We start from the raw sequence: 72,089 nt of genomic DNA on the forward strand, positions 1-72,089 counted from the left end.
CCCTCACACATATTATTCCCTCATTTAGTGGATATTTTCACAAAAAAGTGAAATTTTCAAAAATCCAGAAAATTTGCTGAAACTGACTAAATATCAAGGACTCATTGGGCGAATGGCTCTGGAACTGAAATCGGAATGCTCACTGACATTTGCCCTATCTGAAAGTCTGATAAACCCCGTAAAAATGACTAGGTCCAAAAAAAAATTTTTTAAACTTTTTTCAATTTTACCCCCCCGGGGATATATATTCTACCCACACACATTTGGAACTTTCCTGGGGTACCCTCACACATATTATTCCCTCATTTAGTGGATATTTTCACAAAAAAGTGAAATTTTCAAAAATCCAAAATATTGGCTGAAAACGCCTAAATATCAAGGACTCATTGCGCGAATCGCTCTGGAACTGAAATCGGAACGCTTACTGATATTTCCCCTATCTGAAAGTCTGACAAACGACGGAGAAATGACAGTCCAAAAAAAAATTTTTTCAACTTTTTTCAATTTTACCCCCGTGGGATATATATTCTACCCACACACATTTGGAACTCTCCTGGGATACCCTCACACATATTATTCCCTCATTTAGTGGATATTTTCACAAAAAAGTGAAATTTTCAAAAATCCAGAAAATTGGCTGAAAACGACTAAATATCAAGGACTCATTGGGCGAATCGCTCTGGAACTGAAATCGGAACGCTTACTGATATTTCCCCTATCTGAAAGTCTGACAAACGACGGAGAAATGACAGTCCAAAAAAAAATTTTTTCAACTTTTTTCAATTTTACCCCCGTGGGATATATATTCTACCCACACACATTTGGAACTCTCCTGGGATACCCTCACACATATTATTCCCTCATTTAGTGGATATTTTCACAAAAAAGTGAAATTTTCAAAAATCCAGAAAATTGGCTGAAAACGACTAAATATCAAGGACTCATTGGGCGAATCACTCTGGAACTGAAATCGGAACGCTCACTGACATTTGCCCTATCTGAAAGTCTGATGAACGCCGGAAAAATGACTAGGTCCAAAAAAAATTTTTTTTAACTTTTTTCAATTTTACCCCCGTGGGATATATATTCTACCCACACACATTTGGAACTCTCCTGGGGTACCCTCACACATATTATTCCCTCATTTAGTGGATATTTTCACAAAAAAGTAAAATTTTCAAAAATCCAAAATATTTGCTGAAAACGACTAAATATCAAGGACTCATTGGGCGAATCGCTCTGGAACTGAAATCGGAACGCTCACTGACATTTGACCTATCTGAAAGTCTGATAAACGCCGGAAAAATGACTAAGTCCAAAATGAAAATTTTTCAGCCATTTTCAATTTTACCCCCGTGGGATATATATTCTACCCACACACATTTGGAACTCTCCTGGGGTACCCTCACACATATTATTCCCTCATTTAGTGGATATTTTCACAAAAAAGTGAAATTTTCAAAAATATTGGCTGAAAACAACTAAATATCAAGAACTCATTGCGCGAATCGCTCTGGAACTGAAATCGGAACGGTTACTGATATTTCCCCTATCTGAAAGTCTGATAAACGACGGAGAAATGACTTAGTCCAAAAAAAAATTTTTTTCAACTTTTTTCAATTTTACCCCCGTGGGATATATATTCTACCCACACACATTTGGAACTCTCCTGGGATACCCTCACACATATTATTCCCTCATTTAGTGGATATTTTCACAAAAAAGTGAAATTTTCAAAAATCCAGAAAATTGGCTGAAAACGACTAAATATCAAGGACTCATTGGGCGAATGGCTCTGGAACTGAAATCGGAATGCTCACTGACATTTGCCCTATCTGAAAGTCTGATAAACCCCGTAAAAATGACTAGGTCCAAAAAAAAATTTTTTAAACTTTTTTCAATTTTACCCCCCCGGGGATATATATTCTACCCACACACATTTGGAACTTTCCTGGGGTACCCTCACACATATTATTCCCTCATTTAGTGGATATTTTCACAAAAAAGTGAAATTTTCAAAAATCCAAAATATTGGCTGAAAACGCCTAAATATCAAGGACTCATTGCGCGAATCGCTCTGGAACTGAAATCGGAACGCTTACTGATATTTCCCCTATCTGAAAGTCTGACAAACGACGGAGAAATGACAGTCCAAAAAAAAATTTTTTCAACTTTTTTCAATTTTACCCCCGTGGGATATATATTCTACCCACACACATTTGGAACTCTCCTGGGGTACCCTCACACATATTATTCCCTCATTTAGTGGATATTTTCACAAAAAAGTAAAATTTTCAAAAATCCAAAATATTTGCTGAAAACGACTAAATATCAAGGACTCATTGGGCGAATCGCTCTGGAACTGAAATCGGAACGCTCACTGACATTTGACCTATCTGAAAGTCTGATAAACGCCGGAAAAATGACTAAGTCCAAAAAAAAAATTATTCAGCCATTTTCAATTTTACCCCCGTGGGATATATATTCTACCCACACACATTTGGAACTGTCCTGGGGTACCCTCACACATATTATTCCCTCATTTAGTGGATATTTTCACAAAAAAGTGAAATTTTCAAAAATCCAAAATATTGGCTGAAAACGACTAAATATCAAGGACTCATTGCGCGAATCGCTCTGGAACTGAAATCGGAATGCTTACTGATATTTCCCCTATCTGAAAGTCTGACAAACGACGGAGAAATGACAGTCCAAAAAAAAATTTTTTCAACTTTTTTCAATTTTACCCCCGTGGGATATATATTCTACCCACACACATTTGGAACTCTCCTGGGATACCCTCACACATATTATTCCCTCATTTAGTGGATATTTTCACAAAAAAGTGAAATTTTCAAAAATCCAGAAAATTGGCTGAAAACGACTAAATATCAAGGACTCATTGGGCGAATCGCTCTGGAACTGAAATCGGAACGCTCACTGACATTTGCCCTATCTGAAAGTCTGATGAACGCCGGAAAAATGACTAGGTCCAAAAAAAAATTTTTTTAACTTTTTTCAATTTAACCCCCGTGGGATATATATTCTACCCACACACATTTGGAACTCTCCTGGGGTACCCTCACACATATTATTCCCTCATTTAGTGGATATTTTCACAAAAAAGTAAAATTTTCAAAAATCCAAAATATTTGCTAAAAACGACTAAATATCAAGGACTCATTGGGCGAATCGCTCTGGAACTGAAATCGGAACGCTCACTGACATTTGACCTATCTGAAAGTCTGATAAACGCCGGAAAAATGACTAAGTCCAAAATGAAAATTTTTCAGCCATTTTCAATTTTACCCCCGTGGGATATATATTCTACCCACACACATTTGGAACTCTCCTGGGGTACCCTCACACATATTATTCCCTCATTTAGTGGATATTTTCACAAAAAAGTGAAATTTTCAAAAATCCAAAATATTGGCTGAAAACGACTAAATATCAAGGACTCATTGCGCGAATCGCTCTGGAACTGAAATCGGAACGCTTACTGATATTTCCCCTATCTGAAAGTCTGACAAACGACGGAGAAATGACAGTCCAAAAAAAAATTTTTTCAACTTTTTTCAATTTTACCCCCGTGGGATATATATTCTACCCACACACATTTGGAACTCTCCTGGGATACCCTCACACATATTATTCCCTCATTTAGTGGATATTTTCACAAAAAAGTGAAATTTTCAAAAATCCAGAAAATTGGCTGAAAACGACTAAATATCAAGGACTCATTGGGCGAATCGCTCTGGAACTGAAATCGGAACGCTCACTGACATTTGCCCTATCTGAAAGTCTGATGAACGCCGGAAAAATGACTAGGTCCAAAAAAAAATTTTTTTCAACTTTTTTCAATTTTACCCCCGTGGGATATATATTCTACCCACACACATTTGGAACTCTCCTGGGGTACCCTCACACATATTATTCCCTCATTTAGTGGATATTTTCACAAAAAGTGAAATTTTCAAAAATCCAGAAAATTTGCTGAAAACGACTAAATATCAAGGACTCATTGGGCGAATCGCTCTGGAACTGAAATCGGAACGCTCACTGACATTTGCCCTATCTGAAAGTCTGATAAACCCCGGAAAAATGACTAGGTCCAAAAAAAAATTTTTTAAACTTTTTTCAATTTTACCCCCGTGGGGTAAATTCTACCCACACACATTTGGAACTCTCCTGGGGTACCCTCACACATATTATTCCCTAATTTAATGCATATTTTCACAAAAAAGTGAAATTTTCAAAAATCCAAAATATTGGCTGAAAACGACTAAATATCAAGGACTCATTGGGCGAATCGCTCTGGAACTGAAATCGGAACGCTCACTGACATTTGACGTATCTGAAAGTCTGATAAACGCCGGAAAATGACTAAGTCTAAAAAAAAATTTTTTTCAACTTTTTCCAATTTTAACCCCGTGGGATATATATTCTACCACACACATTTGGAAATCGACTGGGGTACCCTCACACATATTATTCCCTCATTTAGTGGATATTTTCACAAAAAAGTGAAATTTTCAAAAATCCAGAAAATTTGCTGAAACTGACTAAATATCAAGGACTCATTGGGCGAATCGCTCTGGAATTGAAATCGGAACGCTCACTGACATTTGCCCTATCTGAAAGTCTGATAAACCCCGGAAAAATGACTAGGTCCAAAAAAATTTTTTTTAAAGTTTTTTCAATTTTACCCCCGTGGGATATATATTCTACCCACACACATTTGGAACTCTCCTGGGGTACCCTCACACATATTATTCCCTCATTTAGTGCATATTTTCACAAAAAAGTGAAATTTTCAAAAATCCAAAATATTTGCTGAAAACGACTAAATATCAAGGACTCATTGGGCGAATCGCTCTGGAACTGAAATCGGAACGCTCACTGACATTTGACCTGTCTGAAAGTCTGATAAACGCCGGAAAAATGACTAAATCCAAAAAAAAAATTTTTCAGCCTTTTTCAATTTTACCCCCGTGGGATATATATTCTACCCACACACATTTGCAACTCTCCTGGTGTACCCTCACACATATTATTCCCTCATTTAGTGGATATTTTCACAAAAAAGTGAAATTTTCAAAAATCCAGAAAATTTGCTGAAACTGACTAAATATCAAGGACTCATTGGGCGAATGGCTCTGGAACTGAAATCGGAATGCTCACTGACATTTGCCCTATCTGAAAGTCTGATAAACCCCGTAAAAATGACTAGGTCCAAAAAAAAATTTTTTAAACTTTTTTCAATTTTACCCCCCCGGGGATATATATTCTACCCACACACATTTGGAACTTTCCTGGGGTACCCTCACACATATTATTCCCTCATTTAGTGGATATTTTCACAAAAAAGTGAAATTTTCAAAAATCCAAAATATTGGCTGAAAACGCCTAAATATCAAGGACTCATTGCGCGAATCGCTCTGGAACTGAAATCGGAACGCTTACTGATATTTCCCCTATCTGAAAGTCTGACAAACGACGGAGAAATGACAGTCCAAAAAAAAATTTTTTCAACTTTTTTCAATTTTACCCCCGTGGGATATATATTCTACCCACACACATTTGGAACTCTCCTGGGATACCCTCACACATATTATTCCCTCATTTAGTGGATATTTTCACAAAAAAGTGAAATTTTCAAAAATCCAGAAAATTGGCTGAAAACGACTAAATATCAAGGACTCATTGGGCGAATCGCTCTGGAACTGAAATCGGAACGCTTACTGATATTTCCCCTATCTGAAAGTCTGACAAACGACGGAGAAATGACAGTCCAAAAAAAAATTTTTTCAACTTTTTTCAATTTTACCCCCGTGGGATATATATTCTACCCACACACATTTGGAACTCTCCTGGGATACCCTCACACATATTATTCCCTCATTTAGTGGATATTTTCACAAAAAAGTGAAATTTTCAAAAATCCAGAAAATTGGCTGAAAACGACTAAATATCAAGGACTCATTGGGCGAATCACTCTGGAACTGAAATCGGAACGCTCACTGACATTTGCCCTATCTGAAAGTCTGATGAACGCCGGAAAAATGACTAGGTCCAAAAAAAATTTTTTTTAACTTTTTTCAATTTTACCCCCGTGGGATATATATTCTACCCACACACATTTGGAACTCTCCTGGGGTACCCTCACACATATTATTCCCTCATTTAGTGGATATTTTCACAAAAAAGTAAAATTTTCAAAAATCCAAAATATTTGCTGAAAACGACTAAATATCAAGGACTCATTGGGCGAATCGCTCTGGAACTGAAATCGGAACGCTCACTGACATTTGACCTATCTGAAAGTCTGATAAACGCCGGAAAAATGACTAAGTCCAAAATGAAAATTTTTCAGCCATTTTCAATTTTACCCCCGTGGGATATATATTCTACCCACACACATTTGGAACTCTCCTGGGGTACCCTCACACATATTATTCCCTCATTTAGTGGATATTTTCACAAAAAAGTGAAATTTTCAAAAATATTGGCTGAAAACAACTAAATATCAAGAACTCATTGCGCGAATCGCTCTGGAACTGAAATCGGAACGGTTACTGATATTTCCCCTATCTGAAAGTCTGATAAACGACGGAGAAATGACTTAGTCCAAAAAAAAATTTTTTTCAACTTTTTTCAATTTTACCCCCGTGGGATATATATTCTACCCACACACATTTGGAACTCTCCTGGGATACCCTCACACATATTATTCCCTCATTTAGTGGATATTTTCACAAAAAAGTGAAATTTTCAAAAATCCAGAAAATTGGCTGAAAACGACTAAATATCAAGGACTCATTGGGCGAAACGCTCTGGAACTGAAATCGGAACGCTAACTTACATTTCCCCTATGTGAAAGTCTGATAAACGCCGGAAAAATGACTAAGTCCAAGAAAAAAATTTTTTCAACTTTTTTCAATTTTACCCCCGTGGGATATATATTCTACCCACACACATTTGGAACTCTCCTGGGGTACCCTCACACATATTATTCCCTCATTTAGTGGATATTTTCACAAAAAAGTGAAATTTTCAAAAATCCAAAATATTTGCTGAAAACGACTAAATATCAAGGACTCATTGGGCGAATCGCTCTGGAACTGAAATCGGAACGCTCACTGACATTTGACCTATCTGAAAGTCTGATAAACGCCGGAAAAATGACTAAGTCCAAAAAAAAAATTTTTCAGCCATTTTCACTTTTACCCCCGTGGGATATATATTCTACCCACACACATTTGGAACTCTCCTGGGGTACCCTCACACATATTATTCCCTCATTTAGTGGATATTTTCACAAAAAAGTGAAATTTTCAAAAATCCAAAATATTGGCTGAAAACGACTAAATATCAAGGACTCATTGCGCGAATCGCTCTGGAACTGAAATCGGAACGCTTACTGATATTTCCCCTATCTGAAAGTCTGACAAACGACGGAGAAATGACAGTCCAAAAAAAAATTTTTTCAACTTTTTTCAATTTTACCCCCGTGGGATATATATTCTACCCACACACATTTGGAACTCTCCTGGGATACCCTCACACATATTATTCCCTCATTTAGTGGATATTTTCACAAAAAAGTGAAATTTTCAAAAATCCAGAAAATTGGCTGAAAACGACTAAATATCAAGGACTCATTGGGCGAATCGCTCTGGAACTGAAATCGGAACGCTCACTGACATTTGCCCTATCTGAAAGTCTGATGAACGCCGGAAAAATGACTAGGTCCAAATAAAATTTTTTTTAACTTTTTTCAATTTTACCCCCGTGGGATATATATTCTACCCACACACATTTGGAACTCTCCTGGGGTACCCTCACACATATTATTCCCTCATTTAGTGGATATTTTCACAAAAAAGTAAAATTTTCAAAAATCCAAAATATTTGCTGAAAACGACTAAATATCAAGGACTCATTGGGCGAATCGCTCTGGAACTGAAATCGGAACGCTCACTGACATTTGACCTATCTGAAAGTCTGATAAATGCCGGAAAAAAGACTAAGTCCAAAATGAAAATTTTTCAGCCATTTTCAATTTTACCCCCGTGGGATATATATTCTACCCACACACATTTGGAACTCTCCTGGGGTACCCTCACACATATTATTCCCTCATTTAGTGGATATTTTCACAAAAAAGTGAAATTTTCAAAAATCCAAAATATTGGCTGAAAACGACTAAATATCAAGGACTCATTGCGCGAATCGCTCTGGAACTGATATCGGAATGCTCACTGATATTTCCCCTATCTGAAAGTCTGATAAACGACGGAGAAATGACTTAGTCCAAAAAAAAATTTTTTTCAACTTTTTTCAATTTTACCCCCGTGGGATATATATTCTACCCACACACATTTGGAACTCTCCTGGGATACCCTCACACATATTATTCCCTCATTTAGTGGATATTTTCACAAGAAAGTGAAATTTTCAAAAATCCAGAAAATTGGCTGAAAACGACTAAATATCAAGGACTCATTGGGCGAATCGCTCTGGAACTGAAATCGGAACGCTCACTGATATTTCCCCTATCTGAAAGTCTGATAAACGCCGGAAAAATGACTAGGTCCAAAAAAAAATTTTTTTAACTTTTTTCAATTTTACCCCCGTGGGATATATATTCTACCCACACACATTTGGAACTCTCCTGGGGTACCCTCACACATATTATTCCCTCATTTAGTGGATATTTTCACAAAAAAGTAAAATTTTCAAAAATCCAAAATATTTGCTGAAAACGACTAAATATCAAGGACTCATTGGGCGAATCGCTCTGGAACTGAAATCGGAACGCTTACTGATATTTCCCCTATCTGAAAGTCTGATAAACGCCGGAAAAATGACTAAGTCCAAAATGAAAATTTTTCAGCCATTTTCAATTTTACCCCCGTGGGATATATATTCTACACACACACATTTGGAACTCTCCTGGGGTACCCTCACAAATATTATTCCCTCATTTAGTGGTTATTTTCACAAAAAAGTAAAATTTTCAAAAATCCAAAATATTTGCTGAAAACGACTAAATATCAAGGACTCATTGGGCGAATCGCTCTGGAACTGAAATCGGAACGCTTACTGATATTTCCCCTATCTGAAAGTCTGATAAACGCCGGAAAAATGACTAAGTCCAAAATGAAAATTTTTCAGCCATTTTCAATTTTACCCCCGTGGGATATATATTCTACCCACACACATTTGGAACTCTCCTGGGGTACCCTCACACATATTATTCCCTCATTTAGTGGATATTTTCACAAAAAAGTGAAATTTTCAAAAATCCAAAATATTGGCTGAAAACGACTAAATATCAAGGACTCATTGCGCGAATCGCTCTGGAACTGAAATCGGAACGATTACTGATATTTCCCCTATCTGAAAGTCTGATAAATGACGGAGAAATGACTTAGTCCAAAAAAAAATTTTTTTCAACTTTTTTCAATTTTACCCCCGTGGGATATATATTCTACCCACACACATTTGGAACTCTCCTGGGATACCCTCACACATATTATTCCCTCATTTAGTGGATATTTTCACAAAAAAGTGAAATTTTCAAAAATCCAAAATATTTGCTGAAAACGACTAAATATCAAGGACTCATTGGGCGAATCGCTCTGGAACTGAAATCGGAACGCTCACTGACATTTGACCTATCTGAAAGTCTGATAAACGCCGGAAAAATGACTAAGTCCAAAAAAAAAATTTTTCAGCCATTTTCAATTTTACCCCCGTGGGATATATATTCTACCCACACACATTTGGAACTCTCCTGGGGTACCCTCACACATATTATTCCCTCATTTAGTGGATATTTTCACAAAAAAGTGAAATTTTCAAAAATCCAAAATATTGGCTGAAAACGACTAAATATCAAGGACTCATTGCGCGAATCGCTCTGGAACTGATATCGGAATGCTCACTGACATTTCCCCTATCTGAAAGTCTGATAAATGACGGAGAAATGACTTAGTCCAAAAAAATAATTTTTTCACCTTTTTTCAATTTTACCCCCGTGGGATATATATTCTACCCACACACATTTGGAACTCTCCTGGGGTACCCTCACAAATATTATTCCCTCTTTTAGTGGATATTTTCACAAAAAAGTGAAATTTTCAAAAATCCAAAATATTTGCTGAAAACGACTAATATCAAGGACTCATTGGGCGAATCGCTCTGGAACTGAAAATGGAAAGCTCACTGACATTTGCCCTATCTGAAAGTCTGATAAATGCCGGAAAAATGACAGTCCAAAAAAAAAATTTTTTCAACTTTTTTCAATTTTACCCCCTTGGGATATATATTCTACCCACACACATTTGGAACTCTCCTGGGGTACCCTCACACATATTATTCCATCATTTAGTGGATATTTTCACAAAAAAGTGAAATTTTCAAAAATCCAGAAAATTGGCTGAAACGACTAAATATCAAGGACTCATTGGGCGAATCACTCTGGAACTGAAATCGGAACGCTCACTGACATTTCCCCTATCTGAAAGTCTGATAAATGGCGGAAAAATGACTAAGTCCAAAAAAACAATGTTTTCAACTTTTTTCAATATAACCCCCGTGTTATATATATTCTACCCACACACATTTGGAACTCTCCTGGGGTGCCCTCACACATATTATTCCCTCATTTAGTGGATATTTTCACAAAAAAGTGAAATTTTCAAAAATCCCGAAAATTGGCTGAAAACGAATAAATATCAAGGACTCATTGGGCGAATCGCTCTGGAACTGAAAATGGAAAGCTCACTGACATTTGCCCTATCTGAAAGTCTGATAAATGCCGGAAAAATGACAGTCCAAAAAAAATTTTTTTTCAACTTTTTTCAATTTTACCCCAGTGGGATATATATTCTACCCACACACATTTGGAACTCTCCTGGGTTACCCTCACACATATTATTCCATCATTTAGTGGATATTTTCACAAAAAAGTAAAATTTTCAAAAATCCAAAATATTGGCTGAAAACGACTAAATATCAAGGACTCAATGGGCGAATCGCTTTGGAACTGAAATCGGAACGCTCACTGACATTTGACCTATCTGAAAGTCTGATAAACGGCGGAAAAATGACTAAGTCCAAAAGAAAAATGTTTCTACTTTTTTCAATTTTACCCCCGTGGGATATATATTCTACCCACACACATTTGGAACTCTCCTGGGATACCCTCACACATATTATTCCCTCATATAGTGGATATTTTCACAAAAAAGTGAAATTTTCAAAAATCCAAAATATTGGCTGAAAACGACTAAATATCAAGGACTCATTGGGCGAATCGCTCTGGAACTGAAATCGGATTTTTCACTGACAGTTGCCCTATCTGAAAGTCTGATAAACGCCGGAAAAATGACTGAGTCCAAAAAAAATTTTTTTTAAACTTTTTTCAATTTTACCCCCGTGGGATATATATTCTACCCACACACATTTGGAACTCTCCTGGGGTACACTCACACATTTTATTCCCTCATTTAGTGGATATTTTCACAAAAAAGTGAAATTTTCAAAAAACCAGAAAATTGGCTGAAAATGACTAAATATCAAGGACTCATTGGGCGAATCGCTCTGGAACTGAAATCGGAATGCTCACTGACATTTGCCCTATCTGAAAGTCTGATAAACGCCGGAAAAATGACTAAGTCCAAAAAAATAATTTTTTCACCTTTTTTCAATTTTACCCCCGTGGGATATATATTCTACCCACACACATTTGGAACTCTCCTGGGGTACCCTCACACATATTATTCCCTCATTTAGTGGATATTTTCACAAAAAAGTGAAATCTTCAAAAATCCAAAATATTGGCTGAAAACGACTAAATATCAAGGAATCATTGGGCGAATCGCTCTGCAACTGAAATCGGAACGCTCACTGACATTTGCCCTATCTGAAAGTCTCATAAACGTCGGAAAAATGACTAAGTCCAAAAAAATTTTTTTTTCAACTTTTTTCAATTTTACCCCCGTGGGATATATATTCAACCCACACACATTTGAAACTCTCCTGGGGTGCCCTCACACATATTATTCCCTCATTTAGTGGATATTTTCACAAAAAAGTGAAATTTTCAAAAATCCCGAAAATTGGCTGAAAACGAATAAATATCAAGGACTCATTGGGCGAATCGCTCTGGAACTGAAAATGGAAAGCTCACTGACATTTGCCCTATCTGAAAGTCTGATAAATGCCGGAAAAATGACAGTCCAAAAAAAATTTTTTTTCAACTTTTTTCAATTTTACCCCAGTGGGATATATATTCTACCCACACACATTTGGAACTCTCCTGGTTACCCTCACACATATTATTCCATCATTTAGTGGATATTTTCACAAAAAAGTAAAATTTTCAAAAATCCAAAATATTGGCTGAAAACGACTAAATATCAAGGACTCAATGGGCGAATCGCTTTGGAACTGAAATCGGAACGCTCACTGACATTTGACCTATCTGAAAGTCTGATAAACGGCGGAAAAATGACTAAGTCCAAAAGAAAAATGTTTCTACTTTTTTCAATTTTACCCCCGTGGGATATATATTCTACCCACACACATTTGGAACTCTCCTGGGATACCCTCACACATATTATTCCCTCATATAGTGGATATTTTCACAAAAAAGTGAAATTTTCAAAAATCCAAAATATTGGCTGAAAACGACTAAATATCAAGGACTCATTGGGCGAATCGCTCTGGAACTGAAATCGGATTTTTCACTGACAGTTGCCCTATCTGAAAGTCTGATAAACGCCGGAAAAATGACTGAGTCCAAAAAAAATTTTTTTTAAACTTTTTTCAATTTTACCCCCGTGGGATATATATTCTACCCACACACATTTGGAACTCTCCTGGGGTACACTCACACATTTTATTCCCTCATTTAGTGGATATTTTCACAAAAAAGTGAAATTTTCAAAAAACCAGAAAATTGGCTGAAAATGACTAAATATCAAGGACTCATTGGGCGAATCGCTCTGGAACTGAAATCGGAATGCTCACTGACATTTGCCCTATCTGAAAGTCTGATAAACGCCGGAAAAATGACTAAGTCCAAAAAAATAATTTTTTCACCTTTTTTCAATTTTACCCCCGTGGGATATATATTCTACCCACACACATTTGGAACTCTCCTGGGGTACCCTCACACATATTATTCCCTCATTTAGTGGATATTTTCACAAAAAAGTGAAATTTTCAAAAATCCTAAATATTGGCTGAAAACAACTAAATATCAAGTACTCATTGGGCGAAATGCTCTGGAACTGAAATCGGAACACTCACAAACATTTCCCCTATCTACCCACACACATTTGGAACTCTCCTGGGGTACCCTCACACATATTATTCCCTCATTTAGTGGATATTTTCACAAAAAAGTGAAATCTTCAAAAATCCAAAATATTGGCTGAAAACGACTAAATATCAAGGAATCATTGGGCGAATCGCTCTGCAACTGAAATCGGAACGCTCACTGACATTTGCCCTATCTGAAAGTCTCATAAACGTCGGAAAAATGACTAAGTCCAAAAAAATTTTTTTTTCAACTTTTTTCAATTTTACCCCCGTGGGATATATATTCAACCCACACATATTTGGAACTCTCCTGGGGTACCCTCACACATATTATTCCCTTATTTAGTGGATATTTTCACAAAAAAGTGAAATTTTCAAAAATCCAGAAAATTAGCTGAAAACGACTAAATATCAAGGACTCATTGGGCGAATCGCTCTGGAACAGAAATCGGAATGCTCACTGACATTTCCCCTATCTGAAAGTCTGATAAACGTTGGAAAAATGACTGAGTGAAAAATTTTTTTTTTTTTTACTTTTTTCAATTTTACCCCCGTGGGATAGATATTCTACCCACACACATTTGGAACTCTTCTGGGGTACCCTCACGCATATTATTCCCTCATTTAGTGGATATTTTCACAAAAAGTGAAATTTTCAAAAATCCAGAAAATTCCCTGAAAAAGACTAAATATCAAGGACTCATTGGACGAATCGCTCTGGAACTGAAATTGGAACGCTCACTGACATTTCCCCTATCTGAAAGTCTGATAAACGCCGGAAAAATGACTAAGTCCAAAAAAAAATTTTTTTAAACTTTTTTCAATTTTACCTCCGTGGGATATATATTCTACCCACACACATTTGGAACTCTCCTGGGGTACCCTCACACATATAATTCCCTCATTTACTGGATATTTTCACAAAAAAGTGAAATATTCAAAAATCTAAAATATTGGCTGAAAACGACTAAATATCAAGGACTCATTGGGCGAATCGCTCTGGAACTGACATCGGAACGCTCACTGACATTTCCCCTATCTGAAAGTCTGATAAACGCCGGAAAAATGACTAAGTCCAAGAAAAAAAATGTTTTAAACTTTTTTCAATTTTACCCCCGTGGGATATATATTCTACCCACACACATTTGGAACTCTCCTGGGGTACCCTCACACATATTATTCCCTCATTTAGTGGATATTTTCACAAAAAAGTGAAATTTTCAAAAATCCTAAATATTGGCTGAAAACAACTAAATATCAAGTACTCATTGGGCGAAATGCTCTGGAACTGAAATCGGAACACTCACAAACATTTCCCCTATCTACCCACACACATTTGGAACTCTCCTGGGGTACCCTCACACATATTATTCCCTCATTTAGTGGATATTTTCACAAAAAAGTGAAATCTTCAAAAATCCAAAATATTGGCTGAAAACGACTAATTATCAAGGACTCATTGGGCGAATCGCTCTGCAACTGAAATCGGAACGCTCACTGACATTTGCCCTATCTGAAAGTCTCATAAACGTCGGAAAAATGACTAAGTCCAAAAAAATTTTTTTTTCAACTTTTTTCAATTTTACCTCCGTGGGATATATATTCTACCCACACACATTTGGAACTCTCCTGGGGTACCCTCACACATATAATTCCCTCATTTACTGGATATTTTCACAAAAAAAGTGAAATTTTCAAAAATAAAGAAAATTGGCTGAAAATGACTAAATATCAAGGACTCATTTAACGAATCGCTCTGGAACTGAAATCGTAACGCTCACTGACATTTCCCCTATCTGAAAGTCTGATAAACGTCGCAAAAATGAATAAGTCCAAAGAAAAATTGTTTTCAACTTTTTTCAATTTTACCCCCGTGGGATATATATTCTACCCACACACATTTGGAACTCTCCTGGGGTACCCTCACACATATTATTCCCTCATTTAGTGGATATTTTCACAAAAATGTGAAATTTTCAAAAATAAAGAAAAGTGGCTGAAAACGACTAAATATCAAGGACTCATTGGGTGAATCGCTCTGGAACTGAAATCGGAACGTTCACTGACATTTCCCCTATCTGAAAGTCTGCTAAACGTTGGAAAAATGATTAAGTCCAAAAAAAATTTTTTTAACTTTTTTCAATTTTACCCCCGTGGGATATATATTCTACCCACACACATTTGGAACTCTCCTGGGGTACCCTCACACATATTTTTCCTTTTCCCTCATTTAGTGGATATTTTCACAAAAAAGTGAAATTTTCAAAAATCCAGAAAATTGGCTGAAAACGACTAAATATCAAGGACTCATTGGGCGAATTGCTCTGGAACTGAAATCGGAATGCTCACTGAAATTTACCCTATCTGAAAGTCTGATAAACGCCGGAAAGATGACTAAGTCTAAAAAATATTTTTTTTCTACTTTTTTCAATTTTACCACCGTGGGATATATATTCTACCCACACACATTTGGAACTCTCCTGGGGTACAATCACACATATTATTCCCTCATTTAATGGATATTTTCACAAAAAAGTGAAATTTTAAAAAATTAAAAATTTTGGCTGAAAACGACAAAATATCAAGGACACATTGGGCGAATAGCTCTGGAACTGAAATCAGAATGCTCACTGACATTTGCCCTATCTGAAAGTCTGATAAACGCCAGAAAAATGACTAAGTCCAAAAAAATAATTATTTCAACTTTTTTCAATTTTACCCCCGTGGGATATATATTCTACCCACACACATTTGGAGCTCTCCTGGGATACTCCCACACATATTTTTCCCTCATTTAGTGGATATTTTCACAAAAAAGTGAAATTTTCAAAAATCCAGAAAATTGTCTGAAAACGACTAAATAACAAGGACTCATTGGGCGAATCACTCTGGAACTGAAATCGGAACGCTCACTGACATTTGCCCTTTCTGAAAGTCTGATAAACGCCGTAAAAATGACTAAGTCCAAAAAAAAATTTTTTCCAACTTTTTTCAATTTTACACCTGTGGGATATATATTCTACCCACACACATTTGGAGCTCTCCTCGGATACCCCCACACATATTTTTCCCTCATTTAGTGGATATTTTCACAAAAAAGTGAAATTTTCAAAAATCCAGAAAATTGGCTGAAAACGACTAAATATCAAGGACTCATTGGGAAACTCTGGAACTGAAATCTGAACACTCACTGACATTTCCCCTATCTGAAAGTCTGATAAACGCCGGAAAAATGACTAAGGCCAAAAAAAAATTGTTTTCAACTTTTTTCAATTTTACCCCCGTGGTTTATATATTCTACCCACACACATTTGGAACTCTCCTGGGGTACCCTCACGCATATTATTCCCTCATTTAGTGGATATTTTCACAAAAAAAGTAAAATTTTCAAAAATCCAGAAAATTGGCTGAAAACAACTAAATATCAAGGACTCATTGGGTGAATCGCTCTGGAACTGAAATCGGAACGCTCACTGACATTTCCCCTATCTGAAAGTCTGATAAACGCTGGAAAAATGACTAAGTCCAAAAAATTTTTTTTTCCACTTTTTTCAATTTTACCCCCGTGGGATATATATTCTACCTACACACATTTGGAACTCTCCTGGGGTACCCTCACACATATTATTCCCTCATTTAGTGGATATTTTCACAAAAAAGTGACATTTTCAAAAAATCAGAAAATTGGCTGAAAACGACTAAATATCAAGGACTCATTGGGCGAATCATCCTGGAACTGAAATTGGAACGCTCACTGACATTTGCCCTATCTGAAAGTCTGATAAACGCCGAAAAAATGACTAAGTCCAAAAAAAAAGTTTTTTTTAAACTTTTTTCAATTTTACCCCCGTGAGATATATATTCTACCCACACACATTTGGAACTCTCCTGGGGTCCTGGGGTACCCTCACACATATTATTCCTTCATTTAGTGGATATTTTTACAAAAAATTGAAATTTTCAAAAATCCAGAAAATTGGCTGAAAACGACTAAATATCAAGGACTCATTGGTTAACTCTGGAACTGAAATTTGAACGCTCACTGATATTTCCCCTATCTGAAAGTCTGATAAACGCCGGAAAAATGACTAAGTCCCAAAAAAAAAATGTTTCAACTTTTTTCAATTTTACCTCCCATGTGATATATATTCTACCCACACACATTTGGAACTCTCCTGGGGTACCCTCACACATATTATTCCCTCATTTAGTGGATATTTTCACAAAAAAGTGAAATTTTCAAAAATCCTAAATATTGGCTGAAAACGACTAAATATCAAGGACGCATTGGGCGAATCGCTCTGGAACTGAAATCGGAACCCTCACTGACATTTCCCCTATCTGAAAGTCTGATAATCTCCGGAAAATGACTGTCCACAACAAAATTTTTTGTAACTTTTTTCAATTTTACCCCCGTGGGATATATCTTCTACCCACACACATTTGGAACTCTCATGGGGTACCCTCACCCATATTATTACCTCATTTAGTGGATATTTTCACAAAAAAGTGAAATTTTCAAAAATCCAGAAATTGGCTGAAAATGACTAAATATCAAGGACTCATTGGGCGAATCGCTCTGGAACTGAAATCGGAACGCTCACTGACATTTGCCCTATCTGAAAGTCTGATAAACGCCGGAAAAATGACTAAGTCCAAAAAAAAAAATTTTTCAACTTTTTTCAATTTTACCCCCGTGGAATATATCTTCTACCCACACACATTTGGAACTCTCCTGGGGTACCCTCACACATATTATTCCCTCATTTAGTGGATATTTTCACAAAAGAGTGAAATTTTCAAAAATTCAAAAAATTGCCTGTAAAGGACCATACATCGAGTACTCATTGGGCGAATCGCTCTAGAACTGAAATCGGAATGCTCACTGACATTTGCCCTATCTGAAAGTCTGATAAAATGACTAAGTCCAAAACAAAAAAATTTTCAACTTTTTTCAATATTACCCCCGTGGTAGATGTATTCTACCCACACACATTTTGGACTCTCCTGGGGTTCCCTCACACATATTATTCCCTCATTTAGTGGATATGTTCACAAAAAAGTGTAATTTTCAAAAATCCAAAATATTGGCTGAAAACGACTAAATATCAAGGACTCATTCGGCGAATCGCCCTGGAACTGAAATCGGAACGCTCACTGACATTTGCCCTATCTGAAAGGCTGATAAACGCTGAAAAAATGACCAAGTCCAAAAAAAAAATTGTTTCAACTTTTTTCAATTTTACCCCCGTGGGATATATATTCTACCCACACACATTTGGAACTCTCCTGGGGTACCCTCACACATGTTATTCCCTCATTTAGTGGATATTTTCACAAAAAAGTGAAATTTTCAAAAATCCAGAAATTGGCTGAAAATGTCTAAATATCAAGGACTCATTGGGCGAATCGCTCTGGAACTGAAATCGGAACGCTCACTGACATTTGCCCTATCTGAAAGTCTGATAAAATGACTAAGTCCAAAACAAAAAAGTGTTCAACTTTTTTCAATTTTACCCCCGTGGGATATATATTCTACCCACACACATTTGGGACTCTCCTGGGGTACCCTCACACATATTATTCGCTCATTTAGTGGATATTTTCACAAAAAAGTGAAATTTTCAAAAATCCAAAATATTGGCTGAAAACGACTAAATATCATGGACTCATTGGCCGAATCGCCCTGGAACTGAAATCGGAACGCTCACTGACATTTGCACTATCTGAAAGTCTGATAAATGCCGGAAAAAATGACCGTCGAAAAAAAAAAAAATTCAACTTTTTTCAATCTTACCCCCGTGGGATATATAATCTACCCACCCACATTTGGAACTCTCCTGGGGTACCCACACACACATTATTCCCTCATTTAGTGGATATTTTCACAAAAAAGTGAAATTTTGAAAAATCCAGAAATTGGCTGAAAATGTCTAAATATCAAGGACTCATTGGGCGAATCGCTCTGGAACTGAAATCGGAACGCTCACTGACATTTGCCCAATCTGAAAGTCTGATAAAATGACTAAGTCCAAAACAAAAAAATTTTCAACTTTTTTCAATTTTACCCCCGTGGGATATATATTCTACCCACACACATTTGGAACTCTCCTGGGGTTCCCTTACACATATTATTCCCTCATTTAGTGGATATTTTCACAAAAAAGTGAAATTTTCAAAAATCCAAAATATTGGCTGAAAATTACTAAATATCAAGGACTCATTGGGCGAACCACTCTGGAACTGAAATAGGAACGCTCACTGACATTTCCCCTATTTGAAAGTCTGATAAATGCCGGAAAAATGACGAAGTACAAAAAAAAAATTGTTTCAACTTTTTTCAATTTTACCCCCCATGTTTTATATACTCTACCCACACACATTTGGAACTCTCCTGGGGTACCCTCACACATATTATTCGCTCATTTAGTGGATATTTTCACAAAAAAGTGAAATTTTCAAAAATCCAGATATTGGCTGAAAATGTCTAAATATCAAGGACTCATTGGGCGAATCGCTCTGGAACTGAAATCGGAACGCTCACTGACATTTGCCCTATCTGAAAGTCTGATAAACGACGGAAAAATGACTAAGTCCAAAAAAAAAATTGTTTCAACTTTTTTCAATTTTACCCCCCATGTGATATATATTCTACCCACACACATTTGGAACTCTCCTGGGGTACCCTCACACATATTATTCGCTCATTTAGTGGATATTTTCAAAAAAAAGTGAAATTTTCAAAAATCCAAAATATTAGCTGAAAACGACTAAATATCAAGGACTCATTGGGCGAATCGCTCTGGAACTGAAATCGGAATGCTCACTCACATTTGCCCTATCTGAAAGTCTGATAAACTCTGGACAAATGACTGTCCAAAAAAAAATTTTTTTAAACTTTTTTCAATTTTACCACCGTGGGATATATATTCTACCCACACACATTTGGAACTCTCCTGGGGTACCCTCACACATATTATTCCCTCATTTAGTATATATTTTCACAAAAAAGTGAGAGTTTCAAAAATTCAGAAAATTGACTGCAAACGACGATATATCGAGGACTCATCCAGCGAATCGCTCTGGAACTGAAATCGGAACGCTCACTGACATTTCCCCTATCTGAAAGTCTGATAAACGCCGGAAAGATGACTAAGTCCAAAAAAAATAATTTTTCAACTTTTTTCAATTTTACCCCCGTGGGATATATATTCTACCCACACACATTTGGAACTATCCTGGGGTACCCTCACACATATTATCCCCTCATTTAGTGGATATTTTCACAAAAAAGTGAAATTTTCAAAGATCCAAAAAATTGGCTGAAAACGACTAAATATCAAGGACTCATTGGGCGAACCACTCTGGAACTGAAATCGGAACGCTCACTGACATTTCCCCTATCTGAAAGTCTGATAAACGCCGGAAAAATGACAGTCCAAAAAAAAAAAATTTTTAAACTTTTTTCAATTTTTCCTTCATGGGATATATATTCTACCCACACACATTTGGAACTCTCCTGGGGTACCCTCACACATATTATTCCCTCATTTAGTGGATATTTTCACAAAAAAGTGAAATTTTCAAAAATCCAAAATATTAGCTGAAAACGACTAAATATCAAGGACTCATTGGGCGAATCGCTCTGGAACTGAAATCGGAATGCTCACTCACATTTGCCCTATCTGAAAATCTGATAAACGCCGGAAAAATGACTGTCCAAAAAAAAATTTTTTTAAACTTTTTTCAATTTTACCCCCGTGGGATATATATTCTACCCACACACATTTGGAACTCTCCTGGGGTACCCTCACACATATTATTCCCTCAATTAGTGGATATTTTCACAAAAAAGTGAAATTTTCAAAAATCCAAAATATTAGCTGAAAACGACTAAATATCAAGGACTCATTGGGCGAATCGCTCTGGAACTGAAATCGGAATGCTCACTCACATTTGCCCTATCTGAAAGTCTGATAAACTCCGGACAAATGACTGTCCAAAAAAAAATTTTTTTAAACTTTTTTCAATTTTACCACCGTGGGATATATATTCTACCCACACACATTTGGAACTCTCCTGGGGTACCCTCACACATATTATTACCTCATTTAGTATATATTTTCACAAAAAAGTGAGAGTTTCAAAAATTCAGAAAATTGACTGCAAACGACGATATATCGAGGACTCATCCAGCGAATCGCTCTGGAACTGAAATCGGAACGCTCACTGACATTTCCCCTATCTGAAAGTCTGATAAACGCCGGAAAGATGACTAAGTCCAAAAAAAATAATTTTTCAACTTTTTTCAATTTTACCCCCGTGGGATATATATTCTACCCACACACATTTGGAACTATCCTGGGGTACCCTCACACATATTATCCCCTCATTTAGTGGATATTTTCACAAAAAAGTGAAATTTTCAAAGATCCAGAAATTGGCTGAAAATGTCTAAATATCAAGGACTCATTGGGCGAATCGCTGTGGAACTGAAATCGGAACGCTCACTCACATTTGCCCTATCTGAAAGTCTGATAAACTCCGGAAAAATGACTGTCCAAAAAAAAATTTTTTTAAACTTTTTTCAGTTTTACCCCCGTGGGATATATATTCTACCCACACACATTTGGGACTCTCCTGGGGTACCCTCACACATATTATTCCCTCATTTAGTGGATATTTTCACAAAAAAGTGAAATTTTCAAAAATCCAAAATATTGGCTGAAAACGACTAAATATCACGGACTCATTGGGCGAATCACCCTGGAACTGAAATCGGAACGCTCACTGACATTTGCCCTATCTGAAAGTCTGATAAACGCCGGAAAAATGACTAAGTCCAAAAAAAAAATAGTTTCAACTTTTTTCAATTTTACCCCCCATGTCATATATATTCTACCCACACACATTTGGAACTCTCCTGGGGTACCCTCACACATATTATTCGCTCATTTAGTGGATATTTTCACAAAAAAGTGAGATTTTCAAAAATTCAGAAAATTGACTGAAAACGACGATATATCGAGGACTCATCCAGCGAATCGCTCTGGAACTGAAATCGGAACGCTCACTGACATTTCCCCTATCTGAAAGTCTGACAAATTCCGGAAAAATGACTGTCCAAAAAAAAATTTTTTTAAACTTTTTTCAATTTTACCCCCGTGGGATATATATTCTAAACACACACATTTGGAACTCTCCTGGGGTACCCTCACACATATTATTCCCTCATTTAGTGGATATCTTCACAAAAAAAGTGAAATTTTCAAAAATCCAGAAATTGGCTGAAAATGTCTAAATATCAAGGACTAATTGGGCGAATCGCTCTGGAACTGAAATCGGAACGCTCACTGACATTTGCCCTATCTGAAAGTCTGATAAACGCCAAAAAAATGACTAAGTCCAAAAAAAAAATTGTTTCAACTTTTTTCAATTTTACCCCCCATGTGATATATATTCTACCCACACACATTTGGAACTCTCCTGGGGTACCCTCACAAATATTATTCCCTCATTTAGTGGATATTTTCACAAAAAAAGTGAAATTTTCAAAAATCCAAAATATTGGCTGAAAATGACTAAATATCAAGGACTCATTGGGCTAATCGCTCTGGAACTGAAATCGGAACGCTCACTGACATTTGCCCTATCTGAAAGTCTGATAAAATGACTAAGTCCAAAACAAAAAAATTTTCAACTTTTTTCAATTTTACCCCCGTGGGATATATATTCTACCCACACACATTTGGGACTCTCCTGGGGTACCCTCACACATATTATTCCCTCATTTAGTGGATATTTTCACAAAAAAGTGAAATTTTCAAAAATCCAAAATATTGGCTGAAAACGACTAAATATCACGGACTCATTGGGCGAATCGCCCTGGAACTGAAATCGGAACGCTCACTGACATTTGCCCTATCTGAAAGTCTGATAAAATGACTAAGTCCAAAACAAAAAAAATTTCAACTTTTATCAATTTTACCCCTGTGGGATATAAATTCTTCCCACACACATTTGGGACTCTCCTGGGGTACCCTCACACATATTATTCCCTCATTTAGTGGATATTTTCACAAAAAAGTGAAATTTTCAAAAATCCAGAAAATTGGCTGTAAATGAGTAAATATCAAGGACTCATCCGGCGAATCACTTTGGAACTGAAATCGGAACGCTCACTGTCATTCCCCCAATCTGAAAGTCTGATAAGCGGCGGAAAAATTACTATGTCCAAAAAATTTTTTTTTAAACTTTTTTCAATTTTACCCCCGTGGGATTTCTACCCACACACATTTGGAACTCTGCTGGGGTACCCTCACACATATTATTCCCTCATTTAGTGGATATTTTCACAAAAAAGTTAAATTTTCAAAAATCTAGAAAATTGGCTGAAAACGACTAAATATCAAGGACTCATTGGGCGAATCGCTCTGGAACGGAAATCGGAACGCTCACTGTCATTCCCCCAATCTGAAAGTCCGATAAACGCCGGAAAAATGACTAAGTCCAAAAAAAAATTTTTTCAACTTTTTTCAATTTTACCCCCGTGCTATATATATTCTACCTACACACATTTGGAACTCTCCTGGGGTACCCTCACACATATTATTCCCTCATTTAGTGGATATTTTCACAAAAAAGTGACATTTTCAAAAATCCAGAAAATTGGCTGAAAACGACTAAATATCAAGGACTCATTATGTGAATCGCTCTGGAACTGAAATCGGAACGCTCACTGACATTTCCCCTATCTGAAAGTCTGATAAACGCCGGAAAAATGACTAAGTCCCAAAAAATTTTTTTTTAAACTTTTTTCAATCTTACCCCCGTGGGATATATCTTCTACCCACACACATTTGCAACTCTCCTGGAGTACCCTCACACATATTATTCCCTCATATAGTGGATATTTTCACAAAAAAGTGAAATTTTAAAAAATCCAGAAAATTGGCTGTAAATGAGTAAATATCAAGGACTCATTGGGCGAATCTCTCTGGAACTGAAATCGGAACACTCACTGTCATTTCCCCTATCTGAAAGTCTGATAAACGCCGGAAAAGTGACTAAGTCCAAAAAAAAATTTTTTTTTCAGCTTTTTTCAATTTTACCCCCGTGGGATATATATTTTACCCACACACATTTGGAACTCTCCTGGTGGTACATTCACACATATTATTCCCTAATTTAGTGGATATTTTCACAAAAAAGAGAAATTTTCAAAAATCCAGAAAATTGGCTGAAAACAAGTAAATACCAAGGACTCATTGGGCGAGTCGCTCTGGAACTGAAATCGGAACGCTCACTGAGATTTCCCCTGTTTGAAAGTCTGATAAATGCCGGAAAAATGACTAAGTCAAAAAAAATTTTTTTTACCTTTTTTCAATTTTACCCCCGTGGGATATATATTCTAACCACACACATTTGGAACTCTCCTGGGGTACCCTCACACATATTATTCCCTCATTTAGTGGATATTTTCACAAAAAAGTGAAATTTTCAAAATCCAGAAAATTCCCTGAAAACGACTAAATATCAAGGACTCATTGGGCGAGTAGCTCTGGAACTGAAATTGGAATGCTCACTGACTTTTCCCCTATCTGAAAGTCTGATAAACGCCGGAAAAATGACTAAGTCCCAACAATTTTTTTTTTTTTACTTTATTCAATTTTACCCCTGTGGGATATATATTCTACCCACACACATTTGTAACTCTCCTGGGGTACCCTCACACATATTATTCCCTCATTTAGTGGATATTTTCACAAAAAATGAAATTGTCAAAAATCCAGAAAATTGGCTGAAAACAACTATATATCAAGTACTCATTGGGTGAATCGCTCTGGAACTGAAATCAGAACGCTCACTGACATTTCCCCTGTCTGAAAGTCTAATAAACGCCAGAAAAATGACTAAGTGCAAAAAAATTTTTTTTTACCTTTTTTCAATTTTACCCCCGTGGGATATATATTCTAACCACACACATTTGGAACTCTCCTGGGGTACCCTCACACATATTATTCCCTAATTTAGTGGATATTTTCACAAAAAAACGAAATTTTCAAAAATCCAAAAAATTGGCTGAAAACTACTAAATACCAAGGACTCATTGGGCGAGTCGCTCTGGAGCTGAAATCGGAATGCTCACTGATATTTCCCCTATCTGAAAGTCTGATAAATGCCGGAAAAATGACTAAGTCCAAAAAAAAAATTTTTCAACTTTTTTCAATTTTACCCCCATGGGATATATATTCTACCTACACACATTTGGAACTCTCCTGGGGTACCCTCACACATATTATTCCCTCATTTAGTGGATATTTTCACAAAAAAAGTGAAATTTTCAAAAATCCAGAAAATTGGCTGAAAACGACTAAATATCAAGGACTCATTGGGTGAATCACTCTGGAACTGAAATCGGAAGGCTCACTGACATTTCCCCTATCTGAAAGTCTTAAAAACGCCGGAAAAATGAATAAGTGCAAAAAAAATTTTTTTTACCTTTTTTCAATTTTACCCCGTGGGATATATATTCTACCCACACACAGTTGGAACCCTCCTGGGGTACCCTCACACATATTATTCCCTCATTTAGTGGATATTTTCACAAAAAAGTGAAATTTTCAAAAATCCAGAAAATTCCCTGAAAACGACTAAATATCAAGGACTCATTTGGCGAATCGCTCTGGAACTGGAATCGGAAGGCTCACTGACTTTTCCCCTGTCTGAAAGTCTGATAAACGCCAGAAAAATGACTAAGTCGAAAAAAAAAATTTTTTTCAACTTTTTTCAATTTTACCCCCGTGGGATATATATTCTACCTACACACATTTGGAACTCTCCTGGGGTACCCTCACACATATTATTCCCTCATTTAGTGGATATTTTCACAAAAAAGTGAAATTTTCAAAAATCTAGAAAATTGGCTGAAAACGACTAAATATCAAAGACTCATTGGGTGAATCGCTCTGGAACTGAAATCGGAAGGCTCACTGACATTTCCCCTATCTGAAAGTCTTAAAAACGCCAGAAAAATGACTAAGTGCAAAAAAATTTTTTTTTTCCTTTTTTCAATTTTACCCCGTGGGATATATATTCTCCCCACACACAGTTGGAACCCTCCTGGGGTACCCTCACACATATTATTCCCTCATTTAGTGGATATTTTCACAAAAAAGTGAAATTTTCAAAAATCCAGAAAATTCCCTGAAAACGACTAAATATCAAGGACTCATTGGGCGAATCGCTCTGGAACTGAAATCGGAAGGCTCACTGACATTTCCCCTGTCTGAAAGTCTGATAAACGCCAGAAAAATGACTAAGTCGAAAAAAAAAAAATTTTCAACTTTTTTCAATTTTACCCCCGTGAGATATATATTCTACTCACACACAGTTGGAACTCTCCTGGGGTACCCTCACACGTATTATTCCCTCATTTAGTGGATATTTTCACAAAAAAGTGAAATTTTCAAAAATCTAGAAAATTGGCTGAAAACGACTAAATATCAAGGACTCATTGGGCGAGTTGCTCTGGAACTGAAATTGGAATGCTCACTGACTTTTCCCCTATATGAAAGTCTGATAAACGCCGGAAAAATGACTAAGTCCAAAAAAATTTTTTTTTTCAACTTTTTACACTTTTACCCCCGTGGGATAAATATTCTACCCACACACAGTTGGAACTCTCCTGGGGTACCCTCACACATATTATTCCCTCATTTAGTGGATATTTTCACAAAAAAGTGACATTTTCAAAAATCCAGAAAATTGGCTGAAAACGACTAAATATCAAGGACTCATTGGGTGAATCGCTCTGGAACTGAATTCGGAACGCTCACTGACATTTCCCCTATCTGAAAGTCTGATAAACGCCAGAGAAATAACTAAGTCGAAAAAAAAAAATTTTTCAACTTTTTTCAACTTTACCCCCGTGGGATATATATTCTACCCACACACATTTGTAACTCTCCTGGGGTACCCTCACACATATTATTCCCTCATTTAGTGGATATTTTCACAAAAAAGTGAAATTTTCAAAAATCCAGAAAATTGGCTGAAAACGACTAAATATCAAGAACTCATTGGGCGATTCGCTCTGGAACTAAAATCGGAAGGCTCACTGACATTTCCCCTGTCTGAAAGTCTGATAAATGCCGGAAAAATGACTAAGTCCAAAAAAAATTTTTTTTACCTTTTTTCAATTTTACCCCCGTGGGATATATATTCTAACCACACATATTTGGAACTCTCCTGGGTTACCCTCACACATATTATTCCCTCATTTAGTGGATATTTTCACAAAAAAGTGAAATTTTCAAAATCCAGAAAATTCCCTGAAAACGACTAAATATCAAGGACTCATTGAGCGAGTCGCTCTGGAACTGAAATTGGAATGCTTACTGACTTTTCCCCTATCTTAAAGTCTGATAAACGCCGGAAAAATGACTAAGTCCCCAAAAAAATTTTTTTTAACTTTTTTCAATTTTACCCCTGTGGGATATATATTCTACCCACACACATTTGTAACTCTCCTGGGGTACCCTCACACATATTATTCGATCATTTAGTGGATATTTTCCCAAAAAAAGTGAAATTTTCAAAAATCCAGAAAATTGGCTGAAAACGACTAAATATCAAGGACTCATTGGGCGAATCGCTCTGGAACTGAAATCGGAAGGCTCACTGACATTTCCCATGTCTGAAAGTCTGATAAACGCTGGAAAAATGACTAAGTCCAAAAAAATATTTTTTTTCAACTTTTTTCAATTTTACCCCCATGGGATACATATTTTACCCACACACATTTGGAACTCTCCTGGTGGTACATTCACACATATTATTCCCTAATTTAGTGAATATTTTCACAAAAAAGTGAAATTTTCAAAAATCCAGAAAATTGGCTGAAAACGACTAAATATCAAGGACTCATTGGGTGAGTCGCTCTGGTAGTGAAATTGGAATGCTCACTGACTTTTCCCTTATCTGAAAGTCTGATAAACGCCGGAAAAATGACTAAGTCCAAAACATTTTTTTTCTACTTTTTTCAATTTTACCCCCGTGGGATATATATTCTACCTACACACATTTGGAACTCTCCTGGGGTACCCTCACACATATTATTCCCTCATTTAGTGGATATTTTCACAAAAAAAGTGAAATTTTCAAAAATCCAGAAAATTGGCTGAAAACGACTAAATATCAAAGACTCATTGCGTGAATCGCTCTGGAACTGAAATCGGAATGCTCACTGACATTTCCCCTATCTGAAAGTCTGATAAACGCCGGAAAAATGACTAAGTCCAAAAAAAAAATTTTTCAACTTTTTTCAATTTTACCCCCGTGGGATATATATTCTACCTACACACATTTGGAACTCTCCTGGGGTACCCTCACACATTTAGTGGATATTTTCACAAAAAAAGTGAAATTTTCAAAAATCCAGAAAATTGGCTGAAAACGACTGAATATCAAGAACTCATTGGGCGAATCACTCTGGAACTGAAATCAGAACGCTCACTGTCATTTCCCCTATCTGCAAGTCTGATAAACGCTGGAAAAATGACTAAGTCCAAAAAAAAATTTTTTTTTAACTTTTTTCAATTTTAAACCTGTGGGATATATATTCTACCCACACACATTTCGTACTCTCCTGGGGTACCCTCACACATATTATTCCCTCATTTAGTGGATATTTTCACAAAAAAGTGAAATTTTCAAAAATCCAGAAAATTGGCTGAAAACGACTAAATATCAAGGACTCCTCCAGCGAATCGCTCTGGAACTGAAATCGGAGGGCTCAGTGACATTTCCCCTATCTGCAAGTCTGATAAACGCTGGAAAAATGACTAAGTCCAAAAAAAAATTTTTTTCAGCTTTTTTCAATTTTACCCCCGTGGGATATATATTTTACCCACACACATTTGGAACTCTCCTGGTGGTACATTCACACATATTATTCCCTAATTTAGTGGATATTTTCATTAAAAAAGAGAAATTTTCAAAAATCTAGAAAATTAGCTGAAAACGAATTAATATCAAGAACTCATTAGGCGAGTCGCTCTGGAACTGAAATTGGAATGCTCACTGACTTTTCCCCTATCTGAAAGTCTGATAAACGCCGGAAAAATTACTAAGTCCAAAAAAAAATTTTTTTCAACTTTTTTCAATTTTATCCCCGTGGGATATATATTCTACCCACACACATTTGGAACTCTCCTGGGGTACCCTCACACATATTATTCCCTTATTTAGTGGATGTTTTCACAAAAAAGTGAAATTTTCAAAAATCCAGAAAATTGGCTGAAAACGACTAAATATCAAGGACTCATTGGGCGAATCGCTCTGGAACTGAAATCTGAATGCTCACTGACATTTTCCCTATCTGAAAGTCTGATAAACGCCGGAAAAATGACTAAGTCCAAAAAAAAATTTTTTTCAACCTTTTTCAATTTTATCCCCGTGGGATATATATTCTACCCACACACATTTGGAACTCTCCTGGGGTACCCTCACACATATTATTCCCTCATTTAGTGGATATTGTCACAAAAAAGTGAAATTTTTAAAAATCCAGAAAATTGGCTGAAAACGACTAAATATCAAGGACTCATGGGGTGAATCGCTCTGGAACTGAAATCGGAACGCTCACTGACATTTTCCCTATCTGAAAGTCTGATAAACGCCGGAAAAATGACTAAGTCCAAAAAAAAATTTTTTTAAACTTTTTTCAATTTTATCCCCGTGGGATATATATTCCTACCCTCAGACATATTATTCCCTCATTTAGTGGATATTTTCACAAAAAAGTGAAATTTTCAAAAATCCTGAAAATTGGCTGAAGACGACTAAATATCAAGGACTCATTGGGCGAATCGCTCTGGAACTGAAATCTGAACGCTCACTGTCATTTCCCCTCTCTGAAAGTCTGATAAACGCCGGAAAAATGACTAAGTCCAAAGAAAAATTTTTTTTCAGCTTTTTTCAATTTTACCCCCTTGGGATATACATTTTACCCAAACACATTTGGAACTCTCCTGGTGGTACATTCACACATATTATTCCCTAATTTAGTGGATATTTTCATAAAAAAGAGAAATTTTCAAAAATCTAGAAAATTAGCTGAAAACGACTAAATATCAAGAACTCATTGGGCGAGTCGCTCTGGAACTGAAATTGGAATGCTCACGGACTTTTCCCCTATCTGAAAGTCTGATAAACGCCGGAAAAATGACTAAGTCCAAAAAAAAAATTTTTCCACTTTTTTCTATTTTACCACCGTGGGATATATATTCTACCTACACACATTTGGAACTCTCCTGGGGTACCCTCACACATATTATTCCCTCATTTAGTGGATATTTTCACAAAAAATAAAATTTTCAAAAATCCAGAAAATTGGCTGAAAACGACTAAATATCAAGGACTCATTGGGCGAATCGCTCTGGAACTGAAATCGCAATGCTCACTGTCATTTTACCTATCTGAAAGTCTGATAAACGCCAGAAAAAAGACAAAGTCCAAAAAAAAAATTTTTTTCAGCTTTTTTCAATTTTACCCCCGTGGGATATATATTTTGCCCACACACATTTGGAACTCTCCTGGTGGTACATTCACACATGTTACTCCCTAATTTAGTGGATATTTTCACAAAAAAGCGAAATTTGCAAAAATCCAGAAAATTGGCTGAAAACGACTAAATATCAATGACTCATTGGGCGAGTCGCTCTGGAACTGAAATTGAAGTGCTCACTGACTTTTCCCCTATCTGAAAGTCTGATAAACGTCGGAAAAATGACGACGTCCAAAAAAAATTTTTTTTCAACTTTTTTCAATTTTATCCCCGTGGGATATATATTCTACCCACACACATTTGGAACTCTCCTGGGGTACCCTCACACATATTATTCCCTTATTTAGTGGATATTTTCACAAAAAAGTGAAATTTTCAAAAATCCAGAAAATTGGCTGAAAACGACTAAATATCAAGGACGCATTGGGCGAATCACTCTGGAACTGAAATCTGAATGCTCACTGACATTTTCCCTATCTGAAAGTCTGATAAACGCCGGAAAAATTACTAAGTCCAAAAAAAAATTTTTTTCAACTTTTTTCAATTTTATCCCCGTGGGATATATATTCTACCCACACACATTTGGAACTCTCCTGGGGTACCCTCAGACATATTATTCCCTCATTTAGTGGATATTTTCACAAAAAAGTGAAATTTTCAAAAATCCTGAAAATTGGCTGAAGACGACTAAATATCAAGGACTCATTGGGCGAATCGCTCTGGAACTGAAATCTGAACGCTCACTGTCATTTCCCCTTTCTGAAAGTCTGATAAACGCCGGAAAAATGACTAAGTCTAAAAAAAAATTTTTTTCAGCTTTTTTCAATTTTACCCCCGTGGGATATATATTTTACCCAAACACATTTGGAACTCTCCTGGTGGTACATTCACACATATTATTCCCTAATTTAGTGGATATTTTCATAAAAAAGAGAAATTTTCAAAAATCTAGAAAATTAGCTGAAAACGACTAAACATCAAGGACTCATTGGGCCTATCGCTCTGGAACTGAAATCGGAACGCTCACTGACATTTCCCCTATCTGAAAGTCTGATAAACGCCGGAAAAATGACTTGACTAAGTCCAAAAAAAAATTTTTGCCACTTTTTTCAATTTTACCACCGTGGGATATATATTCTACCTACACACATTTGGAACTCTCCTGGGGTACCCTCACACATATTATTCCCTCATTTAGTGGATATTTTCACAAAAAAAGTGAAATTTTCAAAAATCCAGAAAATTGGCTGAAAACGACTAAATATCAAGGACTCATGGGGTGAATCGCTCTGGAACTGAAATCGGAACGCTCACTGACATTTTCCCTATCTGAAAGTCTGATAAACGCCGGAAAAATGACTAAGTCCAAAAAAAAAATTTTTCAACTTTTTTCAATTTTACCCCCTTGGGATATATATTCTACCCACACACATTTGTAACTCTCCTGGGGTACCCTCACACATATTATTCCCTCATTTAGTGGATATTTTCACAAAAAAGTGAAATTTTCAAAAATCCAGAAAATTGGCTGAAAACGACTAAATATCAAGGACTCATTGGGCGAATCGCTCTGGAACTGAAATCTGAATGCTCACTGACATTTTCCCTATCTGAAAGTCTGATAAACGCCGGAAAAATGACTAAGTCCAAAAAAAAAATTTTTTCAACCTTTTTCAATTTTATCCCCGTGGGATATATATTCTACCCACACACATTTGGAACTCTCCTTGGGTACCCTCACACATATTATTCCCTCATTTAGTGGATATTTTCACAAAAAAGTGAAATTTTTAAAAATCCAGAAAATTGGCTGAAAACGACTAAACATCAAGGACTCATTGGGCGAATCGCTCTGGAACTGAAATCTGAATGCTCACTGACAATTTCCCTATCTGAAAGTCTGATAAACGCCGGAAAAATTACTAAGTCCAAAAAAAAATTTTTTTAAACTTTTTTCAATTTTATCCCCGTGGGATATATATTCTACCCACACACATTTGGAACTCTCCTGGGGTACCCTCAGACATATTATTCCCTCATTTAGTGGATATTTTCACAAAAAAGTGAAATTTTCAAAAATCCTGAAAATTGGCTGAAGACTACTAAATATCAAGGACTCATTGGGCGAATCGCTCTGGAACTGAAATCTGAACGCTCACTGTCATTTCCCCTATCTGAAAGTCTGATAAACGCCTGAAAAATGACTAAGTCCAAAAAAAAATTTTTTTTCAGCTTTTTTCAATTTTACCCCCGTGGGATATATATTTTACCCAAACACATTTGGAACTCTCCTGGGGGTACATTCACACATATTATTCCCTAATTTAGTGGATATTTTCATAAAAAAGAGAAATTTTCAAAAATCTAGAAAATTAGCTGAAAACGACTAAATATCAAGAACTCATTGGGCGAGTCGCTCTGGAACTGAAATTGGAATGCTCACTGACTTTTCCTTTATCTGAAAGTCTGATAAACGCCGGAAAAATGACTAAGTCCAAAAAAAATTTTTTTTCAACTTTTTTCAATTTTATCCCCGTGGGATATATATTCTACCCACACACATTTGGAACTCTCCTGGGGTACCCTCACATATATTATTCCCTCATTTAGTGGATATTTTCACAAAAAAGTGAAATTTTCAAAAATCCAGAAAATTGGCTGAAAACGACTAAATATCAAGGACTCATTGGGCGAATCGCTCTGGAACTGAAATCTGAATGCTCACTGACATTTTCCCTATCTGAAAGTCTGATAAACGCCGGAAAAATGACTAAGTCCAAAAAAAAATTTTTTTCAACTTTTTTCAATTTTATCCCCGTGGGATATATATTCTACCCACACACATTTGGAACTCTCCTGGGGTACCCTCACACATATTATTCCCTCATTTAGTGGATATTTTCACAAAAAAGTGAAATTTTCAAAAATCCAGAAAATTGGCTGAAAACGACTAAACATCAAGGACTCATTGGGCGAAACGCACTTTAACTGAAATCGGAACGCTCACTGACATTTCCCCTATCTGAAAGTCTGATAAACGCCGGAAAAATTACTAAGTCCAAAAAAAAATTTTTTTAAACTTTTTTCAATTTTATCCCCGTGGGATATATATTCTACCCACACACATTTGGAACTCTCCTGGGGTACCCTCACACATATTATTCCCTCATTTAATGGATATTTTCACAAAAAAGTGAAATTTTTAAAAATACAGAAAATTGGCTGAAAATGACTAAACATCAAGGACTCATTGGGCCTATCGCTCTGGAACTGAAATCGGAACGCTCACTGACATTTCCCCTATCTGAAAGTCTGATAAACGCCGGAAAAATTACTAAGTCCAAAAAAAAAATTTTTTTCAACTTTTTTCAATTTTATCCCCGTGGGATATATATTCTACCCACACACATTTGGAACTCTCCTGGGGTACCCTCACACATATTATTCCCTCATTTAGTGGATATTTTCACAAAAAAGTGAAATTTTTAAAAATCCAGAAAATTGGCTGAAAACTGCTAAATATCAAGGACTCATTGGGCGAATCGCTCTGGAACTGAAATCTGAATGCTCACTGACATTTTCCCTATCTGAAAGTCTGATAAACGCCGGAAAAATGACTAAGTACAAAAAAAAATTTTTTTCAACTTTTTTCAATTTTATCCCCGTGGGATATATATTCTACCCACACACATTCGGAACTCTCCTGGGGTACCCTCACACATATTATTCCCTCATTTAGTGGATATTTTCACAAAAAAGTGAAATTTTCAAAAATCCAGAAAATTGGCTGAAAACGACTAAATATCAAGGACTCATTGGGCGAATCGCTCTGGAACTGAAATCTGTATGCTCACTGACATTTTCCCTATCTGAAAGTCTGATAAACGCCGGAAAAATGACTAAGTACAAAAAAAAATTTTTTTCAACTTTTTTCAATTTTATCCCCGTGGGATATATATTCTACCCACACACATTCGGAACTCTCCTGGGGTACCCTCACACATATTATTCCCTCATTTAGTGGATATTTTCACAAAAAAGTGAAATTTTCAAAAATCCAGAAAATTGGCTGAAAACGACTAAATATCAAGGACTCATTGGGCGAATCGCTCTGGAACTGAAATCTGAATGCTCACTGACATTTTCCCTATCTGAAAGTCTGATAAACGCCGGAAAAATGACTAAGTCCAAAAAAAAATTTTTTTCAACTTTTTTCAATTTTATCCCCGTGGGATATATATTCTACCCACACACATTTGGAACTCTCCTGGGGTACCCTCACACATATTATTCCCTCATTTAGTGGATATTTTCACAAAAAAGTGAAATTTTCAAAAATCCAGAAAATTGGCTGAAAACGACTAAATATCAAGGACTCATTGGGCGAATCGCTCTGGAACTGAAATCTGTATGCTCACTGTCATTTTCCCTATCTGAAAGTCTGATAAACGCCGGAAAAATGACTAAGTCCAAAAAAAAATTTTTTTCAACTTTTTTCAATTTTTTCCCCGTGGGATATATATTCTACCCACACACATTTGGAACTCTCCTGGTGGTACATTCACACATATTACTCCCTAATTTAGTGGATATTTTCACAAAAAAGCGAAATTTTCAAAAATCCAGAAAATTGGCTGAAAACGACTAAATATCAAGGACTCATTGGGCGAGTCGCTCTGGAACTGAAATTGAAGTGCTCACTGACTTTTCCCCTATCTGAAAGTCTGATAAACGCCGGAAAAATGACTAAGTCCAAAAAAAAAATTTTTTTCAACTTTTTTCAATTTTACCCCCGTGGGATATATAGTCTACCCACACACATTTGGAACTCTCCTGGGGTACCCTCACACATATTATTCCCTCATTTAGTGGATATTTTCACAAAAAAAGTAAAATTTTCAAAAATCCAGAAAATTGGCTGAAAACGACTAAATATCAAGGACTCATTGGGCGAATCGCTCTGGAACTGAAATCGGAACGCTCACTGTCATTTCCCTATCTGAAAGTCTGATAAACGCCGGAAAAATGACTAAGTCAAAAAAAAATTTTTTTTCAGCTTTTTTCAATTTTACCACCGTGGGATATATTTTTGCCCACACACATTTGGAACTCTCCTGGTGGTACATTCACACATATTACTCCATAATTTAGTGGAAATTTTCACAAAAAAGCGAAATTTTCAAAAATCCAGAAAATTGGCTGAAAACGACTAAATATCAAGGACTCATTGGGCGAGTCGCTCTGGAACTGAAATTGAAGTGCTCACTGACTTTTCCCCTATCTGAAAGTCTGATAAACGCCGGAAAAATGACTAAGTCCAAAAAAATTTTTTTTTACCTTTTTTCAATTTTACCCCCGTGGGATATATATTCTACCCACACACATTTGGAACTCTCCTGGGTTACCCTCACACATATTATTCCCTCATTTAGTGGATATTTTCACAAAAAAAGTGAAATTTTCAAAAATCCAGAAAATTGGCTGAAAACGACTAAATATCAAGGACTCATGGGGTGAATCGCTCTGGAACTGAAATCGGAACGCTCACTGACATTTCCCCTATCTGAAAGTCTGATAAACGCCAGAAAAATGACTAAGTCCAAAAAAAAAATTTTTTTCAACTTTTTTCAATTTTACCCCCGTGGGATATATATTCTACCCACACACATTTGGAACTCTCCTGGGGTACCCTCACACATATTATTCCCTCATTTAGTGGATATTTTCACAAAAAAAGTAAAATTTTCAAAAATCCAGAAAATTGGCTGAAAACGACTAAATATCAAGGACTCATTGGGCGAATCGCTCTGGAACTGAAATCGGAACGCTCACTGTCATTTCCCTATCTGAAAGTCTGATAAACGCCGGAAAAATGACTAAGTCAAAAAAAAATTTTTTTTCAGCTTTTTTCAATTTTACCCCGGTGGGATATATATTTTGCCCACACACATTTGGAACTCTCCTGGTGGTACATTCACACATATTACTCCCTAATTTAGTGGATATTTTAACAAAAAAGCAAAATTTTCAAAAATCCAGAAAATTGGCTGAAAACAACTAAATATCAAGGACTCATTGGGCGAATCGCTCTGGAACTGAAATCTGAATGCTCACTGACATTTTCCCTATCTGAAAGTCTGATAAACGCCGGAAAAATGACTAAGTCCAAAAAAAAATTTTTTTAAACTTTTTTCAATTTTATCCCCGTGGGATATATATTCTACCCACACACATTTGGAACTCTCCTGGGGTACCCTCACACATATTATTCCCTCATTTAGTGGATATTTTCACAAAAAAGTGAAATTTTTAAAAATCCAGAAAATTGGCTGAAAACTACTAAATATCAAGGACTCATTGGGCGAATCGCTCTGGAACTGAAATCTGAATGCTCACTGACATTTTCCCTATCTGAAAGTCTGATAAACGCCGGAAAAATGACTAAGTACAAAAAAAAATTTTTTTCAACTTTTTTCAATTTTATCCCCGTGGGATATATATTCTACCCACACACATTCGGAACTCTCCTGGGGTACCCTCACACATATTATTCCCTCATTTAGTGGATATTTTCACAAAAAAGTGAAATTTTCAAAAATCCAGAAAATTGGCTGAAAACGACTAAATATCAAGGACTCATTGGGCGAATCGCTCTGGAACTGAAATCTGAATGCTCACTGACATTTTCCCTATCTGAAAGTCTGATAAACGCCGGAAAAATTACTAAGTCCAAAAAAAAATTTTTTTCAACTTTTTTCAATTTTATCCCCGTGGGATATATATTCTACCCACACACATTTGGAACTCTCCTGGGGTACCCTCACACATATTATTCCCTCATTTAGTGGATATTTTCACAAAAAAGTGAAATTTTCAAAAATCCAGAAAATTGGCTGAAAACGACTAAATATCAAGGACTCATTGGGTGAATCGCTCTGGAACTGAAATCTGAATGCTCACTGACATTTTCCCTATCTGAAAGTCTGATAAACGCCGGAAAAATGACTAAGTCCAAAAAAAAATTTTTTTCAACTTTTTTCAATTTTATCCCCGTGGGATATATATTCTACCCACACACATTTGGAACTCTCCTGGGGTACCCTCACACATATTATTCCCTCATTTAGTGGATATTTTCACAAAAAAGTGAAATTTTTAAAAATCCAGAAAATTGGCTGAAAACTACTAAACATCAAGGACTCATTGGGCGAATCGCTCTGGAACTGAAATCGGAACGCTCACTGACATTTCCCCTATCTGAAAGTCTGATAAATGCCGGAAAAATTACAAAGTGCAAAAAAAAATTTTTTTCAACTTTTTTCAATTTTATCCCCGTGGGATATATATTCTACCCACACACATTTGGAACTCTCCTGGGGTACCCTCACACATATTATTCCCTCATTTAGTGGATATTTTCACAAAAAAGTGAAATTTTCAAAAATCCAGAAAATTGGCTGAAAACGACTAAATATCAAGGACTCATTGGGCGAATCGCTCTGGAACTGAAATCTGTATGCTCACTGAGATTTTCCCTATCTGAAAGTCTGATAAACGCCGGAAAAATGACTAAGTCCAAAAAAAAATTTTTTTCAACTTTTTTCAATTTTATCCCCGTGGGATATATATTCTACCTACACACATTTGGAACTCTCCTGGGGTACCCTCACACATATTACTCCCTAATTTAGTGGATATTTTCACAAAAAAGCAAAATTTTCAAAAATCCAGAAAATTGGCTGAAAACAACTAAATATCAAGGACTCATTGGGCGAGACGCTCTGGAACTGAAATTGAAGTGCTGACTGACTTTTCCCCTATCTGAAAGTCTGATAAACGCCGGAAAAATGACTAAGTCCAAAAAAAATTTTTTTTACCTTTTTTCAATTTTACCCCCGTGGGATATATATTCTACCCACACACATTTGGAACTCTCCTGGGGTACCCTCACACATATTATTCCCTCATTTAATGGATATTTTCACAAAAAAGTGAAATTTTTAAAAATACAGAAAATTGGCTGAAAACGACTAAACATCAAGGACTCATTGGGCGAATCGCTCTTTAACTGAAATCGGAATGCTCACTGACATTTCCCCTATCTGAAAGTCTGATAAACGCCGGAAAAATGACTAAGTCCAAAAAAAAATTTTTTTAAACTTTTTTCAATTTTATCCCCGTGGGATATATATTCTACCCACACACATTTGGAACTCTCCTGGTGGTACATTCACACATATTACTCCCTAATTTAGTGGATATTTTCACAAAAAAGCAAAATTTTCAAAAATCCAGAAAATTGGCTGAAAACGACTAAATATCAAGGACTCATTGGGCGAGTCGCTCTGGAACTGAAATCGGAATGCTCACTGTCATTTCCCCTATCTGAAAGTCTGATAAACGCCGGAAAAAAGACTAAGTCCAAAAAAAAAATTTTTTTCAGCTTTTTTCAATTTTACCCCCGTGGGATATATATTCTACCCACACACATTTGAAACTCTCCTGGGGTACCCTCACACATATTATTCCCTCATTTAGTGGATATTTTCACAAAAAAGCGAAATTTTCAAAAATCCAGAAAATTGGCTGAAAACGACTAAATATCAAGGACTCATTGGGCGAATCGCTCTGGAACTGAAATCGGAACGCTCACTCACATTTCCCCTATCTGAAAGTCTGATCAACGCCGGAAAAATGACTAAGTACAAAAAAAAAATTTTTTCAACTTTTTTCAATTTTACCCCCGTGGGATATATATTCTACCCACACACATTTGAAACTCTCCTGGGGTACCCTCACACATATTATTCCCTCATTTAGTGGATATTTTCACAAAAAAGTGAAATTTTCAAAAATCCAGAAAATTGGCTGAAAACGACTAAATATCAAGGACTCATTGGGCGAATCGCTCTGGATCTGAAATTGGAATGCTCACTGACATTTCCCCTATCTGAAAGTCTGATGAACGCCGGAAAAATTACTAAGTCCAAAAAAAATTTTTTTGCAACTTTTTTCAATTTTATCCCCGTGGGATATATATTCTACCCACACACATTTGGAACTCTCCTGGGGTACCCTCACACATATTATTCCCTCATTTAGTGGATATTTTCACAAAAAAGTGAAATTTTCAAAAATCCAGAAAATTGGCTGAAAACGACTAAATATCAAGGACTCATTGGGCGAATCGCTCTGGAACTGAAATCGGAACGCTCACTCACATTTCCCCTATCTGAAAGTCTGATAAACGCCGGACAAATGACTAAGTCCAAAAAAAAATTTTTTTCAACTTTTTTCAATTTTAAACCCATGGGATATATATTCTACCTACACACATTTGAAACTCTCCTGGGGTACCCTCACACATATTATTCCCTCATTTAGTGGATATTTTCACAAAAAAGTGAAATTTTCAAAAATCCAAAATATTGGCTGAAAACGACTAAATATCAAGGACTCATTGGGCGAATCAATCTGGAACTGAATTCGAAACGCTCACTGACATTTGCCGTATCTGAAAGTCTGATGAACGCCGGAAAAATGACTAAGTCTAAAAAATTTTTTTTTTTTACTTTTTTCAATTTTACCCCCGTGGGATATATGTTCTACCCACACACATTTGGAACTTTCCTGGGGTACCCTCACACATATTATTCCCTCATTTACTGGATATTTTCACAAAAAAGTGAAATTTTCAAAAATCCAGAAAATTGGCTGAAAACTACTAAATATCAAGGACTCATTGGGCGAATCACTCTGGAACTGAAATCGAAACGCTCACTGACATTTGCCCTATCTGAAAGTCTGATAAACGCAGGAAAAATGACTAAGTCTAAAAAAATTTTTTTTTAAACTTTTTTCAATTTTACCCCGTGGGATATATATTCTACCCACATACATTTGGAACTCTCCTGGGGTACCCTCAAACATATTATTCCCTCATTTAGTTGATATTTTCATAAAAAAGTGAAATTTTCAAAAATCCAGAAAATTGGCTGAAAACGACTAAATATCAAGGACTCATTGGGCGAATCGCTCTGGAACTGAAATCTGAATGCTCACTGACATTTCCCCTATCTGAAAGTCTGATAAACTCCGGACAAATGACAAAGTCCAAAAAAAAATTTTTTTCAACTTTTTTCAATTTTACCCCATGGGATATATATTCTACCCACACACATTTGGAACTCTCCTGGGTTCCCCTCACACCTATTATTCCCTCATTTAGTGGATATTTTCACAAAAAAGTGAAATTTTCAAAAATCCAGAAAATTGTCTGAAAACGACTAAATATCAAGGACTCATTGGGCGAATCGCTCTGGAACTGAAATCGGAATGCTCACTCACATTTGCCCTATCTGAAAGTCTGATAAACGCCGGAAAAATGACTAAGTCCAAAAAAAAAATTTTTTTAACTTTTTTCAATTTTACCCCCGTGGGATATATATTCTACCCACACACATTTGGAACTCTCCTGGGGTACCCTCACACATATTATTCCCTCATTTAGTGGATATTTTCACAAAAAAGTGAAATTTTTAAAAATCCAGAAAATTGGCTGAAAATGACTAAATATCAAGGACTCATTGGGCGAATCGCTCTGGAACTGAAATCTGAACGCTCACTGACGTTTGCCGTATCTGAAAGTCTGATGAACGCCGGAAAAATGACTAAGTCCAAAAAAAAAATTTTTTCAACTTTTTTCAATTTTACCCCCGTGGGATATATATTCTACCCACACACATTTGGAACTCTCCTGGGGTACCCTCACACATATTATTCCCTCATTTAGTGGATATTTTCACAAAAAAGTGAAATTTCAAAAATCCAGAAAATTGGCTGAAAACGACTAAATATCAAGGACTCATTCGGCGAATCGCTCTGGAACTGAAATCAGAACGCTCACTCACATTTCCCCTATCTGAAAGTCTGATAAACGCCGGACAAATGACTAAGTCCAAAAAAAAATTTTTTTCAACTTTTTTCAATTTTACCCCCGTGGGATATATATTCTACCCACACACATTTGAAACTCTCCTGGGGTACCCTCACACATATTATTCCTTCATTTAGTGGATATTTTCACAAAAAAGTGAAATTTTCAAAAATCCAGAAAATTGGCTCAAAACGAGTAAATATCAAGGACTCATTGGGCGAATCAATCTGGAACTGAAATCGAAACGCTCACTGACATTTGCCGTATCTGAAAGTCTGATGAACGCCGGAAAAATGACTAAGTCTAAAAAATTTTTTTTTTTAACTTTTTTCAATTTTACCCCCGTGGGATATATGTTCTACCCACACACATTTGGAACTTTCCTGGGGTACCCTCACACATATTATTCCCTCATTTAGTGGATATTTTCACAAAAAAGTGAAATTTTTGAAAATACAGAAAATTGGCTGAAAATGACTAAATATCAAGGACTCATTGGGCGAATCGCTCTGGAACTGAAATCTGAACGCTCACTGACATTTCCCCTATCCGAAAGTCTGATAAACGCCGGAAAAATGACTAAGTCCAAAAAAAAAATTTTTTCAACTTTTTTCAATTTCATCCCCGTGGGATATATATTCTAGCCACTCACATTTGGAACTCTCCTGGGGTACCCTCACACATATTATTCCCTCATTTACTGGATATTTTCACAAAAAAGTGAAATTTTCAAAAATCCAGAAAATTGGCTGAAAACTACTAAATATCAAGGACTCATTGGGCGAATCACTCTGGAACTGAAATTGAAACGCTCACTGACATTTGCCCTATCTGAAAGTCTGATAAACGCCGGAAAAATGACTAAGTCCAAAAAAAAAATTTTTTTAACTTTTTTCAATTTTACCCCCGTGGGATATATATTCTACCCACACACATTTGGAACTCTCCTGGGGTACCCTCACACATATTATTCCCTCATTTAGTGGATATTTTCACAAAAAAGTGAAATTTTTAAAAATCCAGAAATTTGGCTGAAAAATGACTAAATATCAAGGACTCATTGGGCGAATCGCTCTGGAACTGAAATCTGAACGCTCACTGACATTTGCCGTATCTGAAAGTCTGATGAACGCCGGAAAAATGACTGAGTCCAAAAAAAAATTTTTTTAAACTTTTTTCAATTTTACCCCCGTGGGATATATATTCTACCCACACACATTTGGAACTCTCCTGGAGTACCCTCACACATATTATTCCCTCATTTAGTGGATATTTTCACAAAAAAGTAAAATTTTAAAAAATCCAGAAAATTGGCTGAAAACGACTAAATATCAAGGACTTCTTGGGCGAATCGCTCTGGAACTGAAATCGGAACGCTCAGTGACATTTGCCGTATCTGAAAGTCTGATGAATGCCGGAAAAATGACTAAGTCTAAAAAAATTTTTTTTTTTACTTTTTTAAATTTTACCCCCGTGGGATATATATTCTACCCACAAACATTTGGAACTCTCCTGGGGTACCCTCACACATATTATTCCCTCATTTACTGGATATTTTCACAAAAAAGTGAAATTTTCAAAAATCCAGAAAATTGGCTGAAAACTACTAAATATCAAGGACTCATTGGGCGAATCACTCTGGAACTGAAATCTGAACGCTCACTGACATTTCCCCTATCCGAAAGTCTGATAAACGCCGGAAAAATGACTAAGTCCAAAAAAAAATTTTTTTCAACTTTTTTCAATTTTACCCCCGTGGGATATATATTCTGCCCACACACATTTGGAACTCTCCTGGGGTACCCTCACACATATTATTCCCTCATTTAGTGGATATTTCCGCAAAAAAGTGAAATTTTTAAAAATCCAGGAAATTGGCTGAAAATGACTAAATATCAAGGACTCATTGGGCGAATCGCTCTGGAACTGAAATCGGAACACTCACTGACATTTGCCGTATCTGAAAGTCTGATAAACGCCGGAAAAATGACTAAGTCCAAAAAAAAAAAATTTTTTTACTTTTTTCAATTTTACCCCTGTGGGATATATATTCTACCCACACACATTTGGAACTTTCCTGGGGTACCCTCACACATATTATTCCCTCATTTAGTGGATATTTCCGCAAAAAAGTGAAATTTTCAAAAATCCTAAATATTGGCTGAAAACGACTAAATATCAAGGACTCATTGGGCAAATCACTATGGAACTGAATTTGAAACGCTCACTGACATTTGCCCTATCTGAAAGACTGATAAACGCAGGAAAAATGACTAAGTCCAAAAAAAATGTTTCAACTTTTTTCAATTTTACCCCCGTGGGATATATATTCTACCCACACACATTTGGAACTCTCCTGGGGTACCCTCACACATATTATTCCCTCATTTAGTGGATATTTTCACAAAAAAGTGAAATTTTTAAAAATCCAGAAAATTGGCTGAAAATGACTAAATATCAAGGACTCATTGGGCGAAACGCTCTGGAACTGAAATCTGAACGCTCACTGACATTTGCCGTATCTGAAAGTCTGATGAACGCCGGAAAAATGACTGAGTCCAAAAAAATTTTTTTTATACTTTTTTCAATTTTACCCCCGTGGGATATATATTCTACCCACACACATTTGGAACTCTCCTGGGGTACCCTCACACATATTATTCCCTCATTTAGTGGATATTTTCACAAAAAAGTAAAATTTTCAAAAATCCAGAAAATTGGCTGAAAACGACTAAATATCAAGGACTTCTTGGGCGAATCGCTCTGGAACTGATATCGGAACGCTCACTGACATTTGCCGTATCTGAAAGTCTGATGAACGCCGGAAAAATGACTAAGTCTAAAAAAATTTTTTTTTTTACTTTTTTCAATTTTACCCCCGTGGGATATATATTCTGCCCACACACATTTGGAACTCTCCTGGGGTACCCTCACACATATTATTCCCTCATTTAGTGGATATTTCCGCAAAAAAGTGAAATTTTCAAAAATCCAGAAAATTGGCTGAAAATGACTAAATATCAAGGACTCATTGAGCGAATCACTCTGGAACTGAAATCGAAACGCTCACTGACATTTGCCCTATCTGAAAGTCTGATAAACGCAGGAAAAATGACTAAGTCTAAAAAAAAATTTTTTTAAACCTTTTTCAATTTTACCCCCGTGGGATATATATCCTGCCCACACACATTTGGAACTCTCCTGGGGTACCCTCACACATATTATTCCCTCATTTAGTGGATATTTTCACAAAAAAGTGAAATTTTTAAAAATCCAGAAAATTGGCTGAAAATGACTAAATATCAAGGACTCATTGGGCGAATCACTCTGGAACTGAATTTGAAACGCTCACTGACATTTGCCCTATCTGAAAGACTGATAAACGCAGGAAAAATGACTAAGTCCAAAAGAAATTTTTCAACTTTTTTCAATTTTACCCCCGTGGGATATATATTCTAGCCACACACATTTGGAACTCTCCTGGGGTACCCTCAAACATATTATTCCCTCATTTAGTGGATATTTTCACAAAAAAGTGAAATTTTCAAAAATCCAGAAAATTGCCTGAAAATGACTAAATATCAAGGACTCATTGGGCGAATCGCTCTGGAACTGAAATCGGAACACTCACTGACATTTCCCCTATCTGAAAGTCTGAAAAACGCCGGAAAAATTACTAAGTCCAAAAAAAAATTTTTTGCAACTTTTTTCAATTTTATCCCCGTGGGATATATATTCTACCCACACACATTTGGAACTCTCCTGGGGTACCCTCACACATATTATTCCCTCAGTTAGTGGATATTTTCACAAAAAAGTGAAATTTTCAAAAATCCAGAAAATTGGCTGAAAACCACTAAATATCAAGGACTCATTGGGCGAATCGCTCTGGAACTGAAATCTGAACGCTCACTGACATTTCCCCAATCCGAAAGTCTGATAAACGCCGGAAAAATGACTGAGTCCAAAAAAAAATTTTTTTAAACTTTTTTCAATTTTACCCCCGTGGGATATATATTCTACCCACACACATTTGGAACTCTCCTGGGGTACCCTCACACATATTATTCCCTCATTTAGTGGATATTTTCACAAAAAAGTAAAATTTTCAAAAATCCAGAAAATTGGCTGAAAACGACTAAATATCAAGGACTTCTTGGGCGAATCGCTCTGGAACTGAAATCGGAACGCTCACTGACATTTGCCGTATCTGAAAGTCTGATGAACGCCGGAAAAATGACTAAGTCTAAAAAAATTTTTTTTTTTACTTTTTTAAATTTTACCCCCGTGGGATATATATTCTACCCACACACATTTGGAACTTTCCTGAGGTACCCTCACACATATTATTCCTACATTTACTGGATATTTTCACAAAAAAGTCAAATTTTCAAAAATCCAGAAAATTGGCTGAAAACTACTAAATATCAAGGACTCATTGGGCGAATCACTATGGAACTGAAATCCAAACGCTCACTGACATTTGCCCTATCTGAAAGTCTGATAAACGCAGGAAAAATGACTAAGTCTAAAAAAAATTTTTTTTAAACTTTTTTCAATTTTACCCCCGTGGGATATATATCCTGCCCACACACATTTGGAACTCTCCTGGGGTACCCTCACACATATTATTCCCTCATTTAGTGGATATTTTCACAAAAAAGTGAAATTTTTAAAAATCCAGAAAATTGGCTGAAAATGACTAAATATCAAGGACTCACTGGGCGAATCGCTCTGGAACTGAAATCGGAACACTCACTGAAATTTCCCGTATCTGAAAGTCTGATAAACGCCGGAAAAATTACTAAGTCCAAAATAAAAAATTTTTTCAACTTTTTTCAATTTTACCACCGTGGATATATATTCTACTCACACACATTTGGAACTCTCCTGGGGTACCCTCACACATATTATTCCCTCATTTAGTGGATATTTTCACAAAAAAGTGAAATTTTCAAAAATCCAAAATATTGGCTGAAAACGACTAAATATCAAGGACTCATTGGGCGAATCAATCTGGAACTTAAATCGAAACACTCACTGACATTTGCCCTATCTGAAAGTCTGATAAACGCAGGAAAAATGACTGAGTCCAAAAAAAAATTTTCTTCAACTTTTTTCAATTTTACCCCCGTGGGATATATATTCTACCCACACACATTTGGAACTCTCCTGGGGTACCCTCACACATATTATTCCCTCATTTAGTGGATATTTTCACAAAAAAGTAAAATTTTCAAAAATCCAGAAAATTGGCTGAAAACGACTAAATATCAAGGACTTCTTGGGCGAATCGCTCTGGAACTGAAATCGGAATGCTCACTGACATTTGCCGTATCTGAAAGTCTGATGAACGCCGGAAAAATGACTAAGTCTAAAAAAAATTTTTTTTTTACTTTTTTAAATTTTACCCCCGTGGGATATATATTCTACCCACACACATTTGGAACTCTCCTGGGTTCCCCTCACACATATTATTCCCTCATTTAGTGGATATTTTCACAAAAAAGTGAAATTTTCAAAAATCCAGAAAATTGTCTGAAAACGACTAAATATCAAGGACTCATTGGGCGAATCGCTCTGGAACTGAAATCGGAACGCTCACTCACATTTGCCCTATCTGAAAGTCTGATAAACGCCGGACAAATGACTAAGTCCAAAAAAAAATTTTTCAATTTTTTTCAATTTTACCCCCGTGGGATATATATTCTGCCCACACACATTTGGAACTCTCCTGGGGTACCCTCACACATATTATTCCCTCATTTAGTGGATATTTCCGCAAAAAAGTGAAATTTTCAAAAATCCAAAATATTGGCTGAAAACGACTTAATATCAAGGACTCATTGGGCGAATCACTATGGAACTGAATTTGAAACGCTCACTGACATTTGCCCTATCTGAAAGACTGATAAACGCAGGAAAAATGACTAAGTCCAAAAAAAATTTTTCAATTTTTTTCAATTTTACCCCCGTGGGATATATATTCTACCCACACACATTTAGAACTCTCCTGGGGTACCCTCACACATATTATTCCCTCATTTAGTGGATATTTTCACAAAAAAGTGAAATATTTAAAAATCCAGAAAATTGGCTGAAAACGACTAAATATCAAGGACTCATTGGGCGAATCGCTCTGGAACTGAAATCGGAACACTCACTGACATTTGCCGTATCTGAAAGTCTGATGAACGCCGGAAAAATGACTAAGTCTAAAAAAAATTTTTTTTTTACTTTTTTAAATTTTACCCCCATGGGATATATATTCTACCCACACACATTTGGAACTCTCCTGGGGTACCCTCACACATATTATTCCTACATTTACTGGATATTTTCACAAAAAAGTCAAATTTTCAAAAATCCAGAAAATTGGCTGAAAACTACTAAATATCAAGGACTCATTGGGCGAATCACTCTGGAACTGAAATCCAAACGCTCACTGACATTTGCCCTATCTGAAAGTCTGATAAACGCAGGAAAAATGACTAAGTCTAAAAAAAATTTTTTTTTACATTTTTTCAATTTTACCGCCGTGGGATATATATCCTGCCCACACACATTTGGAACTCTCCTGGGGTACCCTCACACATATTATTCCCTCATTTAGTGGATATTTTCACAAAAAAGTGAAATTTTCAAAAATCCAAAATATTGGCTGAAAACTACTAAATATCAAGGACTCATTGGGCTAATCAATCTGGAACTGAAATGGAAACGCTCACTGACATTTGCCGTATCTGAAAGTCTGATAAACGCAGGAAAAATGACTAAGACCAAAAAAAATTTTTCAACTTTTTTCAATTTTACCCCCGTGGGATATATATTCTACCCACACACATTTAGAACTCTCCTGGGGTACCCTCACACATATTATTCCCTCATTTAGTGGATATTTTCACAAAAAAGTGAAATATTTAAAAATCCAGAAAATTGGCTGAAAATGACTAAATATCAAGGACTCATTGGGCGAATCGCTCTGGAACTGAAATCGGAACACTCACTGACATTTGCCGTATCTGAAAGTCTGATGAACGCCGGAAAAATGACTAAGTCTAAAAAAATTTTTTTTTTTACTTTTTTCAATTTTACCCCCGTGAGATATATATTCTGCCCACACACATTTGGAACTCTCCTGGGGTACCCTCACACATATTATTCCCTCATTTAGTGGATATTTCCGCAAAAAAGTGAAATTTTCAAAAATCCAAAATATTGGCTGAAAACGACTTAATATCAAGGACTCATTGGGCGAATCACTATGGAACTGAATTTGAAACGCTCACTGACATTTGCCCTATCTGAAAGACTGATAAACGCAGGAAAAATGACTAAGTCCAAAAAAAATGTTTCAACTTTTTTCAATTTTACCCCCGTGGGATATATATTCTACCCACACACATTTGGAACTCTCCTGGGGTACCCTCAAACATAATATTCCCTCATTTAGTGGATATTTTCACAAAAAAGTGAAATTTTCAAAAATCCAGAAAATTGGCTGAAAATGACTAAATATCAAGAACTCACTGGGCGAATCGCTCTGGAACTGAAATCGGAACACTCACTGACATTTCCCCTATCTGAAAGTCTGATAAACGGCGGAAAAATTACTAAGTCCAAAAAAAATTTTTTTTCAACTTTTTTCAATTTTATCCCCGTGGGATATATATTCTACCCACACACATTTGGAACTCTCCTGGGGTACCCTCACACATATTATTCCCTCATTTAGTGGATATTTTCACAAAAAAGTGAAATTTTCAAAAATCCAGAAAATTGGCTGAAAACGACTAAATATCAAGGACTCATTGGGCGAATCACTCTGGAACTGAAATCCAAACGCTCACTGACATTTCCCCTATCTGAAAGTCTGATAAACGCCGGACAAATGACAAAGTCCAAAAAAAAATTTTTTTCAACTTTTTTCAATTTTACCCCGTGGGATATATATTCTACCCACACACATTTGGAACTCTCCTGGGTTCCCCTCACACATATTATTCCCTCATTTAGTGGATATTTTCACAAAAAAGTGACATTTTCAAAAATCCAGAAAATTGTCTGAAAACGACTAAACATCAAGGACTCATTGGGCGAATCGCTCTGGAACTGAAATCGGAATGCTCACTCACATTTGCCCTATCTGAAAGTCTGATAAACGCCGGAAAAATGACAAAGTCCAAAGTAAAATTTTTTTTCAACTTTTTTCAATTTTACCACCGTGGGATATATATTCTACCCACACACATTTGGAACTCTCCTGGGGTACCCTCACACATATTATTCCCTCATTTAGTGGATATTTTCACAAAAAAGTGAAATTTTCAAAAATCCAAAATATTGGCTGAAAACGACTAAATATCAAGGACTCATTGGGCGAATCAATCTGGAACTGAAATCGAAACACTCACTGACATTTGCCCTATCTGAAAGTCTGAGAAACGCAGGAAAAATGACTAAGTCTAAAAAAAATTTTTTTTAAACTTTTTTCAATTTTACCCCCGTGGGATATATATCCTGCCCACACACATTTGGAACTCTCATGGGGTTCCCTCACACATATTATTCCCTCATTTAGTGGATATTTTCACAAAAAAGTGAAATTTTCAAAAATCCACAAAATTGGCTGAAAACGACTAAATATCAAGGACTCATCAGGCGAATCGCTCTGGAACTGAAATCGGAATGCTCACTCACATTTGCCCTATCTGAAAGTCTGATAAACGCCGGACAAATGACTAAGTCCAAAAAAAAATTTTTTTCAACTTTTTTCAATTTTACCCCCGTGGGATATAAATTCTACCCACACACATTTGGAACTCTCCTGGGGTACCCTCACACATATTATTTCCTCATTTAGTGGATATTTTCACAAAAAAGTGAAATTTTTAAAAATCCAGAAAATTGGCTGAAAACGACTAAATATCAAGGACTCATTGGGCGAATCGCTCTGGAACTGAAATCGGAACGCTCACTGACATTTCTCCTATCTGAAAGTCTGATAAACGCCGGAAAAATGACTAAGTCCAAAAAAAATTTTTTTTAAACTTTTTTCAATTCTACCCCCGTGGGATATATATTCTACCCACACACATTTGGAACTCTCCTGGGGTACCCTCACACATATTCTTCCCTCATTTAGTGGATATTTTCACAAAAAAGTGAAATTTTCAAAAATCCAGATAATTGGCTGAAAACGACTAAATATCAAGGACTTATTGGGCGAATCGCTCTGGAACAGAAATCGGAACGCTCACTGACATTTCCCCTATCTGAAAGTCTGATAAACGCAGGAAAAATGACTAAGTCCAAAAAAAAAAATTTTAAAATTTTTTTCAATTTTACCCCCGTGGGATATATATTCTACCCACACACATTTGGAACTCTCCTGGGGTACCCTCACACATATTATTCCCTCATTTAGTGGATATTTTCACAAAAAAGTGAAATTTTCAAAAATCCAGAAAATTGGCAGAAAATGACTAAATATCAAGGACTCATTGGGCGAATCGCTCTGGAACTGAAATCGGAACACTCACTCACATTTCCCCTATCTGAAAGTCTGATAAACGCCGGAAAAATGACTAAGTCCAAAAAAAAATGTTTTTCAACTTTTTTCAATTTTACCCCGTGGGATATATATTCTACCCACACACATTTGGAACTCTCTTGAGGTACCCTCACACATATTATTCCCTCATTTAGTGGATATTTTCACAAAAAAGTGAAATTTTAAAAAATCCAGAAAATTGGCTGAAAACGACTTAACATCAAGGACTCATTGGGCGAGTCGCTCTGGAACTGAAATCGGAACGCTCACTGACATTTCCCCTTTCTGAAAGTCTGATGAACGACGGAAAAATGACTAAGTCCAAAAAAAAATGTTTTTCAACTTTTTTCAATTTTACCCCCGTGGGATACATATCCTGCCCACACACATTTGGAACTCTCCTGGGGTACCCTCACACATATTATTCCCTCATTTAGTGGATATTTTCGCAAAAAAGTGAAATTTTCAAAAATCCAAAATATTGGCTGAAAACGACTAAATATCAAGGACTCATTGGGCGAATCACTCTGGAACTGAAATCGAAACGCTCACTGACATTTGCCGTATCTGAAAGTCTGATAAACGCAAGAAAAATGAGTAAGTCCAAAAAAAAAAAATTTTTCAACTTTTTTCAATTTTACCCCCTTGGGATATATATTCTACCCACACACATTTGGAACTCTCCTGGGGTACCCTCACACATATTATTCCCTCATTTAGTGGATATTTTCACAAAAAAGTGAAATTTTTAAAAATCCAGAAAATTGGCTGAAAACGACTAAACATCAAGGACTCATTGGGTGAATCGCTCTGGAACTGAAATCGGAACGCTCACTGACATTTCCCCTATCTGAAAGTCTGATAAACGCCGGAAATATAACTAAGTCCAAAAAAAAAAATTTTTCAACTTTTTTCAATTTTACCCCCGTGGGATATATATTCTACCCACACACATTTGGAACTCTCCTGGGGTACCCTCACACATATTATTCCCTCATTTAGTGGATATTTTCACAAAAAAAGTGAAATTTTCAAAAATCCAGAAAATTGGCTGAAAACTACTAAATATCAAGGACTCATTGGGCGAATCACTCTGGAACTGAAATCGAAACGCTCACTGATATTTGCCCTATCTGAAAGTCTGATAAACGCAGGAAAAATGACTAAGTCTAAAAAAATTTTTTTAAAACTTTTTTCAATTTTACCCCCGTGGGATATATATCCTGCCCACACACATTTGGAACTCTCCTTGGGTACCCTCACACATATTATTCCCTCATTTAGTGGATATTTTCGCAAAAAAGTGAAATTTTCAAAAATCCAAAATATTGGCTGAAAACGACTAAATATCAAGGACTCATTGGGCGAATCACTCTGGAACTGAAATCGAAACGCTCACTGACATTTGCCCTATCTGAAAGTCTGATGAACGCCGGAAAAATTACTAAGTCCAAAAAAATATTTTTTTCAACTTTTTTTCAATTTTATCCCCGTGGGATATATATTCTACCCACACACATTTGGAACTCTCCTGGGGTACCCTCACACATAGTATTCCCTCATTTAGTGGATATTTTCACAAAGAGTGAAATTTTTAAAAATCCAGAAAATTGGCTGAAAACGACTAAACATCAAGGACTCATTGGGTGAATCGCTCTGGAACTGAAATCGGAACGCTCACTGACATTTCCCCTATCTGAAAGTCTGATAAACGCCGGAAATATAACTAAGTCCAAAAAAAAAAATTTTTCAACTTTTTTCAATTTTACCCCCGTGGGATATATATTCTACCCACACACATTTGGAACTCTCCTGTGGTTCCCTCACACATATTATTCCCTCATTTAGTGGATATTTTCACAAAAAAGTGAAGTTTTCAAAAATCCAGAAAATTGGCAGAAAATGACTAAATATCAAGGACTCATTGGGCGAATCGCTCTGGAACTGAAATCGGAACACTCACTCACCCTATCTGAAAGTCTGATAAACGCCGGAAAAATGACTAAGTCCAAAAAAAAATGTTTTTCAACTTTTTTCAATTTTACCCCGTGGGATATATATCCTGCCCACACACATTTGGAACTCTCCTTGGGTACCCTCACACATATTATTCCCTCATTTAGTGGATATTTTCGCAAAAAAGTGAAATTTTCAAAAATCCAAAATATTGGCTGAAAACGACTAAATATCAAGGACTCATTGGGCGAATCACTCTGGAACTGAAATCGAAACGCTCACTGACATTTGCCCTATCTGAAAGTCTGATGAACGCAGGAAAAATGACTAAGTCCAAAAAAAAAAAATTTTCAACTTTTTTCAATTTTACCCCCGTGGGATATATATTCTACCCACACACATTTGGAACTCTCCTGGGGTACCCTCACACATATTATTCCCTCATTTAGTGGATATTTTCACAAAAAAGTGAAATTTTCAAAAATCCAGAAAATTGGCTGAAAACAACTAAATATCAAGGACTCATTGGGCGAATCGCTCTGGAACTGAAATCTGAATGCTCACTGACATTTCCCCTATCTGAAAGTCTGATGAACGCCGGAAAAATTACTAAGTCCAAAAAAATATTTTTTTCAACTTTTTTTCAATTTTATCCCCGTGGGATATATATTCTACCCACACACATTTGGAACTCTCCTGGGGTACCCTCACACATAGTATTCCCTCATTTAGTGGATATTTTCACAAAAGAGTGAAATTTTTAAAAATCCAGAAAATTGGCTGAAAACGACTAAACATCAAGGACTCATTGGGTGAATCGCTCTGGAACTGAAATCGGAACGCTCACTGACATTTCCCCTATCTGAAAGTCTGATAAACGCCGGAAATATAACTAAGTCCAAAAAAAAAAATTTTTCAACTTTTTTCAATTTTACCCCCGTGGGATATATATTCTACCCACACACATTTGGAACTCTCCTGGGGTACCCTCACACATATTATTCCCTCATTTAGTGGATATTTTCACAAAAAAGTGAAATTTTCAGAAATCCAGAAAATTGGCAGAAAATGACTAAATATCAAGGACTCATTGGGCGAATCGCTCTGGAACTGAAATCGGAACACTCACTCACATTTCCCCTATCTGAAAGTCTGATAAACGCCGGAAAAATGACTAAGTCCAAAAAAAAATGTTTTTCAACTTTTTTCAATTTTACCCCGTGGGATATATATTCTACCCACACACATTTGGAACTCTCTTGAGGTACCCTCACACATATTATTCCCTCATTTAGTGGATATTTTCACAAAAAAAGTGAAATTTTCAAAAATCCAGAAAATTGGCTGAAAACTACTAAATATCAAGGACTCATTGGGCGAATCACTCTGGAACTGAAATCGAAACGCTCACTGACATTTGCCCTATCTGAAAGTCTGATAAACGCAGGAAAAATGACTAAGTCTAAAAAAATTTTTTTTTAAACTTTTTTCAATTTTACCCCCGTGGGATATATATCCTGCCCACACACATTTGGAACTCTCCTTGGGTACCCTCACACATATTATTCCCTCATTTAGTGGATATTTTCGCAAAAAAGTGAAATTTTCAAAAATCCAAAATATTGGCTGAAAACGACTAAATATCAAGGACTCATTGGGCGAATCACTCTGGAACTGAAATCGAAACGCTCACTGACATTTGCCCTATCTGAAAGTCTGATGAACGCAGGAAAAATGACTAAGTCCAAAAAAAAAAAATTTTCAACTTTTTTCAATTTTACCCCCGTGGGATATATATTCTACCCACACACATTTGGAACTCTCCTGGGGTACCCTCACACATATTATTCCCTCATTTAGTGGATATTTTCACAAAAAAGTGAAATTTTCAAAAATCCAGAAAATTGGCTGAAAACGACTAAATATTAAGGACTCAATGGGCGAATCGCTCTGGAACTGAAATCGGAATGCTCACTCAAATTTCCCATATCTGAAAGTCTGATAAACGCCGGAAAAATGACTAAGTCCCAAAAAAAAATTTTTTCAACTTTTTTCAATTTTACCCCCGTGGGATATATATTCTACCCACACACATTTGGAACTCTCCTGGGGTACCCTCACACATATTATTCCCTCATTTAGTGGATATTTTCACAAAAAAGTTAAATTTTCAAAAATCCAGAAAATTGGCTGAAAACGACTAAATATCAATGACTCATTGGGTGAATCGCTCTGGAACTGAAATCGGAACGCTCACTGACATTTTCCCTATCTGAAAGTCTGATAAACGCCGGAAAAAATACTAAGTCCAAAAAAAATTTTTTTTCAACTTTTTGGAATTTTATCCCCGTGGGATATATATTCTACCCACACACATTTGGAACTCTTTTGGGTACCCTCACACATATTATTCCCTCATTTAGTGGATATTTTCACAAAAAAGTGAAATGTTCAAAAATCCAGAAAATTGGCTGAAAACTACTAAATATCAAGGATTCATTGGGCGAATCGCTCTGGAACTGAAATCGGAACGGTCACTGACATGTCCCCTATCTGAAAGTCTGATAAACGCCGGAAAAATGACTAACTCCAAAAAAAAAAAATTTTTCAACTTTTTTCAATTTTACCCCCGTGGGATATATATTCTACCCACACACATTTGGAACTCTCCTGGGGTACCCTCACACATATTATTCCCTCATTTAGTGGATATTTTCACAAAAAAGTTAAATTTTCAAAAATCCAGAAAATTTACTGAAAACGACTAAATATCAAGGACTCATTGGGCGAATCGCTCTGGAACTGATATCGGAATGCTCACTGACATTTCCCCTATCTGAAAGTCTGATGAACGCCGGAAAAATTACTAAGTCCAAAAAAATATTTTTTTCAACTTTTTTTCAATTTTATCCCCGTGGGATATATATTCTACCCACACACATTTGGAACTCTCCTGGGGTACCCTCACACATATTATTCCCTCATTTAGTGGATATTTTCACAAAAAAGTGAAATTTTCAAAAATCCAGAAAATTGGCTGAAAATGACTAAATATCAAGGACTCAATGGGCGAATCGCTCTGGAACTGAAATCGGAACGCTCACTGACAATTCCCCTATCTGAAAGTCTGATAAACGACGGAAAAATGACTAAGTCCCCCCAAAAAATTTTTTTCAACTTTTTTCAATTTTACCCCCGTGGGATATATATTCTACCCACACACATTTGGAACTCTCCTTGGGTACCCTCACACATATTATTCTCTCATTTAGTGGATATTTTCACAAAAAAGTGAAATGTTCAAAAATCCAGAAAATTGGCTGAAAACTACTAAATATCAAGGATTCATTGGGCGAATCGCTCTGGAACTGAAATCGGAACGCTCACTGACAATTCCCCTATCTGAAAGTCTGATAAACGACGGAAAAATGACTAAGTCCCCCAAAAAAATTTTTTCAACTTTTTTCAATTTTACCCCCGTGGGATATATATTCTACCCACACACATTTGGAACTCTCCTTGGGTACCCTCACACATATTATTCTCTCATTTAGTGGATATTTTCACAAAAAAAGTTAAATTTTCAAAAATCCAGAAAATTGGCTGAAAACGACTAAATATCAAGGACTCATTGGGCGAATCGCTCTGGAACTGAAATCGGAACGCTCACTGACATTTCCCCCATCTGAAAGTCTGATAAACGCCGGAAAAATTACCTAATCCAAAAAAAAATTTTTTTTCAACTTTTTTCAATCTTATTTCCGTGGGATATATATTCTACCCACACACATTTGGAACTCTCCTGGGGTACCCTCACACATATTATTCCCTCATTTAGTGGATATTTTCACAAAAAAGTGAAATTTTTAAAAATCCAGAAAATTGGCTGAAAACGACAAAATATCAAGGACTCATTGGGCGAATCGCTCTGGAACTGAAATCGGAACGCTCACTGACATTTCCCCTATCTGAAAGTCTGATGAACGCCGGAAAAATTAGTAAGTCCAAAAAAAATTTTTTTTCAACTTTTTTAAATTTTATCCCCGTGGGATATATATTCTACCCACACACATTTGGAACTCTCCTGGGGTACCCTCACACATATTATTCTCTCATTTAGTGGATATTTTCACAAAAAAAGTGAAATTTTCAAAAATCCAGAAAATTGGCTGAAAACGACTAAATATCAAGGACTCATTAGGCGAATCGCTCTGGAACTGAAATCGGAACGCTCACTGACATTTCCGCTATCTGAAAGTCTGATAAACGCCGGAAAAATGACTAAGTACAAAAAAAAAATTTTTTCAACTTTTTTCAATTTTACCCCCGTGGGATATATAATCTACCCACACACATTTGGAACTCTCCTTGGGTACCCTCACACATATTATTCTCTCATTTAGTGGATATTTTCACAAAAAAGTGAAATTTTCAAAAATGCAGAAAATTGCCTGAAAACGACTAAATATCAAGGACTCATTGGGTGAATCGCTCTGGAACTGAAATCGGAATGCTCACTGACATTTCCGCTATCTGAAAGTCTGATAAACGCCGGAAAAATGACTAAGTCCCAAAAAAATTTTTTTTCAACTTTTTTCAATTTTACCCCTGTGGGATATATATTCTACCCACACACATTTGGAACTCTCCTGGGGTACCCTCACACATATTATTCCCTCATTTAGTGGATATTTTCACAAAAAAGTGAAATTTTTAAAAATCCAGAAAATTGTCTGAAAACGACTAAATATCAAGGACTCATTGGGCGAATTGCTCTGGAACTGATATCGGAATGCTCACTGACATTTCCCCTATCTGAAAGTCTGATGAACGCCGGAAAAATTACTAAGTCGAAAAAAAAAATTTTTTCAACTTTTTTCAATTTTATCCCCGTGGGATATATATTCTACCCACACACATTTGGAACTCTCCTGGGGTACCCTCACACATATTATTCCCTCATTTAGTGGATATTTTCACAAAAAAGTGAAATTTTCAAAAATCCAGAAAATTGGCTGAAAACGACTAAATATCAAGGACTCGTTGGGCGAATCGCTCTGGAACTGAAATCGGAACGCTCACTGACAATTCCCCTATCTGAAAGTCTGATAAATGACGGAAAAATGACTAAGTCCCCAAAAAAATTTTTTCCAACTTTTTTCAATTTTAACCCCGTGGGATATATATTCTACCCACACACATTTGGAACTCTCCTTGGGTACCCTCACACATATTATTCTCTCATTTAGTGGATATTTTCACAAAAAAGTGAAATGTTCAAAAATCCAGAAAATTGGCTGAAAACTACTAAATATCAAGGATTCATTGGGCGAATCGCTCTGGAACTGAAATCGGAACGCTCACTGACAATTCCCCTATCTGAAAGTCTGATAAACGACGGAAAAATGACTAAGTCCCCCCAAAAAATTTTTTCAACTTTTTTCAATTTTACCCCCGTGGGATATATATTCTACCCACACACATTTGGAACTCTCCTTGGGTACCCTCACACATATTATTCTCTCATTTAGTGGATATTTTCACAAAAAAAGTTAAATTTTCAAAAATCCAGAAAATTGGCTGAAAACGACTAAATATCAAGGACTCATTGGGCGAATCGCTCTGGAACTGAAATCGGAACGCTCACTGACATTTCCCCTATCTGAAAGTCTGATAAACGCCGGAAAAATTACCTAATCCAAAAAAAAATTTTTTTTCAACTTTTTTCAATCTTATTTCCGTGGGATATATATTCTACCCACACACATTTGGAACTCTCCTGGGGTACCCTCACACATATTATTCCCTCATTTAGTGGATATTTTCACAAAAAAGTGAAATTTTTAAAAATCCAGAAAATTGGCTGAAAACGACTAAATATCAAGGACTCATTGGGCGAATCGCTCTGGAACTGAAATCGGAACGCTCACTGACATTTCCCCTATCTGAAAGTCTGATGAACGCCGGAAAAATTAGTAAGTCCAAAAAAAATTTTTTTTCAACTTTTTTAAATTTTATCCCCGTGGGATATATATTCTACCCACACACATTTGGAACTCTCCTGGGGTACCCTCACACATATTATTCTCTCATTTAGTGGATATTTTCACAAAAAAAGTGAAATTTTCAAAAATCCAGAAAATTGGCTGAAAACGACTAAATATCAAGGACTCATTAGGCGAATCGCTCTGGAACTGAAATCGGAACGCTCACTGACATTTCCGCTATCTGAAAGTCTGATAAACGCCGGAAAAATGACTAAGTACAAAAAAAAAATTTTTTCAACTTTTTTCAATTTTACCCCCGTGGGATATATAATCTACCCACACACATTTGGAACTCTCCTTGGGTACCCTCACACATATTATTCTCTCATTTAGTGGATATTTTCACAAAAAAGTGAAATTTTCAAAAATGCAGAAAATTGCCTGAAAACGACTAAATATCAAGGACTCATTGGGTGAATCGCTCTGGAACTGAAATCGGAATGCTCACTGACATTTCCGCTATCTGAAAGTCTGATAAACGCCGGAAAAATGACTAAGTCCAAAAAAAAATTTTTTTCAACTTTTTTCAATTTTACCCCTGTGGGATATATATTCTACCCACACACAATTGGAACTCTCCTGGGGTACCCTCACACATATTATTCCCTCATTTAGTGGATATTTTCACAAAAAAGTGAAATTTGTAAAAATCCAGAAAATTGTCTGAAAACGACTAAATATCAAGGACTCATTGGGCGAATTGCTCTGGAACTGATATCGGAATGCTCACTGACATTTCCCCTATCTGAAAGTCTGATGAACGCCAGAAAAATTACTAAGTCGAAAAAAAAATTGTTTTCAACTTTTTTCAATTTTATCCCCGTGGGATATATATTCTACCCACACACATTTGGAACGCTCCTGGGGTACCCTCACACATATTATTCCCTCATTTAGTGGATATTTTCACAAAAAAGTGAAATTTTCAAAAATCCAGAAAATTGGCTGAAAACGACTAAATATCAAGGACTCGTTGGGCGAATCGCTCTGGAACTGAAATCGGAACGCTCACTGACAATTCCCCTATCTGAAAGTCTGATAAATGACGGAAAAATGACTAAGTCCCCAAAAAAATTTTTTCCAACTTTTTTCAATTTTAACCCCGTGGGATATATATTCTACCCACACACATTTGGAACTCTCCTTGGGTACCCTCACACATATTATTCTCTCATTTAGTGGATATTTTCACAAAAAAGTGAAATTTTCAAAAATCCAGAAAATTGGCTGAAAACGACTAAATATCAAGGACTCATTGGGCGAATCGCTCTGGAACTGAAATCGGAACGCTCACTGACATTTCCCCTATCTGGAAGTCTGATAAACGCCGGAAAAATTACTAAGTCCAAAAAAAATTTTTTTTTCAACTTTTTGGAATTTTATCCCCGTGGGATATATATTCTACCCACACACATTTGGAACTCTCCTTGGGTACCCTCACACATATTATTCTCTCATTTAGTGGATATTTTCACAAAAAAGTGAAATTTTCAAAAATGCAGAAAATTGGCTGAAAACGACTAAATATCAAGGACTCATTGGGCGAATCGCTCTGGAACTGAAATCGGAACGCTCACTGACATTTCCGCTATCTGAAAGTCTGATAAACGCCGGAAAAATGACTAAGTACAAAAAAAAAATTTTTTCAACTTTTTTCAATTTTACCCCCGTGGGATATATAATCTACCCACACACATTTGGAACGCTCCTTGGGTACCCTCACACATATTATTCTCTCATTTAGTGGATATTTTCACAAAAAAGTGAAATTTTCAAAAATGCAGAAAATTGCCTGAAAACGACTAAATATCAAGGACTCATTGGGTGAATCGCTCTGGAACTGAAATCGGAATGCTCACTGACATTTCCGCTATCTGAAAGTCTGATAAACGCCGGAAAAATGACTAAGTCCCAAAAAAAATTTTTTTCAACTTTTTTCAATTTTACCCCTGTGGGATATATATTCTACCCACACACAATTGGAACTCTCCTGGGGTACCCTCACACATATTATTCCCTCATTTAGTGGATATTTTCACAAAAAAGTGAAATTTTTAAAAATCCAGAAAATTGTCTGAAAACGACTAAATATCAAGGACTCATTGGGCGAATTGCTCTGGAACTGATATCGGAATGCTCACTGACATTTCCCCTATCTGAAAGTCTGATGAACGCCGGAAAAATTACTAAGTCGAAAAAAAAATTGTTTTCAACTTTTTTCAATTTTATCCCCGTGGGATATATATTCTACCCACACACATTTGGAACGCTCCTGGGGTACCCTCACACATATTATTCCCTCATTTAGTGGATATTTTCACAAAAAAGTGAAATTTTCAAAAATCCAGAAAATTGGCTGAAAACGACTAAATATCAAGGACTCGTTGGGCGAATCGCTCTGGAACTGAAATCGGAACGCTCACTGACAATTCCCCTATCTGAAAGTCTGATAAATGACGGAAAAATGACTAAGTCCCCAAAAAAATTTTTTCCAACTTTTTTCAATTTTAACCCCGTGGGATATATATTCTACCCACACACATTTGGAACTCTCCTTGGGTACCCTCACACATATTATTCTCTCATTTAGTGGATATTTTCACAAAAAAGTGAAATTTTCAAAAATCCAGAAAATTGGCTGAAAACGACTAAATATCAAGGACTCATTGGGCGAATCGCTCTGGAACTGAAATCGGAACGCTCACTGACATTTCCCCTATCTGAAAGTCTGATGAACGCCGGAAAAATTACTAAGTCCAAAAAAAAATTTTTTTCAACTTTTTTCAATTTTATCCCCGTGGGATATATATTCTACCCACACACATTTGGAACTCTCCTTGGGTACCCTCACACATATTATTCTCTCATTTAGTGGATATTTTCACAAAAAAGTGAAATTTTCAAAAATGCAGAAAATTGGCTGAAAACGACTAAATATCAAGGACTCATTGGGCGAATCGCTCTGGAACTGAAATCGGAACGCTCACTGACATTTCCGCTATCTGAAAGTCTGATAAACGCCGGAAAAATGACTAAGTCCCCAAAAAAATTTTTTTCAACTTTTTTCAATTTTACCCCTGTGGGTTATATATTCTACCCACACACATTTGGAACTCTCCTGGGGTACCCTCACACATATTATTCCCTCATTTAGTGGATATTTTCACAAAAAAGTGAAATTTTCAAAAATCCAGAAAATTGGCTGAAAACGACTAAATATCAAGGACTCGTTGGGCGAATCGCTCTGGAACTGAAATCGGAACGCTCACTGACAATTCCCCTATCTGAAAGTCTGATAAATGATGGAAAAATGACTAAGTCCCCAAAAAATTTTTTTCCAACTTTTTTCAATTTTAACCCCGTGGGATATATATTCTACCCACACACATTTGGAGCTCTCCTTGGGTACCCTCACACATATTATTCTCTCATTTAGTGGATATTTTCACAAAAAAGTGAAATGTTCAAAAATCCAGAAAATTGGCTGAAAACTACTAAATATCAAGGATTCATTGGGCGAATCGCTCTGGAACTGAAATCGGAACGCTCACTGACAATTCCCCTATCTGAAAGTCTGATAAACGACGGAAAAATGACTAAGTCCCCCAAAAAAATTTTTTCAACTTTTTTCAATTTTACCCCCGTGGGATATATATTCTACCCACACACATTTGGAACTCTCCTTGGGTACCCTCACACATATTATTCTCTCATTTAGTGGATATTTTCACAAAAAAAGTTAAATTTTCAAAAATCCAGAAAATTGGCTGAAAACGACTAAATATCAAGGACTCATTGGGCGAATCGCTCTGGAACTGAAATCGGAACGCTCACTGACATTTCCCCTATCTGAAAGTCTGATAAACGCCGGAAAAATTACCTAATCCAAAAAAAAATTTTTTTTCAACTTTTTTCAATCTTATTTCCGTGGGATATATATTCTACCCACACACATTTGGAACTCTCCTGGGGTACCCTCACACATATTATTCCCTCATTTAGTGGATATTTTCACAAAAAAGTGAAATTTTTAAAAATCCAGAAAATTGTCTGAAAACGACTAAATATCAAGGACTCATTGGGCGAATTGCTCTGGAACTGATATTGGAATGCTCACTGACATTTCCCCTATCTGAAAGTCTGATGAACGCCGGAAAAATTACTAAGTCGAAAAAAAAATTTTTTTCAACTTTTTTCAATTTTATCCCCGTGGGATATATATTCTACCCACACACATTTGGAACTCTCCTGGGGTACCCTCACACATATTATTCCCTCATTTAGTGGATATTTTCACAAAAAAGTGAAATTTTCAAAAATCCAGAAAATTGGCTGAAAACGACTAAATATCAAGGACTCGTTGGGCGAATCGCTCTGGAACTGAAATCGGAACGCTCACTGACAATTCCCCTATCTGAAAGTCTGATAAATGACGGAAAAATGACTAAGTCCCCAAAAAATTTTTTTCCAACTTTTTTCAATTTTAACCCCGTGGGATATATATTCTACCCACACACATTTGGAACTCTCCTTGGGTACCCTCACACATATTATTCTCTCATTTAGTGGATATTTTCACAAAAAAGTGAAATTTTCAAAAATCCAGAAAATTGGCTGAAAACGACTAAATATCAAGGACTCATTGGGCGAATCGCTCTGGAACTGAAATCGGAACGCTCACTGACATTTCCGCTATCTGAAAGTCTGATAAACGCCGGAAAAATGACTAAGTCCCAAAAAAAATTTTTTTCAACTTTTTTCAATTTTACCCCTGTGGGATATATATTCTACCCACACACATTTGGAACTCTCCTGGGGTACCCTCACACATATTATTCCCTCATTTAGTGGATATTTTCACAAAAAAGTGAAATTTTTAAAAATCCAGAAAATTGTCTGAAAACGACTAAATATCAAGGACTCATTGGGCGAATTGCTCTGGAACTGATATCGGAATGCTCACTGACATTTCCCCTATCTGAAAGTCTGATGAACGCCGGAAAAATTACTAAGTCCAAAAAAAAATTTTTTTCAACTTTTTTCAATTTTATCCCCGTGGGATATATATTCTACCCACACACATTTGGAACTCTCCTGGGGTACCCTCACACATATTATTCCCTCATTTAGTGGATATTTTCACAAAAAAGTGAAATTTTCAAAAATCCAGAAAATTGGCTGAAAACGACTAAATATCAAGGACTCGTTGGGCGATTCGCTCTGGAACTGAAATCGGAACGCTCACTGACATTTCCCCTATCTGGAAGTCTGATAAACGCCGGAAAAATTACTAAGTCCAAAAAAAATTTTTTTTTCAACTTTTTGGAATTTTATCCCCGTGGGATATATATTTTACCCACACACATTTGGAACTCTCCTTGGGTACCCTCACACATATTATTCTCTCATTTAGTGGATATTTTCACAAAAAAGTGAAATTTTCAAAAATGCAAAAAATTGGCTGAAAACGACTAAATATCAAGGACTCATTGGGCGAATCGCTCTGGAACTGAAATCGGAACGCTCACTGACATTTCCGCTATCTGAAAGTCTGATAAACGCCGGAAAAATGACTAAGTCCCCAAAAAAATTTTTTTCAACTTTTTTCAATTTTACCCCTGTGGGATATATATTCTACCCACACACATTTGGAACTCTCCTGGAGTACCCTCACACATACTATTCCCTCATTTAGTGGATATTTTCACAAAAAAGTGAAATTTTCAAAAATCCAGAAAATTGTCTGAAAACGACTAAATATCAAGGACTCATTGGGCAAATTGCTCTGGAACTGATATCGGAATGCTCACTGACATTTCCCCTATCTGAAAGTCTGATGAACGCCGGAAAAATTACTAAGTCCAAAAAAAAATTTTTTTCAACTTTTTTCAATTTTATCCCCGTGGGATATATATTCTACCCACACACATTTGGAACTCTCCTGGGGTACCCTCACACATATTATTCCCTCATTTAGTGGATATTTTCACAAAAAAGTGAAATTTTCAAAAATCCAGAAAATTGGCTGAAAACGACTAAATATCAAGGACTCATTGGGCGAATCGCTCTGGAACTGAAATTGGAAAGCTCACTGACAATTCCCCTATCTGAAAGTCTGATAAACGACGGAAAAATGACTAAGTCCCCCAAAAAAATTTTTTCAACTTTTTTCAATTTTACCCTCGTGGGATATATATTCTACCCACACACATTTGGAACTCTCCTTGGGTACCCTCACACATATTATTCTCTCATTTAGTGGATATTTTCACAAAAAAGTAAAATTTTCAAAAATGCAGAAAATTGGCTGAAAACGACTAAATATCAAGGACTCATTGGGCGAATCGCTCTGGAACTGAAATCGGAACGCTCCCTGACATTTCCGCTATCTGAAAGTCTGATAAACGCCGGAAAAATGACTAAGTCCCAAAAAAAATTTTTTTCAACTTTTTTCAATTTTATCTCCGTGGGATATATATTCTACCCACACACATTTGGAACTCTCCTGGGGTACCCTCACACATATTATTCCCTCATTTAGTGGATATTTTCACAAAAAAGTGAAATTTTCAAAAATCCAGAAAATTGGCTGAAAACGACTAAATATCAAGGACTCATTGGGCGAATCGCTCTGGAACTGAAATCGGAAAGCTCACTGACAATTCCCCTATCTGAAAGTCTGATAAACGACGGAAAAATTACTAAGTCCCCCAAAAATTTTTTTTCAACTTTTTTCAATTTTACCCCCGTGGGATATATATTCTACCCACACACATTTGGAACTCTCCTTGGGTACCCTCACACATATTATTCTCTCATTTAGTGGATATTTTCACAAAAAAGTAAAATTTTCAAAAATGCAGAAAATTGGCTGAAAACGACTAAATATCAAGGACTCATTGGGCGAATCGCTCTGGAACTGAAATCGGAACGCTCACTGACATTTCCGCTATCTGAAAGTCTGATAAACGCCGGAAAAATGACTAAGTCCCAAAAAAAATGTTTTTAAACTTTTTTCAATTTTACCCCTGTGGGATATATATTCTACCCACACACATTTGGAACTCTCCTGGGGTACCCTCACACATATTCCCTCATTTAGTGGATATTTTCACAAAAACATGAAATTTTCAAAAATCCAGAAAATTGGCTGAAAACGACTAAATATCAAGGACTCATTGGGCGAATTGCTCTGGAACTGAAATCTGAATGCTCACTAACATTTCCCCTATCTGAAAGTCTGATAAACGCCGGAAAAATGACTAAGTCCAAGAAAAAAAATTTTTAAACTTTTTTCAATTTTACCCCGTGGGATATATATTCTACCCACAAACATTTGGAACTCTCCTAGGGTACCCTCACACATATTATTCCCTTATTTAGTGGACATTTTCACAAAAAAGTGAAATTTTCAAAAATCCAGAAAATTGGCTGAAAACGATTAAATATCAAGGACTCATTGGGCGAATCGCTCTGGAACTGAAATCGGAACGCTCACTGACATTTCCCCTATCTGAAAGTCTGATAAACGCCGGAAAAATGACTAAGTCCAAAAAAAAATTTTTTTAAACTTTTTTCAATTTTATCCCCATGGGATATATATTCTACCCACACACATTTGGAACTCTCCTGGGGTACCCTCACACATATTATTCCCTCATTTAGTGGATATTTTCACAAAAAAGTGAAATTTTTAAAAATCCAGAAAATTGTCTGAAAACGACTAAATATCAAGGACTCATTTGGCGAATTGCTCTGGAACTGATATCGGAATGCTCACTGACATTTCCCCTATCTGAAAGTCTGATGAACGCCGGAAAAATTACTAAGTCCAAAAAAAAATTTTTTTTCAACTTTTTGGAATTTTATCCCCGTGGGATATATATTCTACCCACACACATTTGGAACTCTCCTGGGGTACCTTCACACATATTATTCCCTCATTTAGTGGATATTTTCACAAAAAAGTGAAATTTTCAAAAATCCAGAAAATTGACTGAAAACGACTAAATATAAAGGACTCATTGGGCGAATCGCTCTGGAACTGAAATCGGAAAGCTCACTGACAATTCCCCTATCTGAAAGTCTGATAAACGACGGAAAAATGACTAAGTCCCCCAAAAAAAATTTTTCAACTTTTTTCAATTTTACCCTCGTGGGATATATATTCTACCCACACACATTTGGAACTCTCCTTGGGTACCCTCACACATATTATTCTCTCATTTAGTGGATATTTTCACAAAAAAGTAAAATTTTCAAAAATGCAGAAAATTGGCTGAAAACGACTAAATATCAAGGACTCATTGGGCGAATCGCTCTGGAACTGAAATCGGAACGCTCCCTGACATTTCCGCTATCTGAAAGTCTGATAAACGCCGGAAAAATGACTAAGTCCCAAAAAAAATTTTTTTCAACTTTTTTCAATTTTATCTCCGTGGGATATATATTCTACCCACACACATTTGGAACTCTCCTGGGGTACCCTCACACATATTATTCCCTCATTTAGTGGATATTTTCACAAAAAAGTGAAATTTTCAAAAATCCAGAAAATTGGCTGAAAACGACTAAATATCAAGGACTCATTGGGCGAATCGCTCTGGAACTGAAATCGGAAAGCTCACTGACAATTCCCCTATCTGAAAGTCTGATAAACGACGGAAAAATGACTAAGTCCCCCAAAAATTTTTTTTCAACTTTTTTCAATTTTACCCCCGTGGGATATATATTCTACCCACACACATTTGGAACTCTCCTTGGGTACCCTCACACATATTATTCTCTCATTTAGTGGATATTTTCACAAAAAAGTAAAATTTTCAAAAATGCAGAAAATTGGCTGAAAACGACTAAATATCAAGGACTCATTGGGCGAATCGCTCTGGAACTGAAATCGGAACGCTCACTGACATTTCCGCTATCTGAAAGTCTGATAAACGCCGGAAAAATGACTAAGTCCCAAAAAAAATGTTTTTAAACTTTTTTCAATTTTACCCCTGTGGGATATATATTCTACCCACACACATTTGGAACTCTCCTGGGGTACCCTCACACATATTCCCTCATTTAGTGGATATTTTCACAAAAACATGAAATTTTCAAAAATCCAGAAAATTGGCTGAAAACGACTAAATATCAAGGACTCATTGGGCGAATTGCTCTGGAACTGAAATCTGAATGCTCACTAACATTTCCCCTATCTGAAAGTCTGATAAACGCCGGAAAAATGACTAAGTCCAAGAAAAAAATTTTTTAAACTTTTTTCAATTTTTCCCCGTGGGATATATATTCTACCCACAAACATTTGGAACTCTCCTAGGGTACCCTCACACATATTATTCCCTTATTTAGTGGACATTTTCACAAAAAAGTGAAATTTTCAAAAATCCAGAAAATTGGCTGAAAACGATTAAATATCAAGGACTCATTGGGCGAATCGCTCTGGAACTGAAATCGGAACGCTCACTGACATTTCCCCTATCTGAAAGTCTGATAAACGCCGGAAAAATGACTAAGTCCAAAAAAAAATTTTTTTAAACTTTTTTCAATTTTATCCCCATGGGATATATATTCTACCCACACACATTTGGAACTCTCCTGGGGTACCCTCACACATATTATTCCCTCATTTAGTGGATATTTTCACAAAAAAGTGAAATTTTTAAAAATCCAGAAAATTGTCTGAAAACGACTAAATATCAAGGACTCATTTGGCGAATTGCTCTGGAACTGATATCGGAATGCTCACTGACATTTCCCCTATCTGAAAGTCTGATGAACGCCGGAAAAATTACTAAGTCCAAAAAAAAATTTTTTTTCAACTTTTTGGAATTTTATCCCCGTGGGATATATATTCTACCCACACACATTTGGAACTCTCCTGGGGTACCTTCACACATATTATTCCCTCATTTAGTGGATATTTTCACAAAAAAGTGAAATTTTCAAAAATCCAGAAAATTGACTGAAAACGACTAAATATAAAGGACTCATTGAGCGAATCGCTCTGGAACTGAAATCGGAATGCTCACTGACATGTCCCCTATCTGAAAGTCTGATAAACGCCGGAAAAATGACAAGGTCCAAAAAAAATAAATTTTTCAACTTTTTTCAATTTTACCCCCGTGGGATATATATTCTACCCACACACATTTGAAACTCTCCTGGGGTACCCTCACACATATTATTCCCTCATTTAGTGGATATTTTCACAAAAAAGTGAAATTTTCAAAAATCCAGAAAATTGGCTGAAAACGACTCATTGGGCGAATCGCTCTGGAACTGATATCGGAATGCTCACTGACATTTCCCCTATCTGAAAGTCTGATGAACGCCGGAAAAATTAGTAAGTCCAAAAAAAATTTTTTTTCAACTTTTTTAAATTTTATCCCCGTGGGATATATATTTTACCCACACACATTTGGAACTCTCCTGGGCTACCCTCACACATATTATTCCCTCATTTAGTGGATATTTTCACAAAAAAGTGAAATTTTCAAAAATCCAGAAAATTGGCTGAAAACGACTAAATATCAAGGACTCATTGGGCGAATCGCTCTGGAACTGAAATCGGAAAGCTCACTGACAATTCCCCTATCTGAAAGTCTGATAAATGACGGAAAAATGACTAAGTCCCCCAAAAAAAAATTTTTTTCAACTTTTTTCAATTTTATCCCCATGGGATATATATTCTACCCACACACATTTGGAACTCTCCTGGGGTACCCTCACACATATTATTCCCTCATTTAGTGGATATTTTCACAAAAAAGTGAAATTTTTAAAAATCCAGAAAATTGTCTGAAAACGACTAAATATCAAGGACTCATTGGGCGAATTGCTCTGGAACTGATATCGGAATGCTCACTGACATTTCCCCTATCTGAAAGTCTGATGAACGCCGGAAAAATTACTAAGTCCCCCAAAAAATTTTTTTCAACTTTTTTCAATTTTACCCCCGTGGGATATATATTCTACCCACACACATTTGGAACTCTCCTTGGGTACCCTCACACATATTATTCTCTCATTTAGTGGATATTTTCACAAAAAAGTAAAATTTTCAAAAATGTAGAAAATTGGCTGAAAACGACTAAATATCAAGGACTCATTGGGCGAATCGCTCTGGAACTGAAATCGGAACGCTCACTGACATTTCCGCTATCTGAAAGTCTGATAAACGCCGGAAAAATGACTAAGTCCCAAAAAAAATTTTTTTCAACTTTTTTCAATTTTACCCCCATGGGATATTTATTCTACCCACACACATTTGGAACTCTCCTGGGGTACCCTCACACATATTCCCTCATTTAGTGGATATTTTCACAAAAAAGTGAAATTTTCAAAAATCCAGAAAATTGGCTGAAAACGACTAAATATAAAGGACTCATTGGGCGAATCGCTCTGGAACTGATATCGGAATGCTCACTGACATTTCCCCTATCTGAAAGTCTGATAAACGCCGGAAAAATGACTAAGTCCAAAAAAAAATTTTTTTAAACTTTTTTCAATTTTATCCCCATGGGATATATATTCTACCCACACACATTTGGAACTCTCCTGGGGTACCCTCACACATATTATTCCCTCATTTAGTGGATATTTTCACAAAAAAGTGAAATTTTTAAAAATCCAGAAAATTGTCTGAAAACGACTAAATATCAAGGACTCATTGGGCGAATTGCTCTGGAACTGATATCGGAATGCTCACTGACATTTCCCCTATCTGAAAGTCTGATGAACGCCGGAAAAATTACTAAGTCCCCCAAAAAATTTTTTTCAACTTTTTTCAATTTTACCCCCGTGGGATATATATTCTACCCACACACATTTGGAACTCTCCTTGGGTACCCTCACACACATTATTCTCTCATTTAGTGGATATTTTCACAAAAAAGTAAAATTTTCAAAAATGCAGAAAATTGGCTGAAAACGACTAAATATCAAGGACTCATTGGGCGAATCGCTCTGAAACTGAAATCGGAACGCTCACTGACATTTCCGCTATCTGAAAGTCTGATAAACGCCGGAAAAATGACTAAGTCCCCAAAAAAATTTTTTTCAACTTTTTTCAATTTTACCCCCGTGGGATATATATTCTACCCACACACATTTGGAACTCTCCTGGGGTACCCTCACACATATTATTTCCTCATTTAGTGGATATTTTCACAAAAAAGTGAAATTTTTAAAAATCCAGAAAATTGTCTGAAAACGACTAAATATCAAGGACTCATTGGGCGAATTGCTCTGGAACTGATATCGGAATGCTCACTGACATTTCCCCTATCTGAAAGTCTGATGAACGCCGGAAAAATTACTAAGTCCAAAAAAAAATTTTTTTCAACTTTTTTCAATTTTATCCCCGTGGGATATATATTCTACCCACACACATTTGGAACTCTCCTGGGGTACCCTCACACATATTATTCCCTCATTTAGTGGATATTTTCACAAAAAAGTGAAATTTTCAAAAATCCAGAAAATTGGCTGAAAACGACTAAATATCAAGGACTCATTGGGCGAATCGCTCTGGAACTGAAATCGGAAAGCTCACTGACAATTCCCCTATCTGAAAGTCTGATGAACGACGGAAAAATGACTAAGTCCCCCCAAAAATTTTTTTCAACTTTTTTCAATTTTACCCCCGTGGGATATATATTCTACCCACACACATTTGGAACTCTC

Source organism: Phyllobates terribilis, unplaced genomic scaffold, assembly GCF_046119375.1.
Source record: "Phyllobates terribilis strain yellow unplaced genomic scaffold, ASM4611937v1 Scaffold_31__1_contigs__length_13893835, whole genome shotgun sequence".
NCBI classification, from domain to species: Eukaryota; Metazoa; Chordata; class Amphibia; order Anura; family Dendrobatidae; genus Phyllobates; species Phyllobates terribilis.